The sequence below is a fragment of the Mchenga conophoros genome, linkage group LG4 (genome assembly GCF_057382185.1).
Source record: "Mchenga conophoros isolate Kocher_MC1m ecotype Shallow Benthic linkage group LG4, M_conophoros_male_GT1.1, whole genome shotgun sequence".
In the NCBI taxonomy this organism is placed as follows: domain Eukaryota; kingdom Metazoa; phylum Chordata; class Actinopteri; order Cichliformes; family Cichlidae; genus Mchenga; species Mchenga conophoros.
The window spans coordinates 35,419,616-35,491,704 of record NC_140529.1 but is presented as its reverse complement, the minus strand read 5'-3'; the positions used below and the strand labels follow the sequence as shown (position 1 = coordinate 35,491,704).

General features: G+C 39.4%; 2 protein-coding genes across 3 annotated transcripts; both read left to right on the top strand.

The window, feature by feature from the left end:
* Positions 1-12,933: 12,933 nt before the first annotated feature.
* Positions 12,934-14,597, top strand: LOC146576671 (E3 SUMO-protein ligase ZBED1-like). The gene is made up of 3 exons (XM_085272690.1): positions 12,934-13,238; positions 13,536-13,686; positions 13,792-14,597. The coding sequence occupies exons 1-3, from the start codon at positions 12,934-12,936 to the stop codon at positions 14,236-14,238; spliced, it is 903 nt and encodes a 300-aa protein (XP_085128816.1). The 3' UTR covers positions 14,239-14,597.
* An 811-nt stretch (positions 14,598-15,408) lies between these two features.
* sstr3a (somatostatin receptor 3a) lies at positions 15,409-61,773 on the top strand. Of its 2 annotated transcripts, none has more exons than XM_085272102.1 (2): positions 15,409-15,590; positions 54,898-61,773. In XM_085272102.1, exon 2 carries the CDS (start codon positions 54,932-54,934, stop codon positions 56,381-56,383), a length of 1,452 nt encoding a protein of 483 aa, XP_085128228.1. In that variant the 5' UTR covers positions 15,409-15,590; positions 54,898-54,931; the 3' UTR covers positions 56,384-61,773. The 2 variants fall into 2 exon arrangements, with proteins under 2 accessions (XP_085128228.1, XP_085128227.1); XM_085272101.1 differs by having other exon boundaries at positions 54,895-61,773.
* The last annotated feature ends 10,316 nt before the right edge of the window (positions 61,774-72,089 follow it).

The following is a 72,089-nucleotide window of genomic DNA, read 5'->3' as shown; positions in this document are numbered from 1 at the left end:
GCATGCCCCAAAAGTCGAGTTTTATTCACCAGAATTTTCTTTGACTACAGCCCTACAGAGCAGGGAGGTAAACAATGAACTGAAGCTCATTATAAAAGCAACAGCAGATTCAGCAGATAATCCCCTGCAGGTTTATCAAGACAAGAGGGAAGTACTGTACGGTCCTTGAGTAAATGTAGCTTGCACCACTAAGAAGCAGTGAACCTTTAACATTTCTCCTGTCTTTGTTTACTAATTCGTACTAAACACTGAAAAAGAGCCACACTCATTAAACAGCTAAAAGGCAGAGAGCAGGGATCTCATTAAGAAGATCCTGTTTTTGTTACGCGCTCGCCCACACCTCATCATCACATCTGACTCATCAGAGTCTTCGCAGGACTGTCCAACAAACGGTTAAAAGCTAAAAGTTAAGGATCACGCTTTAAGGTGGATGCCCTCTGAGCACTAGGCGGCTGCTTTCGTTCACCCACGTGCAATCGACAATCCTTCTATTTTTATGCATGTGAATTTAATTAGACAAACATTACATCAGGTAATGAGCTCAAGCTGGAAGCAGGGTCAGACATCCCCTTTAAACAAAGACATCCAGAAGATGTTTTAATTTGACAGTTTCATTGACTTTGTGGAGCTGTTTTTGTTTTCCTTTAGGGATCAGGTTTGCCATTTACAGTCTGTGCTATTTGTAATGATAAAGCAGGCAGGAAAGACGTGGGCAGTGTCCGTGACCTTTTTGATGCTGTAGGAGTCTGGTCCCTGAGGCGCTGTGCGGCTTGCACTCTTCACATGGATGGTAAACTACATCAGATAAAGAGAATGTAATACCAAAGCTATAGGACTGTTATGTATTGTGCCCAGACTGAGCGACTAAAAGGATAACCTTGATTTTCTTCCCAGGCAGAGCCAGTTGACAGCTCTTTTGCTGAGACCTAATCTGAACCATGGGAAATATGAATAGTAAAATCCAATAATAGACCTTCTACAAAAGGCTGGCGACAGCAAACACGTGAATATTAGTGCTGCAGCACTTCTGTTTGTATCCTTCACAAACATTTTTATATCGGTTTCCTCTTTTTGTGTTTTTTTATTTCTCTTTTTCCTTGAAGAATCTAAACTTGACAGCAAACTTTCCTGTTGTTCTCTTTTGTTATTGTTAGATTGTGATACAGATACAATTTCTCATTTCAGTTTGTGAATCTGACTCAAAATGTCCAATTTTGGCCTACGTCTTTCGCAAATCCAACATCAAAGTAATTAAGTAATAGAAAAACAATAAATGACTGAAAATTACCTTAGAAATGTTGTGGGATTTTTTTTTTTTTGGTTCAATAAAAGTTTAAGTTGACAAAAACATTTTGCTTTATAATTGCAAGAGAATCAGGTCACTGAGCTACCAGAACTTTTTCTTCAAATTTACATATTTATTTCTTACAATTTAAGCCCAAAGAGCCGTGCTGACAGATACTACAGTGTCTCTTTTTCATGCGGGAAAAAGGAATTGCACTTCTTTTTCTTATATTAAAATATCTTAGGCACTAAATGTGTAGTTAAACTTTACACTGACAGAAATACGAGTTTCCCTGGCCATGCTTTTAGGCGACAGTTGTTGTGATTTGGTGCTATAAAATAAAATGGAATTGGACTAAATTGGTCCGGCCCACTTGAGATCAGTAGGTTGTATGTGGCCCACAATGTAAAATCAGTTTGACATCTCTGCCCTAGGAAAACATCTGACCTGATTTTGAACTCAAGTTCATACAAAATGACAAAAGTTATACTTAAGCTATGTGCAGTATAACGGAGCCCCGGGCACCTGTGAGTTTAAAACCTTTTTTGGGGTGCTCAAGCATCCCGAAATTTCATCCTAGCACCCCTAAAAATTGCTATAGTAACAGCAGTAATAATAATGTATTTTGGTATTATCTGACTTACTGGAGTCTCTACTGAGATGGTGCAGCTTAGAATGAAAACAGGTTTAAATGTCCAGTGTTCTTGATGTCACAGTGTTAGGATGCACACACACACACATGGGCGCTGGATGCTTCAACGCTAAGGCTTGTCATCAATAAATAAGACTTGCCGCTCGGGACAGAAAGGAGAGGAAAAAGTAATTTCATGTCACAAACTTTAGAAAGTGAAAATTATTCAGTTAATGCCCGGGTCATTGCAGTACTTAAAAAGTGTCTGGTTGTGTGTATTTGTTCTCTAAATAAAGGCTAAACTGCTAGAGATTGTGAGCTTTCTGTGTCACAGTCTTCTGGCATATCACTCACTGCCAGCCAAGAAGCTGATGTCCTTACTTTAGTCTGTTAAAGTTTCCTATTCTTGTCAAATTGGGCTTCATTGTTTATTTAGAGTACATTTATGGATAATGAACTCAAGCGAAGAAAGGAAAGATGCTGTTTTGAAAATTACATTTTTTCATATGTTACCTCTTAACTGACCGCCAGTCGTAGCAGCCCAATATTCAATTCCAGTATGACTAATTGATATGGATGGAGAGGGAAATCGACAGGGAGAGCAAGAGAGGGAGAGCTGTCTGAAGACAGCAAAAGCAGACAGCACAAAGAAACAGGTAAGAGTGGGCGTGTGGCCAAAGTCAACACCACTGTTATAAGACCATAAGACAGCTTCTGTTTTGCCTGCATTCACCAATGGTGAGTTCACATAACTAAGCAGTATGCTACATTGTAATCAAATGTGGAGTCTCCCTAACCTGATTTTATAATATCTTATGTCTCTTTATTTACTGATAGTGAAGTTAAATGGAAAACAATGATTGTTTAGCCAGAAAAAAGATTGATTTGTGTGCTTTTCAGTGGAATGGAGTGTTTAATCCTACATTAATTGCTTGGTTTGTTGGTGGACGGCTTCTGTGTGACTGAAACAATGTTGAGGATGTTTCTACTTCGATCTGCTTTGCTAAAAATAGTTCTTCAACTTGCTTTAGAAAATTCTGATAAACATGACTAAACCTTTGCCTCAGGTTTGATAACTGAAGGGTCCACTCCAAAGCAACTGGATTAAATTCTGATCTGCAATTATTCTTCCAAATTATTTTTAGACACTCCAATCAGCCATCCGACTAAGTAGGTTGCTTTTAAAAGAAGCACTGTAACGTGAATCTAATTAAAATGACATTTGGAGAGTTATGAAGGGTTAACGATGTTTACTAGGAGCTTACACCATCATTCACTCATTCTTAAAACCTATTTTGTGGTATAAAACTCACAATACTAAAAGCAATTTATTATGTTTCATCAATTATAGATTGGAGTGCACGACATAAATGACGTTATCACTGGGAGCTGAGCCCTACTAAGGGTTTTATCCTAAAATCGCCCCTGGCTCCAAGACTAAGCTCAAGCTGCAGTGTAGATATACTCTTGACGTGTGACCTTATTATGGTGAGCCAGTCCCAGGATATACGAGGGTATTGTCGACCACTGTTATCTGCATGAAACGCACCAAACCACGTTGACATCTGGTAGACCTATTCAGTGCCTTTATGTCTTCAAGTGGTCCAGAAAAGAGTGACCAGTAGTTAGACCCTCTCTCTACCTTTGTGTGTAACTTTGAAGATGAAACAAATCAGGTAACATCTTCACTTTTATGCACTTGAGCTCATTTTAAATGTTTTGCAATCTGTTTAATCTGCAGTGATTTATCATATTCTCCAAAGTCATGTTTGTAGTGTGGCTGCTCTGCAAGGAACACTAAAACACGGCTGTTTTTGAGCTCAGAGAATCACAGCTGAAGTTAAAGGCAGGGTGTGACATGGTTAAATGTAAATATCTGCAGGGGAGCTGAAAATATTAATGAAAAGTAAAGGTATTAGCAAAAGAACAGGTTAAACTTACACATTTAGTCAAGTAGGTAATCTAAAACTGCTGGAGACTCCACCAATTCTACACGCCTGTTTTATTAAACTAGATCTAGGAGATCATCATCATGGATTACTTTGCTAACATGCTAAAGCAGTTATTAACAACTTTTTCACTATATACTCTAAATCTACCCCACATGGTCAGCGTGGGTAGTAAAAGGAAACCTATCTGTTAATGATGCTAATTTACAGAAGTTTGTTTAGTCGCTAACCCTAGCCTACCACAGAAAGCAAAGATGTAACTGATCTCAGATCATTGAAAGCAGAGCTAGCTACAGCTTGTCTGCAGCACGCTTGTCTCTAATAAGTTTCCCGTCAAGGACCAAAGCTTCATCCACAATGTGCAAACAAGAGATAAAGCCACTGGCCTCTCAGCTTCACAAGCTGATGCAGGCGTGCCATCAGAGTGGATCCTGCTTTTACAGACAACAGCCAGCAGCAACCACGAGATGGAAGTAATTTAAAGGAAAGATGCAAACAGGCCAGAAGCTTTATGACAAATTATTATTTTCAATGAAATGAGAGAGATCATTTTAACTTTGGTTTTAATTAATGTCTATTTTTAGATTTCAATGGACAAGCCCTGCTTGCCTTGCTTACCCTGACTGGACGGCACGGCCTGAAAATATGAGGCAAAGTGAGCGTGAGCTACAGTAATAAAGTTGTAAAAACAAACAACTAAAGCACAATATAAAAATATGAATGGGAATATATTTGAAGAGTGATCAGTGACACTTGATTGCTGTTACTTTAATCTATGCTGGCTACATAATTGTTCATGTAACAGTTCATGCTCCATCTGAAAGCTTAATTATTTCCATTAAATTAAATATTTTCGGACTGGCTGCTCTTTTCCCATCAGGTAAACGGGGCTTCCTGAATGACCATATTAAGCGCTCTTCCTGACAACACAGAGAACCAAGGGTAGAAAAAACTGTGAATCCCAATTGTTTAGAACACTATAAAATTAGAGTTTTGGCATTCTTCATGCTGAACTCATTATATGAAACTTTCTCCACGTTTCAGATGAGCATACATATGTCACAAAAAACAGTATTTTTGTAACTTTGCTGGTAAAAAATTAAGAAAACTTGACATTCACCGAAGAAGACTGATCTTCCTGAACAGACAGACCAAGATTTCAAAATACCCATTATGTGGATAAACTGACCACATATTTAAAATCCAAATGGGTAACTACTCATCTAAATATCCATCCTGTTGTAATAAATAAAACATGTCTCTGATGTTTGGCCGATCACTTCCCTTAAGTGTGTTTTTAGTGTATTTTTTTTGTTATGTTCTGCAGATATTTTGCCCTTTTCTCTGTGTTTTTATACACACTCTATAATACTTTCAGTATTGGGTGGCCCACATTCTTGTGGAGGTTTCACTTTTCTTTCACAGTCTGCTTTCACCGCAGAGGACACACATATATTGTATGTGAAATGTGGAATGAATCTTCATCTGGTTGGCCGTGCATGTGCACTCACACAGACTCACGCGCTGTTGCGGCAGCAGATGGGCTCATCATCCTTGTTGTCATGGGTGTTTTAACGAGAGTGAAGGCATCCTTTTGTAGCCTTGGAGGGAGAGAAACACTTTATTTCAGAGAACCGCCTGTTTGTGAAAGCACAGAAGAAGTGATTATAGGGAGTCTGGAAAAAGCTGCACTGGCGGTCTGTTGATCGGTTGCACCATTCAATCCATACATCTAAAAGGAAAATGTTGATGACAAATCTGGTGTATGAGATCTGTGATGCCAACAAAGCAGCACCAGCACACAGGCCGTAAAACGGACACATGCTCACAATAAAACTATATTAAAAGGTGTCTTTCTTATTTATCCGCAGGACTAAAAATTCTTTTACCCACATTGTCACCAATCGTGTGAACATTTGATGCACATACGACAGCTTTATTGTTTTTCTATTGCTTATTAAGTAAGAAATGTAATAAAATAAAACCCTGCAATGAAAGACAGACAATAGAAAACACATTATATGACAAACATATTAGATGGCAATTTGAAACTGATGTATTTTTATACCCAACCTCATGGCAGCTGTCAAATAAGTACTATTTCACATGGATCCACTTCAAGTCCAAATTATCACCGGCCTTAGTATGTGGGAGGATTTTGTGGAAGAGGAGTGCTAAAATTTCCCCAAATTTAATAATGTAGCTCTGAAGCCTTTGAAGATAAAAACATGTTTAATTCCTTCTTATTACTTTTATCTTCAGCTTTTTGGGGGCTGGGAGCTCATTTAACTTCCAATTTCTGTACCTAACACTCCATTATCAATAAAGAATTGCAGAGAATGGTGTAATGATGAAGCTAAGAGCAAGAAACTCTCATAAAAGAGGACTGAAGAGAATATCTCTGGTCTGAAATCAAGAAACAAGATACAAGTTACAAGATATATCATTTATACTTCAAGAGCATCTTGGCATGTCCTAAACTAAATCATATATTTAGGATTTGCGAGATCTCGCAAAAGTCCGTCTTAATTTTTTTTTCTCCCATGTCCCCTGCGGGGCTCCGTATGAACGAGACGTTGACAGATCATTTTTTTTCTTCTTTCTATCGGGTTTGTTTTTCTTTACTCGAAGAGATCAAATTATTGGTGGGGACAATTCAATAATCGCTGAATATTGTTGGGGACATGTCCCTTCCGTCCATGCCAAATCTATGCCCTTGCTGGGATCTGCTGGAGCCACTCTTGGGGGTCACTGCACTGAGTGCTCAGATTACCACTGGGACCACTGTTACCTTCATCCTCCACATCTTCCCGAGCTCTTCTCTGAGCCCTCGGTACTTCTCCAGCTTCTCGTGTTTCTTCTTTCTGATGTTGCTGTCATTCCATATTGCTACATCTGTCACTACAGCTGTCTTCTTCTGCTTGTCCACCACCACTATGTTCGATTAGTTAGCCATCACCATTTTGTCTGTCTGTATCTGGAAGTCCCACAGGATCTTAGCTAGGCCACTCAGCACAGATGTTTCTGTATACTATGCCGGCCAGTTGGTTATAACGTCCCATGTATACCCTGTCTGCTAGCATCTTGCAACCTCCTGTTATGTGCTGAAATGTGTCAGGGACATAGCCTGCACCTGAAGATATAAATTACTAACAGATAGGTGTGTTGTTAATGGTTTAAATAAAAATGTAAATCATATAGTTCAGTTTGGTCTCATTGCCATGGTGGCAAAGAATACTGTTTAATCATCAGCGCTGTCCATCCAAACTCATCCCTCTTCACTGTGAACTGTTCATTTTGTGAAGGGCCTTTTTGTAACCCAAACCACTATATTTGCCTAAATCTAACCAAGCAAAAAACCAGTGACTCAACACGTAGAATTCAAATCAAGTAACAAAAGGTCCAAACAGGAAGTAAACCATGGTCTCCTGGCTAACAGTTATCCCTCCAGTCTTCTGATGTGGACTTTCTAGGTCTCTAAAATTGATTTGTTATTTTTTTGGCATCTATCATTGCCACAGCTGGTCCGTCAAGGAACCGATTCCCACAACGCGCCTTGTGTGTAATTGTGAAATGCAGGGAGAAGGTGACAGAATAGCATTACATGACATAGACATCCAATAACAAATTTCTATAATTTATATCAAACATTACAAACTGAAAGTCTTGCTGGCAAAAAGCCCATTTTCTTTCTTTCTTTCTTTTAGACAAAGCCAGCTTCTGATTGAAACCTGACATTTTGGGGATAAACCACAGAGGACAGCAAAGAAGCACTGTCATCAAACGCAAAAAGCGATTCTTCTTCTTCATAAAGCATTTTCAGCAGTGACAAAAATGCACAGAGAAAGAGGCGTTTATTTCTTTTCTCTCCTTTGCGGCATCGTTATGACTCTTGCAGCTGCAATATAGTCAACACTCGACAGATTTTCCATTCCCTGTGTGATCTGAAATGAGAAGCTGAGTTGAGAGATTGGCCCTTTGAAACGTTTGTTGCAGAGAACATGCTCGTGTAGCTGAATAGACCTGGAAAAACAGGTTACTTCACTTCATGGAAACTAGATCTTACAGACAGACTTGTCCCAGAGTTTATGTGCATTTGCTGGTAAATGAAAAACTCGATACATGGCTGAGCAGTTTTCCAGGGAAGATGTGCATCGGGAAAAGCAAAGAAAAGATGCCTTATCTGTCCATTGATGCTTGACCACTAAAAAAGGACAATGTGACTAACATGAAAAGCATGAAATTGTGCCTTTTTCTGACACATACAGACATGCACACACACCAAAAACATATATTTTTGTGCGTTGGCTGTACATTATGATAAACCTACCAGGCATATGATATTAATATGTGCAGCGTAGTGTTTGCATCACAGTGATTCTGTATCAAAACAGGCCTGAGCTCCGCCAGAATCACTACAGCTCATTAAGTGTGATTAAAATCTAACATCTCACTGTCTGTAATTTTAAAGGATCGGCATTTGAATTTAGGCAGATCAATTAGCAGAAACAGGATACAGGATTCATAATTATGTTTTCATTTGTATAGGGTCACCTGTGATTATGAATAGCTGGTTTCTGTCAGACTGGAATGAGCCCTGCATGTCTACAAAGTGAGCAGATCATCTTTCAGTCTGCAGTGCTGCTCCACCATGTTTCTGACTCTGAGGGTGCTCAACCTCTAACTTTGTACTTAATTTTGTCACCTTGTGACAAATTTCCATCTCCCTGTGTGTATTTTTTTGACCTATTTTCAGACATTTTGTGTTTATTTTCCATCTCTCTCGTAGTTTTGTATCACTTTGTAGTCATTTTAAATCTCTTAGATGTTAGCAGTCTCTTTTAAAATATTGTATTTGTGGCTATTGTGAGTCTATTTTTTATTTGCATTCCATCTGTTTTTACTTCTTTGTGTTTGCTTTACCTCTGTTTATATATATTTTTGCTTTCAGTATGTTTTACTGGTTTATCTGAATGTTTTTGATAGCTTAACAGTCATTGCATCACCCTTAACCACATGGACTGTTTCTCTGTATGCAGTCAAAGCCTGCTTAAATGGGATTGGTTAATTGTGCATAATCATATTCAGATATCTGTTAGTAGAGATTTCATCTTATCACTAAAGGTGCAATAATTTCTCTCACACACTGATTCATCTCTGCTTCCACAAGGACAGAAACCGCCAAGCTTTCATACCTCATGCAGTAAATCTTCACAGTGCAAAATCTGTGTCTTCCAGAGAAAATCTGTCCTCTTATGGCAACAGCGCCTTTCTGAACCCTCACAGCACATTTGTATTTCACTGAACTGTGAGTGTTCTACTTATTATTAAGCTGTTTTGTTATGTTCTTACCTTAGTTTTTAGTTGCTGTCACAAAGAAAGTATCAGCTTTTGAAGTGAATAATGTTGTGCTCTTGTTTTACTTATTTTGGGGTGAGGTTTTCTTTTTGTAGTTTTCATATTTTTTTGTTGATCTTCTGTCAGTTTTTGTAGATTTTTTTTGGGTGATTTTTCAGTACTTGTAGCTGGTTTGTGTGTCTGTTTGGTTGACTTTTGTTTCTGATTTAAAAAAAACAACAACTTTACATTGGAACGAAAAAAGGACAAACATAAGGACGAGATGTGATGACAAAACAGTAACAAGAAAAATGTATAAACATTGAAGTGTGTGTGTGTGTGTTTTGAATATTTTTGTGTTGAATGTGTGAGAAAATGCTGTGAAACTGTTAATTCTGTCCAAAACCAACTGTCATGGCGAGCGGAGTGAGCCGTGTGGAGATGATAAATGGCAAAGCGCATTTGTATAGCGCTTTACTCAGTCCCTAATGACCCCAAAGCGCTTTACACTACATTCAGTCATTCACCCATACATTCACACACTGGCAACGGCAAGCTACATTGTAGCCACAGCTGCCCTGGGGCGCACTGACAGAGGCGAGGCTGCCGGACACTGGCGCCACCGGGCCCTCTGACCACCACCGGTATGGCAAACGTGGGGTTAGTATCATGCCCAAGGATATTTGGCATGCAGCCAGGAGGCAACCTGGGATTGAACCACCGATCTTCTGATTAGTGGCTGACCTGCTCTGCCACCTGAGCTACAGCCACCCATGATAAAGGAGGATCCAATTGCAGGCACTTGTAAAGTTGTGAAAGTGGTTTATTGAATACACAGCACAGGGAAAAAATGGCAAACTAAACTATACTAAACTACAGAGCACGAACCTGAACGAGAACAAGCAGAGGAGAATGAAGCTGGACAGCAGGGAGAACACACAGGTGCGACATGGTGGATACACAGACAGACCAGCAACTACAATAACAGAAGACACGACTTAAATACACACAAAGAAACACAGGGAGATTACACACAGGTGGTGGACACAGCTGGGAGCAATTAACGAGACGAGACAAGAGGTAAAACTGAACACATTCACAAGAGACGCAGACCTTCACAATAAAACAGGAAACAAGACCTCACTACACAAAGACGCAGACTTGACACTGAGAGACAGACTGAATATAACACATGGAACCTAAATGCTAAACATGAGACACAAATCCTGAAACACATATAAACAGAAACATGGAACTCTAATAATAATAATCTATCATCATCATAATCATCACCACCACCACCAGTATACAGGAATAATCCATTATTCAAAGCCAAAACATAACAACTCCAAAATGCTGGGTCGAACCGCAACTGTACATCACGATGGGTTTAAATCAACCAATCAAGGTAAAAGTGATGTGCAGACTTTCAGCTTTAGATCAAAAGGTTGACTGACCAGCAGTTTTGTGGCCAGGTGAGACCTGTGAGGGAGGCCATTATTAGAAGTAACCTATCACAGAGACAGCAAAAATCTTCAGGAGTGGCCAAATCAACAATCTGGTACATTTAGAAAAGAGCCTTAAAGACCACAGAAGACAATTTAAATTGATGATGACAGAATTATTTCCATGGTTAAGAAAAACAGCATGACAGCATCCAATCAAGTCAAGAACACTTGAGGGAGTCGGGGTGTCATTGTCAAAGTCTTCAATGAAGAAAAACCTTTAATGGAAATAACAGAGATCAGGGTGAAAACCACTACTTACACTCAAGTCCAGAAGGGTCGGGTTAGACTTTACTAGAAAACATCTAATCCAAGATTTGATTAGACTGTACCAGGCATAAAGAGAACTAATGTGGGAAGCAGCTCATGATCTGCATGAACTGTTAATCATGGTGGAGGCAATGTTACGATATGGCCATGTACGGCTGCCAGATGAACTACACCACTAACGTTTACTGACTGCTGATAAAAGAAATGCAATAAACTCTGACGTGTACTCTCTGCTTGGATTCATCCAAATTCTGCAAAACATCATAGTGTAAATGGATAATGACCCAAACCACACTGCAAAAGCAATCCTGGAGTTTCGTAAGGCAAAGAATTTGGATATTCTTCAGCAGCCAAGTCAGTCACCTGATCTGAACCCAGCAGAGCAGCTCTTCACTTCATAAATGCAAATCTAAACACAGAAACATCCACAAACAAGCAGCAACTGAAGGTGGCTGTAGTAAAGGCCTGACAGAGCATTTCAAGTCCATGGATTCCACACTTCAGGCAATTAGTGACCGCAAAGGATTTCCATACAAGTATTAAGGACACTCCTCATTATAAAATTATATTAGTTTGTCTAATTCATTTTAAGAACCTGTATAAACATTGCTGCAATTCCTGAAGAGTTAATATTGTGGTTTTATGAAGCCCCTTGAACTAAAGTGGAAAGTCTGCACTTCATTTACATATGGGTTGTTGGAGTTAAAAGCTTTTATGCTGTACAAAAGTAAACGACAAATGTCTTTGTCCAACCAATTCTGAACCCAACTGAAGGCTATTTATCATTTTGTTAGATTCTGATTAGGGGTGGGTTTAAAAAATCGATTCATCGATTAAAATCGATTCTAACTGGAATAAAACGATATCGATTCATTAAATCCGGAAATCGATTTTTTTTTATACATATGTAGTTTGCCGCGTATGAAACTTGCAAGCGGTTAACATGAGGAAGTCACGCGAGAGTTAAGTGACCTGGACGCATGAACCATCATGGCTACTCCCGGGAATGTGCCACCGAGCCTAAAGGCAGATGTCTGGCAACACTTTGGATTTAAGAATTGTGAAGACAGTGAAGAGCCGGACAAAAGCAAAGCCGTATGTAAGATGTGCAAAATGGAGGTAAAGCACTGTGGAAATACCACAAATCTCAGAAATCATTTAACGAGGCATCATCCAGATATCCCGCTAGCAAAAACGGCCGACACCAAGCAACGCTCACTCGAAAAGGCATTTGCAATGAAGTTGGCATCCACTTCTCCACGTGCCCAAAAAATAACCCAGTCTGTGGCAACTTTCATATGTAAAGATATACGTCCGTACAGCGTTGTTGAAAATGATGGCTTCCAAAACCTCATTAATACGCTAGAACCACGCTATGTTTTACCATCACGCAAACATTTGAGTGAAGTGGTAATCCCAAACATGTATGAAAAAGTGAAACACGATGTTACAGCCTCACTCAAGTCAGCAGAGAGAGTCGCTATAACCTGTGACAGCTGGACATCCAGAGCAACAGATAACTACCTGACTATCACCTCACACCATATCGACCAGGAGTGGAGACTCGTGTCTCATGTCTTACAGACAAGAACCACCGAAGCAAGCCACACAGCAGCTAATTTATCTGAAATTATGTTCAAAGCAATCGAAGAATGGGAGCTTACAAACAAAAATCCAGTCATCGTAACTGACAATGCTGCAAATATGGTGCGAGCTGTAGAAATAACGGGCTGGTTGCACATTGGTTGTTTTGCCCACACACTCAATTTAGCTTCACAAGCAGGACTGAAAGTTCCAGCTGTTGCTCAGCTGCTTGGCCGAGTGAGACGCATAGCATCCTTTTTTCATCGCAGCACTGTTGCAAGTCGCAAGCTTAAAGAGAAGCAAAAGATACTGAATCTACCTGCCCATAAGCTGGTGACTGATGGGGTGACCAGATGGAACAGCACATTGGAGATGCTGGAACGCTTCCTAGAGCAACAACCAGCAATCTCTGCAGCTCTACTCTCACCTGAAGTGAGGAGAAGTGACAGTAATCTCTGTAGTCTTACAGAGGCTGACATAACTGATGGAGAAGATATAGTGAAAGCTTTGAAGCCGCTGAAAGCAGCCACACTGGTTATGTCTGAAGAAAAGTCCCCGACCCTTTCCATCATTGCACCTCTGCATGCACAGCTGCTGGAGAAGATGATCAGTGTCTCTCATGACTCCTCACTGATTAAAGACCTCAAGACTGCTGTATACGACAACTTGAAGTCAAGGTATGTTTATGAATTGTGTGTATATGTCATGAATGAGTGTAACTGTATGGATGCATGTATTACATGAAAATTCTTATTATAGTGAAAAAATCTATATATTATAAAAATGTTAGTTAAGCCCTCTTGTCTAGTAATAGGCCTTTTGATTTTATATCTATCTATCTATAGATGTTTATATATAAATTATGGAAACAAAGTCGTATATTAATGTTTCTGATCTTGCATGAGTGTATGTAACCATGCACATGTATATCCAACATAATAAACTGAGTTAAATGTGCAAAATCTCTTTTCAAGATATGTGGCCCTAAAGGACAAGCTCTACATTGCATCAGCATTAGATCCTCGCTTTAAGGCCCTGCCATTCTTGTCCAAAGAGACCTGTAACAACACATTCTCTCAGTTGGTGTTGGAAGCAGCAGGTTTGGAGAACGTGGACACAGCTATTGTGAGTTACAGAAACAAAAACAAAAAATTATTGGTTTTTTTGCACTACTCGAGTTAGAATATAAATAGTAATTTCTTTATTAATTAAGTTTTCATTTTTCTACAGCGACAGTCTGATGGTGACACATCTGAGGAAACTGTCCCTGACATCTCTCTTGGTGGTGTTGATGAAGTGGATTATGCCCCTCCAATTAAGAGGTCAAAGGACTCTGCATTAATTTTTCTCCTTGGGCCAGCCTACTCAACAAAAACCACAGCACCACAGAAAACACCAACTCGGAAGGCAAAGGAAGAAGTGAATCGATACAGGGACGTTGAGCCTGTTGCACTTTCTGAGGATCCTTTGATCTGGTGGAGGGACCATGAAAGGGAGTATCCTCTCTTGGCTCTACAAGCAAAGCAGTATCTTTCCATACCTGGGACCAGTGTTCCTTCTGAACGAGTGTTTTCAACTGCTGGTGACATTGTTACCGCACAAAGGAGCTGCCTGACTCCACAACATGTAGACCAGCTTCTCTTCTTGCAGAAAAACCTTACAGTCTCAAAGAAGTGAGAGGGTAGTTATAAATAAGGCTAAATTGCATTAGTTTCACAGAGGTTTTACAATACTGTTCAATATGTTTTCATTTTTTGAAGTATTTTAAAAGGCAGTTTTTCATTTTCTGATCGGTCAGTTTCTGTCAGTTCACTTGTACATGCTGTGTTATACTGTGTGTCTCCAAAACACAATAGTGGATTTCAGAAAAGCTGTGTGAGACACTAACAGCAAAACTATTTCTCTGAGGTTTTACTGATGTTTACAAAAGATGTGTTCTATTTGCACTGGATCCCTGATCCACTTGAAATGTATGTATGAAAAAATATATATACTAATGTTAATTAAAAATTACATTATTTAACTGCTTTAGTATCTGTTCTTAATTTTGAAATTTATGTAATTCATTCACAAGGCTTAGAGGGTTCTTTTGACAGTACATATACAAGGTGAATTATCATAATTTTATATATATTATGGTTCATATAATAATATTTCGGACTGATTCAAAATCGAATCGAATCGAATCGAATCGTGGATCGAATCGATTCGGGACCTTGTGAATCGGATTCGAATCGATTCTAGAAATCAGTGACGATTCCCAGCCCTAATTCTGATGTTCATTCCTCTGGATTTTTGTAATTTTAATCTTTTTACTCTTTTTGATTTTGATTTCTTAAATCCGCTTTTCTGTTTTCCATCATTCTGTATAGTTTTGTGTTGTACTTGTCATTTCTTATGGCTTTTTCCTGCCTTCTTTTATGTTCTTTGTGATATTTTGGGGGATGATAAGACATATCTCCCGTTATGTCATCTTTTCTGTAAGGTCCTCAATTTTCAGAGTGCAGGCTGACTGTTATTTAGAGTAGAGGGAGGTACTTATATGCCCGACTGGCAGCTTTCTAGCTAAAGTGTTTAATTTAAAGTATCATAGACCACACCTGCTCTTTTTAATGGTTCTTTAGGCTTTGAAATGATACCTGCGCTACTACAGTCACATTCACAGAGTGTGCACACACGGGAACGACACACACACGCACACACCAAAGGATTTTAACACCTCCTATTTGACTGTGTGCGGCAGCAGAGCTGTTACCTAGTTACAAGCTAGAGACCGTGCGACCTGCGCTGTTCATAATGTTGCGGTGGGGACTCTGAGTGCATCAGTCTGTCCGGAGCAGACGGAGGGAGAAGTGAGAAGGAGGCGGACGGAGGAGCGCAGCGGGCTGCTTCTCTGCTGGAGATGCCACTGGAACTCATCCCGACGGAGGCAAAGTGCAGCGGCTCTTCTCGCGTTGTTTCACCGATAAATCCAGCAAAGCCCCGGTAAAAGTCTGGTCCTGAAGGTGCGGAGAAGTCTCAGCTTTAAGGTAAGTTTGGGTATCTGTTGTAAACCTGACCGGTTCATACTAATGGATGTTTGCTGTGAATGAGTGCGGACAGCTGATGATGATCTGTTAGCTCACCTGTACATTCAGATGATTTATGGTTAACGAGAGTTTTCCGTTAAATGCTTTTAAATAACCCTTACAGACATGTTTAGGAAGTTCTGAATGAATTAAAATTAAAGGCACAAATTCTTCACACAACAAACTGCACGCTTTTTAATATTTAGACCATTTTTTCACTGCAATAAATGCCAAATCAGCAACTTTAAAGATTCTACTACAGTCGGAAACCTTTCAGCTACAGCAGCCATGGGCAGATTGTGAGACAAAAGCACCCCCTCCGTACACACATGTAAAAGGTACCCACCCCACTGAGAAGGCTGACCCCCCCCCCCTCCCCAGACTGAATGAGTCACGGAATGATTGTGAAGGCTGTGGCCATTTTCTTCTTCCTCTGCTGGTTTTAGTTTTCTTTGGATTGTGTGTCTCTTTTAGAAATTTTTGCATCTCTTTAATTGTATTTTTGAGCTGTTTGTGAGTTATTTTTGCCTTCTTTGATGATTCTATAATGATTTTTTGTGGTATTTCTAGTCACATGCTTGTGGTCAGTTTTTGTTTGTGTGGTTCTTATTTTGTTTTTAGTGTTTTTGTTAATCTTTTTTAAAATTAATTTTGGTGATGCTTTTAGTAGTTTTATTTGTTTTTGTGGCCAGTTTCTTTGATCCTGCAGTTGTTAATTCTTTTAGTCTCTTTCTGTGCTCTCTCTGATAGTTTTATTTTTTTCTGTAGTTTAGGTCATTAGTTTTTTCCCCCCTGTGGTTTATTTTGTATTTTTAGCTATTCTGAGTTTTTGTGTGTAGTCTTTTTGTGCATCTTTGTGTCTTTTGTGCACTCGAAGGACTTTATGCAGTAAAGCTTCATTTAAACCTAATTTAAGCTTAGCCTACGCAGCTGGCTCTCACCACTGCCAACAGCATCCAGTGAAAAAGTCCTTTTTAAAAAAATGGTTTGATCAGGATGTATTTCAATATTGCAGGGGAGATGGAAGAACTACTTGTGAGCGATGTATTACTTCACAAATACCTTGCATATTTAAGCTTATTTGGTATCATGAAAAGAAAAAAAAGATTAAAATCTCTGTATCTTACAGCGATTCTTGTTTAAAAAGGGATTCTGTGCTTTTCTGAGGTAGTTCACATTCAGTGCAAACTGCTCCTCACTGTCAAATATAAGTGAGAGGCATCTATATTTGACAATGAAATGAGGCAGAAACATAATGAGTTACTTCTTTTAGGCACTAGTAGCATATTTAGTCCAAAATTCCCAATATTTTACATTTTCTGTTATGGTCTTATACTAAAGGTCATTTTCTACATCTAGTTTATCTCATTGAGAGTCCAGTCGTCACCTGTTGGGAGCATTTGGCTGCAGCCATTTCCATGCAATGGTCTTCTCTCCTGCAGGCAAATGCATTTTAATGAGCTACTCATTCTGTTTCCTGGGTTTATCCATGATTTTGCACAGGTACTGTGTAACAAAAGGGCAGTCGGCTTCTGAATCCTTCAGGCAGCTTTAGTGACTTCTTTCAAAGGCACTTTGTTAGGAAACGCAGATGAGATTCTCATAACAGCCGCATCTCTTTGCTTGCTCTGTACTCTCATTTACATACATATATTTTAGTCCTGCAGCTTGTGTGTATTTCTGATTAACCGGCCAGTTATTTATGCTTTTGTTCAGCTAAAAAATAGATTAAAAATACATTACAATATGCATTTCTATAGTTTAAGGGCAAACACAGATGTTTTTACTATAATGGAAGAACAAGGAAAACGAAAGCTAATATTGCATTTAAGAACTTTTTAGCATTTTTGGATAAAAAAAAATCAATAAAGAAAAGATTGTAACTACTTATCTACCCATCTAGTTATACTCACCATCATCTATGTTCCTGTGTGGTTACTGCTTTTAGAAGAACTCTACATAACACAATAACCAAACTCTAAATACAGTACATACTCTAAATAACTAAATACAGACCTTAGACCTTGATGTAAACAAGCAAAAAATATACAATTTCTCCTTTTTTAAAATCTTTACAATCCAGTCATTTTACTATGTTTCACTCATTTTAGTAAATACAATTAACTGCTATTAAAAATTATTATAAACAAGCTTAACAAAAACACCCTGTTTCATTTTGTTTCAGCCACATTTTGGGATTTTAGACCTAAATATGGAGCTCTCATTTATGATACTGGTATCTTTGGTGAGATCATTATCAGAGCGGTATCTCAGTGAAGTGAAGTTTGAGTGTTTGACAAGACGTTTGGAAGAAAACACTTTCCTTTTTCTCCTGTAAAAAAAAAAGGAAAAAGAAGTTCCCTACTGTGTTTATGACAGTCTGAGTGTGATTACCAGCCAACTTGATTTCCACCATTTATTGTGAAAGAGTAGAAAACGCATCACGTCTCCATCATGTGAAACCACTCAAGATGTAAAATGCTCGATCTTTTCCTGGTATTTGATTTTTTTCTTTTGCTTTGCATTTCAAATCTAAAGGAGTCAAACACTCATTTTATTGAAAATGTGATCCTTGAAGTTAATTGAGATGCATTTGCAAAATAATAGCAAACTGATGCCATCATCTGCCCACAAATGAGTCAAACACACACACACAGAGTCACCACAGGTGGGTAGCTAACAAGCACAATCCACAGCCTCATTTCAGGCAGAATTGCCTTTTAAGAGGAGAGTAAATTATCTCTGGTAACATTATGATATCTCACTACATTTAAACAGATTGTGGTGGGTTTTCTTTCCCCTTTCTTGTAGAGATGTACAGATAAAATATTTAACATTGCTGGTTTACTCCAGTCATGAAAAAAGGTTGTCATGGTTATGCACCTTTTAAATAAAAGTTCAGTCATGAAGAAATATAGTATATTTTTAATGAAATGAGCATATTTTAAAATAAACTCTTTACATAAGAAATTATAGTTGGACTGACTCTTCCAGGCCCCCTTCCACCTGCTCCCCACTCTCACTACAGGTCAACATGGCATCTGTCAGTCACTCTCCCCAGAGACTTCTGTCTGACCTCATCTGTCAACCTGTCCATTGCAACAAGAAGGGGCTCAGAGCTGATACTTGATGTTATCCCCCCCCACCTTGAACCCATCTGTCACTCCTACCACCTACCTTACCGTTGTCTCTATGCATACATGTCCTTCACCACCCTCACATACTTCTCTGCCACTCCAGACTTCCTCATGCAGCACCACAGTTCCTCATTTGACACCTTATCATATACTTTCTCTGGATCCTCAAAAACACAATGAAGCTCCTTCCGAAATTCTCATAAGGAGAACCTCTCTCCTTCAACAACTCTTTCCCATATCCCCATGGTATAGCTCATCAGCTTTATTCCTCTGTAGTTACTACAGCTCTGCACTTCAACCCTGTTCTTAAACATCAGTACCATTACACTGATTGTTGTGGACTTTTTGATTTCAGTGGTTAAAAAGTCCACTGTCTTCTCTCCTAGACATCTCCATACGTTCACAGCTATGTCATCTGGACAATCCACCTTTCATTGGATGTATGTTCATCCACTCCAGCCCTCACGTCCTCCTTACTTATTGTTTGCACTTCCTGGTTCACTATCTTCATTCATCCTCCTCTGACTCTTATTCTCTACAATCAGCTCCTCAAAGTTCTCCACCTTGTCAGCACACTTTCTTCAGTTGTTAGTACATTTCCATCTCAATCCTTGATCATCCTAACCTACTGCACATCCTTTCCGGTTCGATGTGTCTGCCTAATGAATTGATTCAAGTCCTTTTCTCCTTCCTTAGTGTCCAGCTTAAATACAGTTTGGTTCATAAATATTTGGACAGAGGCCATTTTTTTCTAATTTTGGTTCTTTACATTACCAAAATTAATTTTAAATGAAAATTCTGGGTTTCTTCCTTTTTAATCCTCTGCCAGGCCTTTAATTCAGCGGCTTTCATTTGCTGTATGTTTTGGGTCATTGTTCATCTGTAGTATGAAACATGCCCAATCAGTTTGACTGCATCTAGCTGGATTTGAGCAGACATTGAATCTTTGAACAGTTCTGAAGTTATCCGGTTGCTTCTGTCCTGTGTCTCATCATCAATAAACACTAGTGTCTCTGTACCACTGGCAGCAATGTACTTCCAAGCCATCACACTGCTCCGCCATGTTTCACTGATGATGTGGTGTGCTTTGGATCGTGAGCTGTTCCACACCTTCTCCAGACTTTTTGTTGCCATCATTCTGGTAGAGGTTGATCTTGGTTTCATCTTTCCAAAGAATGGTTTTCCAGAATTGTGCTGGCGTTTTTAGATTTTTAGAAGTCCAATCTAGCTTTTCTATTCTTGGGGCTTATGAGTGACTTGCAGCATGCAGTGAACCCTCCATATTTACATGCAGGCTTCTCTTTATGGTAGACTTGAATATTGATATACCTACACTACATCCTGGAGAGTGATGTTCACTTGGTTGGCCGTTGTGAAGGAGTTCATTATCATAGAAATGATTCTGCGATCATCCACCACTGTTGTCTTTTGTGGACTTCCAGGTCTTTTTGCATTCCTGAGTTCACCAGTGGTTTCTTTCTTTCTCAAGATGTACCAAACTGTAAATTTTGCCAATCCAACTATTGTAGCCTTTCTTGGATGGATTTTCTTTCTTTCTGTTATTTTCAGCTTAAAGATGACTTGTTTCATCCTGCATGGAGAGCTTTGACTGCATGTCGAGTGTTCACAGCAAAATCTTCCAAATGCAAGCACCACACCTGAAATCAAATCCAGGCCTTTTATCTGCATCATTGATAATGAGCCTGTAGTCTACCCATGTTCCTCCTTCTTGAGAGATCTGCTATGTTAGCTTAAACAAGTTAAATAGATTTGTCAACCAATCAGTAAAACACTCAGCTGATCATCAGTCTCTTAAATAAGCAAACAAACTGCACTTGATCAAAATTCAGGCTTTCATATTGCATCCTTCCAGTTAATCCATGTGACTGCAAATCGAAACACGAGTCCAAGTTTTTAAATTGCCTCGAAATTTATGTAAAGAAGTACAAGTCTGGAAGCGGCTTTGATCATGTAGCTGAAAGATGCGAAAAACAAAATGTTTTTTTTTTCCTTCAGCTTCTGAGATTGACATCTACCTCATATACAGGGCCAACACAAGAAAGAAAAAGGTCCCCAGAGCATACAGTAAAAGTAAAGCCAGAATTGGATCTCAGGCTGCGAGTTTATTAAGTTCGTCTGACTCCCCGAGCCCTTAGGAGAAGCCTTCATAACCCCTCTCTTAGGTTTCAGAAAGGCGGCGGCAGCAGCACCCTTAGGGTATCAGACTTCCTACTGAGTTCTAAGGAAAGGAGGTACAAATAAAGATGTTAAATATTCATGTTGAGCCACGAGTCCCTGATTTATTCAAGTAATGTTGATTTCGTTCTGAACATTGGCAGAAAAAGATTGCCAACACTTCTGATCCTCAGCTTTAAGCCCACACATGAACTTTATGAACAACATCACTTTTTTCCCCATATGTTGACCAACGCGTCCCACACAGTTGTATAAGGTCACACTTGTAGACAAAAAAAAGAAGAACAAAAAGAACAAAAAGAAGAAAAAAACATGTTTTAGTGACATATGTAGTTGGTTTTACAGGGCCGATAAATCTTTTTTTTTTTTTTTTAAATAGCAGTAGTTATATTTATAAGACTGTACATACTTTGTCTGTTCTTAAAATACACTGAAACTCTTTGAATGGCAGATCTACTTTGACAAAGTTTCAGAGCTGTGAGTAGTAATGGACTTTTTTCATATTTTATGGACAAGATTATTTTCAGTTTAAATTAAAAAATAACTGGAAGATTAAATAAAAAAATGGGATCGAATTGTCAGATTCATTCCCTCCCCAGACGGCCACTCACATCCTGGGCCATCTGACCTCAGGAAATCACATGATAGGGTGGGGCCAGGTTTCACAATGAGCTCACCCGAAACCCTGGCTGATTAGGACCCACACCTGCTTTCACACCTTGGCTCATGGGATTAGGTAGAGGATCATCAGGGGGTCCTTTGTCCCTCTTTGGGGGGGAAACTCCCACAGGGTTTAAATCTGAGACTCCCCACCAATTGGACCCTTAGAACTGAAGAAGCTTCTCGGATGAGACGTGAAACGTCTTCAAGCGACTAAAAGAAGTCCAGACGCTTTTCTTTCCAAGTTCCTTAGACTATGATGACCTGGATGACTGAGAACCTTCACAGACATTCATTCCCGATGTTTGCTGGATTTTGCCAGGGCAGGCAGCAGCAGAGGAATGCGAAAGGTGATTTCAGTTTTGGTGGTGGTCTCGGGAATTTGTCTCCGTGGATGATTTGGTCCTGTTGTCTTCATTAACCAATGACCTCTATTTCGCTCAGGGGCGTAATAGTCTGAATGGTGAGTGGAAAGGATGACAGAGTGTTTGGTGAGAAGTGGGTGGATCATTCCATGTTATTCCTGATTTAGACTTCTACGAAATCAACGTCGTAATTTACGATATAACCTTTTTTATGTTTTAAGAGTGTATGGTTATGTGGAAGGTTACTGTTAAGTAACCTTCCACATAACCATGGCTGTGTGCGGACAGGGATAGGACCCAAGGTGCAGACTCCAGAGACAAACTTAATCCAAAACAGCTTTAATGCTGAACGCAAACATAACATAACTGGAAAAAACTCAAAATTAGTGATGTGTCCTGTGTGTCGAAGCTTCGAATCGTGCGTCGGGTAATCGCGGGGGCGTTTTTCTGAAGCGCGTATCGAGGCTTGCTTTGATTACGTATGCAGTGACGTTCGAGGCCTCGCGGGCAGTCCGTACCACGTGACTGATTCAGGGACTGGTTCACCGGTTCGCGCCAGATTCGAAATAACATGGGCAGGAAAACAGCTGATTCCCCATCACACCGTGTTGTGGAATTGGATTACGTATGTGCTACATAGTTACTTGTGCATTTCTTCTTCGATGGAACCAGCAAGGAAGAGATGTTTGTTTTTTTTTTTTTAAATTTTGTCTCTCCTAATAAAGTATGCACACAGTAATAAATATCACAAATGATAAACACCAAAATATAAATAAACAACACTACACATCCTATAATCTGATTTCTGTCTTTTAGTTTATTAAAAAGTGAAGCACCAAACACTAGTTTGTGTCATTATCCAGATGTACATAAGGTTTACATATCATTATAATCAAAGAGCCCGCTTCACTTGAATTGTCCACTTGATGGCGCAGTAGAGCAAATGAATCATCACAATGCTTCGAACCATGAGTCGACCAATTGGATGGAAAGCTTCAGTTCATCATGAGGCTTCATCTCACCATCACTACTCAAAATAAACTAACACCGGTGGACTGGCAAAACACACAGCAAAATAAACGGTAGATCGCGACACTGACATAGAGAAACACAGGGCTTAAGTACACAGAGGGAGCAATCAGGGAATGGGTAACAGGAGGGAAACACAGCTGGGGCAAATCAGAACTGACGAGACAAAAGGAAGCGTAAACTGAACACACTGAGATAAGACAGAGACCTTCAAAGTAAAACAGGAAACACATAACACAGACTCACATGCAGGCACTACAGAGGGAACAGAGACGTGGGACCAGGGCAGACACAAACACTGACTGAACACGGGGATATAGGAACTAAGGATACACAGAGACGCGAACTAGACAAGGGGATACAGGTGATAGGGGAGACAGAGCAACTAAAGAAGACAGAGACATAAACCATAAGACAGAACTCAAAGAAACCAAAGACTAAAAAGTATAAATAATATAATAAACTCAAATACCCTGGGTCAACGACCCAGGCATCCTAACAGTTACAGCATAGTGTTAAAAGGATTTCCAGTTATGCTGTAAGTTACGATGTGGATTTCACACAGAAGTGTAAATCACGCTTTAAGCCTAGTATATGGTTACCACATTGGTTGTTGTGAACAGCAACAGAGATGTCCATTTATACAAGCAATTAAGGTGCACTGAACAGTCTTCTCCAGAATTGTCTGTGGTCTGTATTTGTATAGCGCTTTACTTGGTCCTTAGGACCCCAAAGCGCTTTACACTATACACAATCATCCACCCATTCACACATTGGTGATGGCAAGCTACAGTGTAGCCACAGCCACCCTGGGGCGCACTGACAGAGGCGAGGCTGCTGGACACTGGCGCCACCGGGCCCTCTGACCACCACCAGTAGGCATCGGGTGAAGTGTCTTGCCCAAGGACACAACGACCGAGACTGTCGGAGCTCGAACCGGCAACCTTCCGATTACAAGACGAACGCCCAACTCTTGAGCCACGATCGCCCCATGATAGGCACTGGTATTGCAGGTCAGAAAAAAGAACTCAGGATCAGTGCTGGTTTACGATTAGAGGTCGTTAAAACAAGAAGCAGACTTATGGCTCACACCAATGTTAATGGGGGCAACAAGAAGCATGCGCCTAAACAGGCAGTCAGCAGTGCCTCAAACGGAGGAGTTCAAGGATCTTGGAGTCTTGTTCTTGAGTGGGGGGAGAGTGGGGACCGAGAAAGGGATCAGTGTAGTGTCTGCAGTGATGCAGATATTGTACAGGTCTTTTGCAGGGATTTGATTATGACAGCTGATCTGCATCCTTACACTCATCCATGGCAACGAAGAGTGGGTAGTGACTATGAGAAAATATCACAGAAACAAGCAGAGGATTGAGCATCCTCTGAATGGTGTCTGAGAAAATCAGAATCAGAATCATCGATAACTGTTTACCATATACATGAGGAGTTGACAGTATAGATATATCACCAGTATCAGTATCATTATCACTCTCAAAGGCTGAACCAGATGAGGGGGTTCAGGCCAGGGCATGAGGAGAGTGAGTTGGAAAGGTTGGTGGTCCCCTTGAATTGCTGGAGGTGGTGGCTGGGGGAGAGGGAGGTCTGGGCATGTTTACTAACAATAGCTCCACTGCACTCTTACCTGATACTGATAGAAAATGGATGGATGGCTTGATTGATCAATTATTGGATTGAGAATGTAAATACTATAATCAGCCTAACCAAAACTGCTAAATCCCCGATGTTCTAAAATGCGCCAGCTCTTCACCAAATCTTGGTATCTCAAAACAACGCTGACCTTTAAACAAAACAGAATATTTTCTTTATTTTTCAGCCCGAAGGTTCCTGCGTATTCTTCACCTTCCAGATGTTATTAGATTGAATGAGTCATTATGATTGCACAAAAACCACAGCATAGCCACAGAATCCCTGAAGACACTAAAGGCCCTACTAGTGCCTTCTCTGGTCTTAAGAGGAAACTGAACTGCTTTTGTAACTGTAATAAGGAACAATAAGAGAAAATGCAAATACATATTTGCATGTAATTTCAGCCGGTATTGCTTTGTCTCTAAAGTTTGACATTTTACAAAAATATGCTTCCTTGCTCTCTTATTGAGACTCAGCGCTCCCTGAAGTGGTATCGATCTGTCTGTTTTTCCTCTGCAGATTCTCTGAAGGCCACATCACGCATTTTGAAAGAAAAGCGAGCCCTTTCAACAAAAGAAAAGCATTTGTGACACTTCTGATCTTCTGAAATGGTGCTCATGATGCTTCTATTGTGACACACTGTGTGAGATTGAATACTACAGTTGTGAAGTAAATGGACAGTGAAATGAAATGACCTGCCTCTACATGGCTTTGCTGTGTGGCTGCACAATTCAAATATAGTGTTACTTTGTGTCTAATGGGAATTTCTCTACAGCACTGCTATGGTAGAACCATAAAAGAATTGTGGAAATGTCTAAAACTGTTCTCATTTTTGACTAACTATTTAATGCCATCTTTAGTTATTTAGAAATATACATAATAAATGTTCTCCAGAAGTAAGATGCATAAAATTAAACTCACAGTTCAAACTGTGTTTATATACAAAAGCTTAGATGCTTTAGTGGTGTCAGAAATAAAGCTTTTTGTGTACGCATGGCCCTATTTTCTAAATCTCATTCACATTTACATGAGCATGTAATCTTTAAGTAGAGAGAGACAGCTTCATAAGAAAGGTGGACAGAAATGCTTTTCTGATGAAAACATCTTGTGGAATATTTAGCTGCCAATAACATTTTCCAGGTGCTGTGCAAGGTATGGCTGTTGAGTTTTAATACATATATATACCAAGTAAGATTTGATATTTAAGACACTTTGGAAGCAATCATAAATGTACCTGTAAAATGTTTCCATAAGAAATGTAACCATAAGAAAAAGCCGGAACAAGATTGTCATATATTTAACAGGATGAAAAATGAATAACAAATAAAGGCCCTCCATTCAGACAAGTGCCTTTTAAATTTAATAGTTTCTTTTGGACTTCTTTCTTCAGAGTGACAATATGAAACATTTGTGTGTGTTTAAAGCAAATGACAAATGTTCCAAGTATATATCACAAGTTTAACCATCCATTTCAACTCCTTATCAGAGTCTGGTTCACAGGGGCAGCACTTTAAGCTAAAATGCCTTCATCTCTATCTCTAAGGCCCCCATCACCAGAGGTGATGACATCAAGGCATTTCCAAGTCAGCTGCGATACAAAATCTCTTCAGTATGTCTGGAGTCTAGAAACACTTCATATAGGAAGCTTAGCAGCAGCTCTACTCTGAGACACCTTGAATGACCAAACTGATGCTTATTTCTCCAGCTTGTATTCCTTTTCTTTTACCCACACGTCATGGGTGAGTGTAGGATTGGTGATTAACAATCAAATTAACAACTTTTCTTTCATGCTTCGGCCTCTCTGGTGACTAATCAAAAAATCCAAACAACTACTGTTGGTTGCAGTGCATTTCAAACTAACACATTTCTGTAATAATACTGCATCTTTCAGTTACTGCACTACATTCAGTAATTACGTTAGAGTTGCAACTATGTTGTTACTTGTGTTGCAAGTAACAACTTGCAACACAAGTAACAACATAGCTACACGATGGGTACAACTATGTACTTCTGGATGTCGTACAACTATACGATGGGTGGATAAAGAGGAGAAAAAACCTATCATCCATGCCTTTTTCTTCCTGCATACATGCGCTACAATCAGCTGACTCTGGTCCATGTGCAGGAAAGAGGAAAAAGATGGAGTGGTTTACAACTTTTCAGGAATGCCGATATGGACATTTTCTATAGGACAAAAGGGCAAGAGCATATTGGTAACGTGCAAACCACAAAGACCCCAGAGTGACGTTAAAGCCAAACAACAAATACATATTCCACATTGACTAAGGTTTATATTGTTGGTAACCATGTCCAGTGTTGGGAAGGTTACTTTTAAAATGTATTCCATTACAGAATACAGAATACATGCCCCAAAATGTATTCTGTAACGTATTCCGTTACGTTACTCAATGACAGTAACGTATTCTGAATACTTTGGATTACTTAATATATTATCATGCTTTTTACAACAACGTGAATGTACTATTGCTGTGTGATTTATTACTATTACTGAAGGTCCGCGACTCCGAGCTGTAGTAAAGGGACCTCTGACTAATACGGCGGGGTCCCTGTCGGCTCATAGCCGAAAAATAGCTTTACTTTGTTGTGTGGGTCAGCTTTTCTTGCGAGAGACAGAGAGAGACGTTGAAAGACTGCTCCAACGGAACTTATTGTTTTCGGAGGAAAACACGAACACGGTGTACAGTCGAGTCTTAATAGCTTACTTACAACTGGGCTCGTCAGGCACTCTTCTTGGCTGAAGTGGTTATTATTATATTTACATGCTTCCAGCTCCCGTTTTTCCTCGATGACAACTCCAACCTTTCCACTCCCCTTTTTCTCTCTCCCTCCTCGCGCTCACAGACCCATAATGTGTATGGCAGTCCATTCTCCCTGCAACACGGACTACACTGGCCATGATGCTACATTCTTTAGAGCTATGCTTGTAGCATTCTGCCTGTTAGCTTAGCACAACAACAACAACGAAAAGGCGCTCTCTCACCCAGGAAACACACAGTCGCAGAGAGAGAGAGAGAGCGTCGCCCTGTAAACATGGCAACCGTAGCGCTGCCGCCTGGAACAACAGAACGTAGCTGTCAAACAAAACCCAAACAGTCCTGACCCGCGACAAAATGAAACAGGAAAGTACCGCAGTGTAATCCATTTATTTCAACAAAGTAACTGTATTCTGAATACCACCTTTTTAAACGGTAACTGTAACGGAATACAGTTACTCATATTTTGTATTTTAAATACGTAACGGCGGTACATGTATTCCGTTACTCCCCAACACTGACCATGTCTCTTTTACACATTCATACAAGCACTTTTTCTATATTGAGTGCTTAATATGCACGCTTAGATGAATTTATAGGGAGCAACTTGGGTTTCATAGCTGGCTTGAACCACCAACTTTCTGATTCCTAGATTACCTGCCCTACCTGTTACAGCTAACCCCACAATGCATTTAAGTTTATGTTATGGAGTAAAGTGAAAATTATTTAATGAGTAGTGTAACCAGTGAATGAGCCTAAATCAAAAAAAAGTGTGCATCTCTGTGATTCAAGCAGTTTCTTGCAAATCTGCACGAGAACACGTTAACGTTACCAGTGAAACCTGTGAAATGTCCAGTATCACAATATCCCATCAACTCTACCCTTAAATCTATTTGAAGTGGGAATACATGTTAAATGCAAAACTGTGGGAATAGTTTCTAACCCGAGAGTCATACATGACTCTGATGGGGGTGGTGGGTGTCGAATATCAGCCGCTGGAGATGAAGCTTTTTATAGACAGGGACGAACCTTGAACCTTTAGCTGCTGTGCTTTTAATGTGCTGTGCAAAGCTTTTGTAATGTTGCTATGGTTACCTCTTGATTAAGTTACCTTTCACATATATTAAAACTGTCATTCAACCCGATGACTCAAATTAGATCTACAGATATGTGATATTAAAGACTCTGTGTTTCTAAATACACCAACATTATGTTACAGGCTATAAAAACAGATATGGTAAATATCTTAATATAGCATCCAGCCTTTGATTATAATACAGTCTTTCTGCACTCTTCCCTACTGGGAAACTGATTGGTTCACTGCTTGGCAAGCTGCTCAAAGGTTCAGTCTTGGCTTTCAAGAGAAAAAAACAAAACAAAACAAAGCAAATACACTCTTTAAACATGTCTTTAACAGTGTCCCTGAGCTGCTGCTCAGACCTGAACCTTTCATGGCTTTGTGGACACTAGAAGGCTCCAGTAGACTAACTTTGAATAAGAGTTTTACACCTTGGCTCCTCATTCACAGACCTTCCATATGCACTTCAGATAAGCAATAGAAAAGTGTTCTTAAAGTAATTGGAGATTTCGTTATACAGCTTTAAACCGTAAACGGTCGGTTCTTCTGTTACCACCAACAATCAGACATGGAGCACTCAGTTGTTGTCAACATTTCAGAGCAGCCGCATGATTTAATTTCATTTTATATAAAGGCTGGTGAAAAGAAGTCACATGCTGAGGAATCAGAGGGAGACTGAAACACTGCAAGGTTGTTCTTTTTCTCCTTTCCTAATAACAGGATCAGTAATCATTACAACAGTAATATTTGTAAAAGTAGCTTCACTGATTACTTGAATGGCAAAAACTGAAGTGCTAATTTCTATGAAAAAGAAGTCTGCCAAACACTAATATGAACGCTGTGGCTCCACTCACCTGCTGTTTAGTTTAGTTTATTTGAGAAATTATATATAATGTTCATAAAGATTACATAGAAAATAAAGGTTTGTGAAAAAAACACCCCTGTAAATAACAATGGCTGACCCGTGCAGCAGCGGAAACAGATACTTTAAAATCTTTTAATTAATTAGAGACTTTTTAAAAAGTGAAATTAAACAGTGATGAATCAAATATTGATTATAGTGATGTAGGTAAAGTGATGGCCCTCTGGATGTAAGTGTGTTTTGGTTAAGGAAGGCATGAAAAAAGTGAAAACTGAAGTCTTAAAAATGTCTTGTGTAATATAAGTTAATCCTTACCACTGGGACCACTGTTACCTTCACCTTCCACATCTTCTCGAGCTCTTCTCTGAGCCCTCGGTACTTCTGCAGCTTCTCGTGTTCCTTCTTCCTGATGTTGCTGTTATTAGGAACCACTACATCTATCACTGGGGTCGTCTTCTTCTGTTTGTCCACCACCACTATGTCCGGTTGGTTAGCCACCACCAGTTTGTCCGTCTGTATCTGGAAGTCCCACAGGATCATAGCTCGGTCACTCTCCACCACCCTTTTTACCTCGGGACTTCCAGGCCATACTCGGCACAGGTGTTTCTGTATACTACTAACTATGGTTATGGCGTTCCATGTAAGCCCTGCTTGCTAGCATCTTGCACCCTTCTGTTATGTGCTGGATTGTCTCAGGGGCATCTTTACACAGCCTGCATCTGAGGTCTTGCCTGATGTGATAGACCCCAGCCTCTATGGATTTTGTGCTCAGAGCCTCTTCCTGGTGCCCGAGGGTGTGCGTCTGGTGGCCGGGCCTTAGTCCATGGGGCCCGGCCGGGCATAGCCCGAAAAGGGGACATGGGCCCATGCTCCCACAGGCCCACCACCCGCAGGAGGCGCCATAGGGGTCGGGTGCATTGTGTGCCGGGCGGCGGCCAGGAGCGGAGGCCCTGGTGGACTGATCCCTGGCTGCCAAGACTGGCAATTGGGACATGGACTGTCACCTACTGTCAGTGGCCAGCTCACACTGGAACGGTTCGCAGCCGAGTGTGAAGCAGCGGGAATGAGGATCAGAACCTCCAAAGCTGAGGCCATGGTTTTCAGCCGGAAAAGGGTGGAGTGCCCACTCCAGGTCGGGGATGAGTTCCTGCCCAAGTGGAGGAGTTCAAGTATCTCGGGGTCTTGTTCGCGAATGATGACGGATTGGTACTACGGCTGCAGTGATGCGGACGCTGCACCGGTCCGTCGTGGTGAAGAGGGAGCTGAGTGTAAAAGCGAAGCTCTCAATTTACCGGTCGATCCACGTCCCTACCCTCACCTATGGCCACGAGCTGTGGGTAGTGACCAAAAGAACGAGATCGCGGATACAAGCGGCGGAAATGAATTTACTCTGAAGGGTGGCTGGTCTCTCCTTTAGAGATAGGGTGAGAAGTTCAGCCATCCGGGAGGGGCTCAGAGTAGATCCGGGTGAGGTGTTCCGGGCATGTCCCACCGGGAGGAGGCCCCGGGGCAGACCCAGGACACGCTGGAGAGATTATATCTCTCGGCTGGCCTGGGAATGCCTTGGTGTTCCCCCAGATAAGCTGAAGGAGGTGACTGGAGAGAGGGAGGTCTGGGCTTCTCTGCTTAGGCTGCTGCCCCCTCGACCCGGCCTCGGATAAAGCGGATGAAGATGGATGGATGGATGGATGGATTTATTAATAAACAAAATACCAACTGTCTTCATACTCATACAGGGAGTGCAGAATTATTAGGCAAATGAGTATTTTGTCCACATCATCCTCTTCATGCATGTTGTCTTACTCCAAGCTGTATAGGCTCGAAAGCCTACTACCAATTAAGCATATTAGGTGATGTGCATCTCTGTAATGAGAAGGGGTGTGGTCTAATGACATCAACACCCTATATCAGGTGTGCATAATTATTAGGCAAAATGGGTCAAAAGAAGGACTTGACAGGCTCAGAAAAGTCAAAAATAGTGAGATATCTTGCAGAGGGATGCAGCAGTCTCAAAATTGCAAAGCTTCTGAAGCGTGATCATCGAACAATCAAGCGTTTCATTCAAAATAGTCAACAGGGTCGCAAGAAGCGTGTGGAAAAACCAAGGCGCAAAATAACTGCCCATGAACTGAGAAAAGTCAAGCGTGCAGCTGCCAAGATGCCACTTGCCACCGGTTTGGCCATATTTCAGAGCTGCAACATCACTGGAGTGCCCAAAAGCACAAGGTGTGCAATACTCAGAGACATGGCCAAGGTAAGAAAGGCTGAAAGATGACCACCACTGAACAAGGCACACAAGCTGAAACGTCAAGACTGGGCCAAGAAATATCTCAAGACTGGTTTTTCTAAGGTTTTATGGACTGATGAAATGAGAGTGAGTCTTGATGGGCCAGATGGATGGGCCCGTGGCTGGATTGGTAAAGGGCAGAGAGCTCCAGTCCGACTCAGACGCCAGCAAGGTGGAGGTGGAGTACTGGTTTGGGCTGGTATCATCAAAGATGAGCTTGTGGGGCCTTTTCGGGTTGAGGATGGAGTCAAGCTCAACTCCCAGTCCTACTGCCAGTTTCTGGAAGACACCTTCTTCAAGCAGTGGTACAGGAAGAAGTCTGCATCCTTCAAGAAAAACATGATCTTCATGCAGGACAATGCTCCATCACACGCGTCCAAGTACTCCACAGCGTGGCTGGCAAGAAAGGGTATAAAAGAAGAAAAACTAATGACATGGCCACCTTGTTCACCTGATCTGAACCCCATTGAGAACCTGTGGTCCATCATCAAATGTGAGATTTACAAGGAGGGAAAACAGTACACCTCTCTGAACAGTGTCTGGGAGGCTGTGGTTGCTGCTGCACGCAATGTTGATGGTGAACAGATCAAAACACTGACAGAATCCATGGATGGCAGGCTTTTGAGTGTCCTTGCAAAGAAAGGTGGCTATATTGGTCACTGTTTTTTTTTTTTTTGCTTTGTTTTTGAATGTCAGAAATGTATATTTGTGAATGTGGAGATGTTATATTGGTGTCACTGGTAAAAATAAATAATTGAAATGGGTATATATTTGTTTTTTGTTAAGTTGCCTAATAATTATGCACAGTAATAGTCACCTGCACACACAGATATCCCCCTAAAATAGCTAAAACTAAAAACAAACTAAAAACTACTTCCACAAACATTCAGCTTTGATATTAATGAGTTTTTTGGGTTCATTGAGAACGTGGTTGTTGTTCAATAATAAAATTATTCCTCAAAAATACAACTTGCCTAATAATTCTGCACTCCCTGTATATACAAAATCAATGTGGTGCTTCCAAATGATGTTTTTTATCCACCATCACACCTACGAATTAGATGTAATAAACCTTTGTCAATTATTCATTTGCATATGTTTTTACCTTCAGTAAATCAGCAATGTAGTGATGTGCGGATCGATACTGAAATATTGATTCCTCCGATACCAATCATTTATGTTCTAGAATCGATTCTCATATTAAAATATCAATATTTTAGTAATTTAGGGTAAATTTGTAGTTTATCATTAACAGGAACACAGTGGAAAGAAACTATATCATTCAGATTGTCTACATTGGAAGGAACTACTTCCTCTTCCGCCTTTCATAGTCATGTGTGAAATACGTCTGTATAAATGTGTCGCAGCCCCTTGGCGTGTGCACTCACAACAATGGCTGAGCGTAAACGGAGTCATGTGTGGACGTATTTTACCTCCACAAGCAGCCGAGACATGGTTTGCGATACATGTGGCAAGAAAGTGAGGTGTTGTGGCAACACCACTGACCTTGTCAAACACCTCAGAGTAAATCATATCACAGAATATGATGAGCTTATGTTGAGGCGAACTGAAGAGGAGGAGTGGGACAGGTGCTGCCAGGGTGAGACAGACGTCTCTCACAGAGTCCTTTAGTGCTGCAGGCAGGCAAGGTGTTCAAAAAGCGCACGACTTCAGTTTTTTTATTTCAATATGATGAATTCTGCATTATTAAGTGATAAGAACAAGTAGTCTGATGTCCTGTAATCATGGTGATTTGAGATACAATAAATAAATAAATAAAATAAATAAGTTAAGTTTTTGTACAAAGTATCGTATCGGATCAGTATCGTCGATACCACCCCGAATTTTACTTGGTATCAGATCGGAAAGGAAATCAGTGGTATCGCACATCACTACAGCAATGTAAATGAAACAAAGGGATAAACTTGGTTTAAAGGGAGACTGTAGACTGTTTTTCAGACTGTGCATGAGCTGAGAGGCAAAGCATGCAAAGAATCCACGTTCTGCTGGAAATGAGCAGAACAAATTCAGTTTAATAAGAGAACAGTGGGTAATGGCTTAAATTAAAGAAGACACTGTTGCCTCTAAAATTTTAAAAATACATTTCTTAATTATCTCAGTTATAAGTAGGACACTATCAGTCATATTTATTTAAAAACATTGGTTTGCTTCATATCTGTTTTTGTTTTAATTGTGAATATTCTAAAATATAAATGATGAAACCCTGTATATCCTGGTTTCCACACTTAATTCTGCAAGTGACAGTGTAAAGATACACTATACACTTGATGATACTGACTTATGGTCTTATATTTGCTCCTTAAACGTTACTAGAAGACCTTAAGAGCTGCATTGGCAGTATAGGCTTTAGTATAGGCTTGATTTTCCTGCAAACAAACTGTAGATGCAGGTGTCCCCGCCACATGACACTGCAGTAATTGCACATACCTGATACAATATTTTGTATCAGGTATGTGCAATTAGTATTAATTTTGTATCAGTCTCACATTTTGTGTATTAGAATTTCTAACTATAGTAGTCGAGGATAAACAACATAATTCATATTTCTGGCAAACAAAACTCAGAAATGATTTCTTGCTGTCATGTGGCTCTCACTCCACACAAATACAGATTTACTTAAAAGCATTCCCTTTCCCTGAGCTACACCTTTATGATTATTGATTTAGTTACACGTATAAAATGATTCAACAACAGTTCCCAGGCGGCAGCTTCAGAGTTTAAATGTCAATGATTGATTAAGTTTCACGTGGTAGGTTAATCTATAACCATATTTGCTTGGTTTTTTTAAATGCTCTTAAATGCATTTTGAACTGCAGTAAGAGTAGAAGTATGATGTGTCATAGAAAGTAAAGTATAAGCGCATCTCATTGGCCTCTGCGTGAACACCTGGTGATCTGCACTGCTACTCACCTGTCAGGATAACAAAGCTCCTCCCTGAAATGCTCCGAACCTTTAAAGCTGTGCGGCTGTCGGAGACTCTGACCTTTGCGATGAATGCTCTGCTCAGCCCAGCAGGTGCAGCAGCGTTTGACAGCTAAGATGTTGGCATTTCCGCTCCCGCAGCGAGTTAAAACTGCCACTGCAGTGAGATACAAAAAGAAAAACCCAAACTCTCCCAACTGTGTTTACCTTACATTTTGCATTGAGATCACTGTGCTGCTGTTGTGCAATGTGAATATATTTAGTCATCTTGATCCCGTAGCAAAAGAAGTCATTCCCAGTGGTAAAGTGCAAGAAAACAATCTATTTTCGACATCTTTTTTTTAGAAATACCTTATTTATGACTGATCTTGAAGACAAGGAAATTCAAACCAAATGAGATCTGATTGAAATTTGACTTTGTGTGGGGAGCTTGATGTTGAGCCTGTGCGCCTTTGCATTAAAGGAGCCAGCTGAGATGGTCATGCTCATTAGGATTCCTTCTGAATGCCTTCCCTTTAGGGTAGACCCAGAGCTCACTGCAGAGATTATGCATCTCGTCTTGTCTCAGAATTAGAACGTCCTGGGACAAAGGATCTCTGGATGCTGTGCTTAACCCACTGCCATCATGATATTAGCAGAAGAAAATGGATGATTTTGCAAAGTGAGGCATTCACTTTGCCTCAAAGTGTAGACAAATGCATTATAAAATACTTACAGTCAAGTGCTTGACTACTATATGTAAGTAACAAAGCAACATGGGCAGTGGCCTCCTCATCATTGTGATATCAAATCATGATTGTTGCAAATAAGTCAGTAGTTTGCCTAGAAGAACCAGTTCAATGGAGAGTCAGTGGTACTGGGCAGAAATTACTCCACAGGCTGAGCTATCGGCTCCATGGTATCCCATGTTTGATGTCATTCATTCACCAAATAATAAATGTGCTGCAGCTTGGCGTTCCTCCCAGGAGATGCTGCGGAGCGCTCTTAAAAAACCAGAAAGTAATGCCACCCTGCCTTCATGCTGCACTCATCCTTTTTTCATTCTCATCCCTGTCTCACATTGTTGGATCAGTGAAGTTGCGACCCCAGTACTTAAGCATCTAGCTAGCTCTGCGGGGAGCAAGCAAGTTACTTCGTTTGAACTGACAGTCTTACTAGCTGAAGTGAGTTAGGTGGAAAAAAGTTTGATAACTTCACTCTCAGAGAAAGACGTAAGGAAAATTCGATTTTTTTCAAAAGTAAGGACTGCTCAGCAAGACAGATCTTAAACTCATATGTAACATCCTCATTTGTAGATTTATTTACTTCAGAGAGTAGATTTGTTCAGGATGTGTGGACGCTTCGATTTCATTTTCTGGAAGGTACATTTCCGGAAGATCGGAATATTTAATCTTACAAAATTGTTGGAACTGTATAAAAAGGAAAAACTTCCTTTTAACAGGAAAAGAGTTCCAGTAGAACCGGGCTCAGGCAGGAGCGGCCATCTGTCGCGACCGGTTGGGGTGATCGGAGGAAGACAGGACGAAGACACACTGTAGAACAGAGCCAACAGCTGCAGACCTTTGCAGTCATGTGTCACCAGCACGACTCCAAAGACTGATCGGCCTTGTGATCCTTCCCTAAATCTAGACTAATAACTAAAGGTGACAGAGCCTTTGCAATCATAGTTCCCACTCTTTGGAGCTGTCTGGCCTCCAGTCTGTGATCAATGAGCTCAGTTGACTTTAAACTGGCATTCAGGTAACTTATTATTATTTGCCTTTTAAGGTTTTTATTTGATGTAAAGTACCTTGTGGGTACCTTTGTGTCTTGAAAACCACTAGATAAATAAATTTGCTTCATTCAGAAAAGCAGTTGGAAGAACATTATGATAGCTTGCAAACCGCATATATATTACAGAATACTACTGAGAAAATCAGTGTAAAGCAATAACCTTGCTTTACACTGAGTCTGCAACAGCACAGGTCAGCTGATCACGTCTGTTCACAAGCAATCTGTTGGAAGTTGTCCCCACCTGGAAAATCTCACTTTGATCGCTATCCCTATCCTGACTCATACCTCCACAACTGCAGCATTTTTAAATGAAGTCTTAATGATGAATGTGTGTGTGAATGGGTGAATGACTGAATGTAGTGTAAAGCGCTTTGGGGTCCTATGGACTAGAAAAGCGCTATACAAATGCAGGTCATTTACCATTTACCATTTACCATGAATGAATGAGCACGACATTCAGAAATGGGCTGTGTGAAATTCTAGGTTTACGATTATTGTGGACATGCCCACAACTGCAAACTCCACAGAGAAGAAAGATGGTTAGGAATACAAGCACAGAAAACAGGTTTAAGAGCAAAAAAACTGACAGGGGCAGATGGAAAGAGAAGGCCGAGCTGCCAAAACTTTCACGTTCTTTAAAAAAACAACAGTGACGAGATGGCAGCATCAGTCTGTAGCAGCAGCAGAAGGCAAAGACAGTGTGCTTATGTACCTCCAGCATCTATCTGGAGATGGCAGAAGTGATTTACTAATAATTGACCTGCGCTTTTCTGGTTTTAATGCCTTTTGTATAGACGTGAAAAATGTTGTCAACACACGGATGTCCATGCAGTGTCAGCTTTGAGTTGTTCATCTGTTATTTTGTACTGTTACTAATTATACTGTCATCTGTTATCCATTATGATGCTCTGACATTAGAGTTAGTCAGCTAAAACCATACAGCCTGTTTCAAATATCAGCTCAGTTAGTCGTTTTCAGCTTCACCGTGGCTGGTTTTTTGAACAGTCTGAAATGATTTCTGTGACTGGGATTGAGAGATTGAGAAGCAGCTGATCACACAGGCCAGCCGGTGGCTAATCTGGCTTTAATCAGCACCTATCTCGAGAACCATTCATTTGATTTACTCTAGAGTTGGCATTTGCAGTCTTGTGGATTGGAGTGAATCCAGTGCCAATCACCTGTCGGCAACAAAGCATTTAGGCATGTGGACATGGTGAAGGCAATGTCCTGAAATTCAAACCTGAATGGGGAAGAAAAAAACTGTGTGATGCTATCACGTCAATATGGTGAAGAGGGGGTCTGACCTGGTAGTTGCAAGGTGTGCCTAATAAAGTGGTTGATGAGTGTATGTATAGTATACGCTTATGTGTACTTAGCAGTCTCACAACACCTTGACACAAGTGTGTGTCTTTCTATGCTTTTCAACTAAACCTCTCCTGAGAATGTGTTTATGTCTGCTTTCAACTGAAGAGCGGTTTCACGGCTACCACTGACAGTGTGTTACTGGCCTCGGTCTTTCATGCATATTTGAAAAATGCTTGAAGTCATTTGACTGAAAACACTAATTCGATGGTGGATGGTATTCAGGAGCGTGAGAGATCCAGAAGTCTGACTGACAAAAGTACAAATGGTTTGTTGAGTTGTGAGATTCAGATCAGAAGTGTATCAACACATTAGCAAATATCTATAGTAGTGAAGTATGTGTAAAAATCACAGCAGTGTGCACAGAAACAATGAGAAAAGCTAATGTGGGTGGGGAAATGCATTACTGATTTCAGAACCAAATTAAGTATTGAGAATTATTTTTCTGTTGTGAGAAAAACTCTAAATGCATTCTTACGTTTAACCTTCGCCAGGTACAAAAGTAACTAAACCATCCCTTAACCAAAAGCTATTTTTGAATTTAACCCTAAAAGAGGGATTTGAAGGGTGTGAGAAAGTAAGAGAAGGACAGAAAGTTCTTACTTTGATAAAACTGTATCTCTCTGGTGGTCTGAAAGTCAAAGTACTCACAGAGTCAAACAGAAACAGTCACTCGTGTTGTTTGAATGAGCGGTTCCTGAGAAGGCTGCAACCCACAATCACACCCACACTCTCAGCAAGCCTCTCTTTTCAGCTGTAACTGTATAACTTCCTGCATGTGATGCATTTAAGGAACTTCTGTAAATTCTATCTAACGAAACATCTCTGCAGTAGTGTGGGGGGCTCAGTGGGGAATGACACACAGCAGGAGCAAACAGAAGTGGGACAGACGTGAAAGTAATTACACACAAGTGAAAACAATCAATGCAATGCAGAAAGAAATGAACATGAAGGTACAAGCACTAAGACAAGACGGAGGAAAGATGGAGATGGAAACAGCGAGGAAAGTAAAAATAGAAAAACAAGAAATAAAAGAAATAAAAGAAACTTCACCACTAAAAGTAAAAGTGAACCAAACTGGGAACCAACTAAAAAACAACTCTACAACCACGACAATGGCATAAGATAAACGAATTCACACCAGATAATTTATGTCTTTGTTAATATCAATCAGTTTTATCTGACTTTGGCTTAAATACCAGCTTATGATCTCACATGGTGGTTAAAGCAAAAACGCTTAAGTTCCTCTGTGGATTATTAAAACCATCTGCCAGAGGTCGGCAGATCGACCCAAAACTACCGATAAGATCGATACCAACGCTGGTTTTGGTATCGACTCAATAATAATGTGATAGGGTTAATACCTCGTTTCTATCCTCAGTGTTCAGTGTGTAGACCACAAATAAATCTGATCAGCTGAAATAAATAATCTTTTGGGAAATGAAAAAATGTACCTCACACGTACTCTATGAAAAATGAAGCTTTTTTTGCATCTTACACAACAGAAGCTGACCCAAAGGGCTTTAGAGACAGTTCGTTTCAATTCAGTTTTATTTATGTAAATTGACTTGAAATCACAACAATAATTGCCTTATGACACTTTATATTGTAAGGTACAGACCCTACAGTCACACAAAGGCCGGTACATTAACATTCCAGGGCCCGTATCCCTAAAGATTCTGAGAATCCTCTCAGAGAGCTCCTAACTTAACCTAAAAATTCCTTGCCAGGAGTTTTAGCTTAGAAGTGATTCCAGAACATTTTCAGTGAACTCTGAGCAAGGAATGGATGGAAAATCCTATCTTAGTGAGGAGGTGTGGTTGACCCCGTTGCTAGGTATGAGTCATCATTTCAAAAGCCGTGATTGGTTGATCCTACAAGTTTGATGGAAATGAGCTTTTGGTGATAATGAGCAAAGGATGTACCCTCAAATCAATAAACATAATTATACACTCTAATCTTATGCTGACTGTAATTGTAAATAATATTTCACATTCAAGAAAATATCTGGAAAATGAATAGTAAGCTGTAGGGGTTATAGCCTAACATTAGAATCTAAAATATGTGAAAACTTAAACTCATTACACCCTGTTCAAATAATGATTTGTGTCTTATTTGCTCATATTAATATCCTAGCTGACATATTTTGTACTTTCACTCCCATATGGACCCTGTTGAAAACAAGATGGCCTATCTCAAGGGGCTGTCCTTAATGAAGTAGAAATCACAACGTTACAAGTCCAGTGTGGTCTTAACGAGGGTAACACGGCTCAGCTTTTAGCAATGTCTGTGATTGCAGACCCAAGTCATCACTGCTGCATTGTTGCATTTTCCCAGTTGCCAAATACCTCAGGGTTGTGATTACTTTCGTCTCCGGTGTAATAGCGTTGTGGCGTCGAGTTGGTGAAGTAATTGCATCTCTAAGGAGATCCACCACAAACATGATTCCTGCACGATCCAATCTGTAGCGTCTCAATAATTCCCTGTCATCCAGTGTTTGCAGGACATCTCTCCTGCCTCTTCTGTTGGCCATTTTGTGCAGCTGCTTAGGGGAACTCCTAAGCCACTAAAAGTCCTCTTCCCTGCTCTTAGCAGATCTCGCCTTAGGAGCCCTTTTAAGCGTTAGGAATCTTGAGGAATAGCTTTTATATTAACTGGGATTGTCATGTCACTTTTAGGGGAAATTCTAAGAAAACGTCATGACTCTGAGAATTTTCTTAGAATTTGGCCGCTAGGAGCCACTTTTTGCACAAAGATTCTTTAGGGATACGGGCCCAGGTCTCCAAAAAAATGGCACCACAAATGCTACACTGTTTCTTCGGTCGATATCTCGATTGTGACAAAGTATTTCATAGACTTCACATGTTCTAAAAAAAACAAAACAAAACTCAAAGGCTTTGGTTAAACAGTGAACCACTCCATTGCTTGAATGATTTTCCAACAAAACCACAGCTCACAATAAAAACAACTACTTCCCATTCACAGTAATTGTACGTTGTGTGCCACTCACTTCCATGAAACCACAAATAGCAGTCGCACCTTCATGTCTGAGATAAGGCAGCTTTCACCTCCAGCAGCTCTGATAGCTGCAGGTTTGTTCAGCCACACAAAGGCACTTCTGCAACAAAAGCCACTTGTTCAAAGAATGTTTGAATAAACACACACTGGGGTGATTTTAAGACTGCTCAAGACATATTAAAGGGGTCGGTTACCTTTAATACCATTACATGTAAAATGTAACACTAAAACAGTGTGTTAGCTTGAACCATCAGAGCGTGTGCAGACCTTTTTGATGCAGAAACTCCTGAAGTCTGCATTTATTACAGTTATGTAAGTGCAGATGTAAAACTGCATGGATTCATATCTGGGTGAAATTTCATAGTATAAATGGTGGCCACGATGAGCCTGCCCTGTACATTTTTTGTTTTTGAGATATAGAAAAAAGGCAACTATACTTTCAGGATGACTCCATGGAGACTTTTAAAAAATCTAATAGGCATTTCTCCGTAGTGTCCTCAAGGAGATATAAACTTAATTTTAAATTTAACCCTAAAATCAAGTCTCTACTCAACTCCCCCTCTCACGGGGGAGTTGAGATTTCCCCCGACATTTAGAGATTTCATCAGAGATGGTCTAAAAATCAATCAAAGATTGCTGGACAGATTTTTTTTATTCGATTTTTTAGTCGTTTTGATGAGCGGTTCTTGAGAAAGTTTTACCCCACAATCAGCCATTTCGCCCAATCAGACACACTCACATTCAGTCAGTCTATGCTCAAACCTGTCATCTTTTCAGGACAGCATCTTTTGTGATGCATTTAGGAGACATCTGTAAATTGTAGCCTTGTTTCCGCCACTGTATTGGATAAATAAATCTGTAAATCTGTCCGGAATGACTCAGCGAGACAACCAAAAATAAAGAAAAAATGAATGTGTCACCAATGATCACAAGCGATGAGTCCCTGATACATCTCTAACCATCATCTAGTCAAAGGCTGTTGACATCAAACGGCTTAAATATAGATCATATTTCATTTTAGTCAGGTGTGCTGTTTTTTCCAAGTATTTTTCTTTTGCTATGTGAAAGGTGAAGAATTGTAGTGACAGTAGAAAGCTGGTGAACAATAATCTAAAGAAAGCAAAAACTGATGTTTGGGTCACAGATTTGAAAACGTTCTCATTGATTAGATTAGAGACTGAATGGAATATTACAAATAAAATGCAGTTAACAGACAAGCGTCAAGATGTTATAGATGTAGACAGAGAGCTTGGTAAATTAATTCTGTGAGCCTCGTAAAAAATTAAAATAGGTGTTATGGATGCACGGCAGAGTTTATTTTAAGATGAAGCTGCTAATTGTGTAATATTTGAACTTTCCTGCGGATCATGAATATTTTCAGCAGTCGATGAAATGTTGTCAACTCACAGAGCCCAAATTGACATATTTAAATGGCTTGTTTTATCCAAAAAAAACAACTTTATTCAGTTTATCTTCACACATGACAAAGAAAGCAGCAAATATTTGAGTTTTTTGGTTGAAAAAAGACCTGAATTTCTTGTGAAATACAAGCGATGGTATGCACACAATGCCATACATGTAATTCAACTGACAAACATGTTTAGCTGTTTAATAGTTTTTACATAAGACACGCAAATCAAGCTGCTCCATGAAGCCAAGACAAATTAACTGAAATTTAAATGAAATTTTTATGACCTGTTTAAATGACGCCTGTTTTTTTTGCACCAACAATCTGAAAAGAGGCACTAAAATTCACATTTATTGTCACAAGCCAGGCTTCCATAGAAAATTGAAATGAAGTTTCAGAAGAAATGTAAGCATTGGTCCTTGACTGTTATGTGAATGTTTAGAGGCGCATATCTTCCGATGCGGTTCTGGGTGGCCAATTTAAAACTATTCATTGCTAAGTCCAATATCAGAACCACTAACAGAACTAGATACGAGGCCAGTATTTGGTGCCCTGAATTATCTGAACTTCTGCTTGTAACAGCAGTTATGTGGCTTTCTTCCACAGACATGCAGTTAGTGGGTTTAGGTTAATTGCTAGTTCTAAATTGGCCATAGACGTGAGTGTGAATGGTTGTTTTCTCTCTGTTTGAGCCTTGCAATAAACTGGTGATCTGTGTCCCCGCCCTCTCAGTCTATAGCAGGCTCCTGCTCTCTTGTGAATTGGATAAGTGGAAGAAAATGGGTAAATGAAGAATCAGGTTAAAAAATTAATCAGTGAAAAGACAAAGTTGTTGTTTTCCACTTCTGTGATGATCACAGTTATGGTGTCGATTGTACTTTGCACCTGAGAGTCCTGTAGGGTCCTCTTGGGCCCGAGTTATATAACGTTTGTCTGATTGTGAGGGGATCTGTGCAGATGTCCCTAGGTCTGCCAGCTTTTTGGGGAACTTGGACCTCACATTGCAATGCACCATCTATGCATTATCTATCTAAGTTGTTGTTATATATTCATGCAGGTTTGGCTATCCTGGTGACAAGTGAAACTGAAGTTGTTGCTTTCTCATTATTCATTCAAAGCACCGCACAGAAGAAATGCCAAATGATAGAAAGCCATTAGACACTAAATGAAGCTTTTCCTCAGTGACTTCAGTGAGAGTCGTCTCTGTTTACATCACAGTCATTATACTGAACTAAACTAAACAAATTAGAGCAGGTGCAAAAGATTTTTTTAAGTGAAATAAACAACAAAACTAGATAAAAAGGAAAAAAGAAACAAAGTAACTGAAACTATTTTGTGTGAAGACAGAATAAAACAAATATTTTGATATTAGTTCATTCCTGAACTTTTACTGTAACTAAGACAACAAACTGTCATCTTTTCCTAAATATAAACAAGCATTTTTTTTCTGCCTACTTATTTTGATGGAAAATACAAGTCCCACTAAGGTCCATTAAAATAATAATTTCACATTAACTTTTGGTTCCTCGTGGGACACCAAACCTTCTTTTCATCCGCTATGACCTCATTTTCCTTTGGACGTTTTTTCGCTCGTGCTCTGCAGTGATGGCTCTGGATCAACATTCATATGATGCTCTATGAGTATGTGGGCCAGATTAAGAGAAAAACAAATTAAATAATGGATGAAAACCCAGCAGAGCTCCACTTTCAAAAATATATCAGGGTTGTTGAAGGCTGATTTGAGCTGATTATGACCTCGGAATGATTTTGACAGTCTGACACAGACCGAGCTTTTAATTTCTGATTTATTTATTTAGCATGGAAAAAAGTTTTAGGACTACTGCAAAGTCTGAAGACTTCTTGAGTGACAGAAAAATCCTCACCCCTACAGTTCAACCAGGGATCACATTACCGTTAAAACGCCTCTGTGCTCCTTCTACACGATCAGGGTGCCAATTCTGGCAGCATCCTAAATCTCCTGCTGAGGTGCTTTGAAGAAACCAATTATAATTCTGTCTTTTGAATTCTTCTTGGATCTATTTAAACTTTTTTGTGATATGTGATCACTTTCCTATCTAAGTGCAAATGAGGTCACGTGCACTCTTCTTTATGCCTTTGTTCCTCAGGACAACATAAGTGCTGCAAAATAAAAGGCTCTTTGTTCCTTGTGGCTTTTGAATAGAGCTAATGGTTTAAATGGCACTAATTTATTTATTTTTTTAGAGAGTAATACCCATTTTGGTGACACAGAAAAATCAAAAAGTAAATGAATTGTTTTATATATTTGATATATATTGTTCAACTGCAGTCAGATCCCTGACACTCCCATACTGCCAGGTTTAGAAAAATCGATTAAAAATAACAACTTATCATAGATTGAACTGCTTCTCTTTGCGAGTTTAAATGAATTCAGATTAGTTTTCAAATGTATATAACTTCTATTCCTGAAGTATCTTTCTAGGTAAAAAAACAGACAGTTGTGGTGTTGGTAGGAGCGAGGCGAATGGCGGCACTAAAATGCCACAACAGTCACAGAGGAGGAGCGAAGCCAAATCCAGATGAACAGGAGGCAGAAGTAAAAGTCCAAAATCAAAGGCAGTGGAAACAAACAAGCCCAGCCAGACAGTAGCGGCCAGACTCCGCTTCACCTCCGCTGAACTGTGCGCTGTGTTTGTTGCATTTCTTCTGGCTGGAGCATTTTTAATGACATTATCTGAAAACTAATAGGGCTTGCTGTGTGGCCAGTTTGCAGTCCAAGAAGTTTGTGCTTGAGTTTTGATGAAATGATGAAATTCTAGTATTTTCTGAATTTTGTCCTAAACTCAATTTATCAGGCTGTGTGGGAGAGTAAAGGTGGTCATATCAAACAGACTTTCTGGCTTGTTAGAATTATTTTGGTCTCATATAACATGTTTGAACATTGTTTTAAAAAAACCCTCCACCTATTTCTTATTTTGGTTGCAAAGTATAAAGGGATGAGGGGAGGCTTAAGACTTTGGCACTGTACCATATGTACCAAAGTCAAATTAAAGAAGGGACGGTACAAGTAAAAATGGATAGATGGATGGCTCATTTAAAGACACAAAACTGGCCTGGCAGTTAGACATATACTGGGTTACTTTTTATTAACTCTTTTTGTTTCTTTTTCTAAATAAATAACCAGTCAAAGACAAATCAGGACGGGAGTTATCCATTTGTGTAAACTCAGCAGAGTAAATAATCAGAAATTCTGGGAATATGAATCTGAAAGTGATGCAGCATTTCTAAAGTTTTTTGAGACGACCCGTCACTCCACGTGTCCCCTCTAGTGCTCATACCAAACCTGCCCCCATGCATGCCATTATTTTTGGTGTCAAAGCTGATAAGAAGAACAGTTACATGGTGATAACATCAGGACACTTAGCACTTTATATACTTTATACTATATTTGTTAACAAAACCAAATCAATTCTCTTTCCCAGGGAATAAATGAAAGAGCACTTATTTACAAAGCGTCTCAGTACTATGAAGTGTTTCTAGTGATAAAAGAAAATTCTAAGAAAATTGATAAGTGTTCAAGTGTTCCCTTCATTATGATGTTTTCTGAGAAATCCGGCTTAGAGTTGAGACATATCATGAAAAAGAATGATCTTCACAGAGCATTGAGCCCTTAGAAGAGCTCCTCAGGTGAAAAACTGTTAGGAGTGGAGAGGACTTTAAGAGGCTTAGGAGCATCTTAACGAGGGGAAGAAATGGAAGAAAGGCACTTCCCTATGACAAGTGGAAAACCTTAAAATCTGTTGGTTGTTGGTTATAGCTGCAGCCTCAGCCGGTGGCACAGCAAAATGTGGAATTACCACGAAAAACGAATCTATATTTGTATACACCGGCACAAAACAAAAAGCACGACTGTAATCAGTTTATTTCAGTAATTAGTGCATCTTCAGCATGTATTGTGACAAAACTGGAGATGTGTCACCATGGCAACCAAGAAGCCAAAGCTTTAAAAAAATGGTAACATCTGCTGCAAAATATGATATTATCTTCAACCTAACCCTGTAGTTTAAATGATAACAGATAGTAATAATAACAGATGAATAATTGAAATTGAAGGTAAAAATCCATCATGGTGTCTCTGGTGTGATAAGTAATTTGCTCCTCCACCAACTCCTCCAACTTACAGATGTGGCCTTTTTTTCTGCCGTTTAAAACTGAACATCATGAATGTTGTGTACACAGACACAGAAAAGTACACGTGAGAGAAGACAGATGAAAAATCATGTGCAAGAACACAAAAATGGTAGAAATATGCGTAGAAATGGGGATGAAGTGAGCATCATGTAAGAAAATCTCCACTTTGTGCAGGATTCGCGGTACTTCATTTGTCTCTGTTTGAACGCTGCAGGTTTGATGCTGCTGAGATGGGTTTTTGTGGTGCGTAACTGGATCCCCGACCTAACACCATATCACGCTCAGCAGGAATGAAAGCGATCACGACAAAGTTAAGTATGGAAATCCTGGAGAAATGCCACGGGGATGACTGGGATGTGTCTAACCACAGCAGTGATCACACAAACAATTACAGCTCTTTCACAGCATCCTGTTGTGATGCAGTTTACGTGATTTTTTTCACATCTAACAGACTCACGAAAAGCAGCAGTCGTCAGTGTTTAGCTGGTGTAATTTAAAAAGCAGGCCAATTGTCCCTGTTAATTATAAATTGATTAAACGCTATATATATATATATATATATATATATATATATATATATATATATATAATTACTGTCTATTCAAATGATGGTTGTGAAATCTGTTCTTTAGTCAAAGCTTCTGGTGACTCAGAAATATGCACAATGTCCTTTAGCATTTGTCCCATGATTCATATCTTAGCAGTGAGATTTGTAACTCGTCATATTAAAAAACGAACAGCAGCTGAAGGTAAACAAGTATTCTGTGATTTTATGTTTTTAGGTCTTCAGGTTATCTCACCCCTGTCCAGTTATTAAACATACTTCACTATTCCATGTTGTTGTTGTCAGTTGCTATCTTCATGTTGCTTCCTATAGTGAAGCTTTCTGTGTGTTTGCTCAGGTTTGCTCTTTGCTTCGTGTTCTTCTAGTTTACTTTGTGTACGACCTTTTCCAGGGTTTCTTTTGCCCTTTGCCAGCTCCTTGTTGAAGTCGCCTGCTTCGCTCACTGACCTCCTGCGTGCGACCTCAGCCTTTTCATTAATGATTTAGATTTTGTTGTTTTTGTTTTTTACTCTGCCTTCTTTTGTCCCGCGGTCGAGTCCTCCTCTCCTTCAGTGAATGAATAAAACAATGAAACTCTAACTACAGTCCCCAGGTTCACATCTACACCAGTGCCATCCGAGCCTGATATCATATTTATTGAGGCACTACACAGTATTCATTCTCATTTAGAAAGGGTGGGATGGTTGAACATCCTAAGCCTAAGAACGAAAAATGTCTAACTATAAAGTCACCTAATGTATATGTAAAGTAAATTATGTATTTGTAATACACTTATAGTTAGCTGTTGTCTCATAATAGCCTAATATTGCTATTTGCCAGTCTAATCATTTAAAAATGAAGAAATTTAAAAAGGTATAAAAAATATATACAGTATAATGTAACATTTTAAAATGAAGGAATTTCTGCATTGAATTTATATGGATCTTCTGTATTTATGAGCCAAAGACTGAATTTACCATTTAAAATTTATGGAAATGCCCATAAACAAAAAAAACCCAACATAATGATGTGAGAAAGTGATAAAGTCGTAACAGCTGGATCAAGCTGAGAAAAACGTCTCTGGTTTCTATAATGGCCTGAAATGTTTGAGGCATGGCACTTGATGAAGTCTTTCTCAAATAGCAGTGGACAGCTCAGATTCGCAGAATGTAAGGTGTTAAAGCTGGTTTCTGCAGAGCCCCTCTGATGGCATGGTCCACAATATAAATAAATTGTGGCCACAAAATACTACTTCGTGGGCACGAAATACTTTTTTGTGCCCACGAAATACTATTTTGAGGACACGAAATAGCTATAACGTGCGCACAAAATGCTAATTTGTGGGCACGAAACACTTGAGCGATAACCGTGATCCTTCCCAGGCCCTTCCAGTTGGTTGACAATAAAATCTATCCCAGCGTCCAGGTCGTACTTACGTCTGTAAAGCAACTGGGCTCTCAATATCCTGTTTAAATGTCTCTCCGTAATAATGGTTCCTTGCATTGCCAGGCTTTTCAAAAGGCATTTGTAGCTCATTCCCAGCCTAAAATAAAACTTAATCATACTGTCTCTGTACACAGTGTATAGGTTTAGCCTACTCTTATGTTTATGTCTCTTAGCAGCTGTCCAGGAATTGTATCAATATGATGTGCACACGTTATCTATTTCACCTTGAGGCGACTTTTGTTGCGATTTGGCACTGTATAAATAAAATTTAATTGAAATTGAAATTGAATTGAATTGAGTTGCCACAAATGCGTAATTCGTTGCCACGTTATACCCAATTTGTGCCCACAAATTAGCATTTCATGCGCACCTTTTACCTATTTCGAGCCTTCAAAATAGTATTTCGTGGGCACATATACCCATTTTGTGGGCACGTTATACCATTAGTACTTTGTGGGCAAAATTTATTTATTTTTTGGACCATGTCATCAGAGGGGCTCCGTAGGTTTCTGCGTGTGAATCTCGTCTTATTCAGGGAGCTTTTTAATCATTTTTTCACATGCATTGTCTTATACATTTTATTCGTATTTTTTACGTTTCTATTGAAGACATACTGCTTTGAGATTTTCACAGTGTCCGTCTGCCTGAATGTTTCCGGTCATAAATATCCTTTTTTTGCTTGTACTAGCTCCAAATTTTCATTAGACACAGCTGACTGAGAAACCAGCGTCTTTTCCCACACTTGTGTGTGATAGAGTTGTATAATTCCTCCCATTGTTTCAACTGAAAGATCTCTTGCTGCGATGCTTCCTTTCAATCAGCCAGGTGCAACAGCTCATTAAGGTCTGCAAACACTCAGACTGTTGTTTCATATTTAGGTTTGTGCATGTCTTTGTTTTAGAAATGCAAATTACAGGTGATTACATGTTTTTTCACCCAACACTGAGTGATTGGATATTTTTTTCCTTATACCTAAAAATACACCATTATGTTTTCTTGCTGAGGGACTGTTATTATGAAGTCTTACTCTTTCTAGAAAGACATTTGCTATCAACACGTTATGGACATACATGCAAATCCAAACCAGTTTAGCAATATTAAAACTGTGTATCTTTCTCATTGGATAATGATAATCTAATGACTGCAGCTGATTTGGTAAACATGTTGACAGCTAACGAGACAACAGGGACACATTTAAACATAACCAGAGGACATAATTGTATTTGTTTGTTGTTTGTTTTTTACAGTTTCTCTGTTATTTAATTGAAGAGCGATATGAGTTCAGGGCAGTACAAAACCACCATGTGCGCAGGCTTTTATCAGCAGTACAACATACCAGACCCAATTTGCTGGTATTTGTAATTTGTCCTTGTTCCTTGCAAAAGAAAAATGGTGTGTACTCTTTCTTCCTCTCTTTCAAACACTTCACCTCGAGAAGACAAAAAAACTCATTCTTCTTTTATTTGGTTCAGTTTGATTTACGACCCTGATCTCTGGGCTTTGTCTCCCCCCTGTTTCCATGGTGCCCAAATTTGGGGAATGTAATGTGAAATGTGCGTAATCACGAGGAACTGGAGATATTGAAAAATGATTAATGTGACAAAACCAAGAAACTACTCGGCCTCGCAAAGAGGTAAACAGTAGATTGGCTGCTTTTGTTTTCGTGTTTTGCACTTTGCATTTTTCCTCACGTGTCTTAAATTAAACTAAAGAGACTGAAATCCTTTTTTATTGAGTCTGCAGCTGCCGCCTTGGCACAACAATAAGCTTTCAGTCAGTTTGTTAGATGAACTCTTGGATACGCTCAGGGCTCTGCTGTTCACACATTAGATGTTCTGTAAGTTAAAAAAAGAAGAAGAAGAACAAAGCGATTTCGAGAAGGCTTTCTGTAAAATTCATCCTTTTATTCTGACACATTCTGACACTGAATACACTGAATAGGCTGTACTGCTGTGTACTTATTAAAGAGTTAACTTAAGGTCTTTGTAGGTGAGCTACGTCATCTCCATTAGTCTACAACATTGTGTTAAAAAATGTTACAGATATATTTGTTTAAATGGTGGGCCAGCTCAGTTGCACGATGGTTAGCACTGTTGCCTCACAGCAAGAAAGTCCTGAGTTCGATTCTGTGGAGTTTGCGTGTTCTCTCTGTGTGTGCGTGGGTTCCTCCCACATTCCGAAGACATGCACTTAGTGGGGTTAGGTTAATTGGTAACTCTAAATTCACATAGGTGTGAATGGTTGTCTTTCTCCATGTATTATAATGAATGGATTGTATTTATATAGCGCTTTTTGAGACCCTCAAAGCGCTTTACAATTCCACTATTCATTCACTCTCACATTCACACACCTTCCGATTACAAGACGAACTGCCAACTCTTGAGCCACGATTGTCATTAGCCCTGTAACAGACTGGTGCCCTGTCCAGGGTGTACCCTGCCTCTCGCCCTAAGACAGCTGGGTTCCAGCCCCCGCCCCCAACATTGAGCCTTACAAGGAGAAGTGGAAGAGAATGGATGGATGTTTCAATGGTTTAAAAATAGCTCATGTTTTGGACAAAAGTTATCTAATTCAGGAAACAGCAAGCCAGGCCAGGAAATCATCCAGAATAATGATGTGTCTATTTTACACACAGACTGTGTAAAATAGATACAACATGACCAAATTCCAGTCTGCACACTCCAGTAGACACACTTTCCGGCATGTTTAGTGCTGTTTCAAGGCAACTAACCCTAAGTGGAAGTGGGCTAAAAAAGTCATTCAACACACAAAAATAGTTTCTGTGTGGTTATTTCAGAAAAAAATGGCTTTCATCGAAACTTATTAAACTTAAATTGCTTTTATTTTTGTAGTTATAATTCTAATAGTAAAAAAACAATAAAGTTCTGTGTCTGTCAATGACAGGCAAAGGCTGGAGCTGGTAAAAACGATCTTAGAAATTCTTCCCTTCATTCAAATTAACGAATGAGATGACGAGCTTTTTTGTTATCTTGAGCTAGAATGGAGGCATATGGAGATTCCCGTTATGATTGGCCACTAAATGCAGTTCAATCGAGAACTGGCATTGTGCAGTTGATGTTAAGTACTGCAGAACAGAGCATGAGTGTAGAGACCCTCGAAACTTTTGAAGCTCAGTAAGGTTGTTTTTCACAGGCTCTTCTGTATTTGTTATTCCCACTTATCAGTTATTTTAGAAGACGAAAAAGATTCTTAAGCCTTCTGTTTGTTGGTTTGTTACAGCTTAAAACAAAAGTTATTACTAAATACAGATGTTGTGTTAGTTTTTGCTGTGAGCGAGCTCTAATTTCTCTGATCAGGGTTTCTGCAGGTTTTTAGAAAGCCTTAATGTTTAAAAATCCTGTGATCTGAAGTTCAGGCGTAACATTAAGGCTGTCATTTGTTTTCAAGTTAAAGCCGTTATTATTCACCATACCATGTATGTGATGGCCAAACCCATAGCCACACTCTAAAGTCGGTAACTTGTGTATTTTCATTTCTTCATTTGAACACAATAACACACTTTAGTTTCCAATAACTTTATTAATTGGTTTGGATACATTTGTTCTATTTGTAAGCACGTACATTTAGTTTACTTAGGAATTCATACCAGTTCATTACTTTTATTTTTGACTAACCTTTGTTTCTTTTACTTTTTACCTGCCATGATCCCTGGGAGTTGCCAGACAAAAGGTGGTGGACAGAGTTTGAAATCATTAAATACAAAGAGGGATAATTGGACCACACCACCACTTCCTACTGAAGGGGAGAATGTGTATTTTCTTTAATTAAAAACAAAGTATTTGTACTTAATTCAGTATTTGAGTTTAGGGTTTAGTAGTTTTGATTTCCTTCTTTGGTGTTTAGTTTATTAACGAACCAGAATCTACTGCATTTTTGTTGTTTACAATTGTGTTTTGTTTAGTTACCCCTCATGTTCATAGTGGTCTGATCAGGCATTGTATGTACCCTTGTGTGTCATTTCATGTTTAGGTCAGTTATGTTTGTTTGGGCAGTCATTTGGTTTGTTGAGTTTTGTTTCTTTGACCTCTTTTATGAGCTGAACATTTATTACTTTTGTAAATATAATTTTTGGGGGGTTAAATAAATGGAAACCCTAGTTTTCTAATAATTCCTGTGACTCCTGCTTTTTCAACTCGGTCCATCACAATGTACCATAAACTGTATATAAAAAATGGATGTAGCTGAAAAGTGACACCAGTGCGGATGTACCTTAAATTGCTGTATTTATTTGCCACCAGGGGGCGATGTTTATGTTTACTATTGAAATTGTAGTGTTAAACTCTTTAGGACAACAGACCTTTTCTTGCTCTTGGACCTCAGTACAGCTATCCTAGTTTCAGGTCACTGAAAACAACAGAATGCTTCAACTGTTAATAGATAAAGTCTTCTCAGTCTACAACTTGTACAACATTTTTGACAATATGTCATTTCAGTTTGGACAGCAGTGACCAATAAGCAGAGCAACACGACCTTCTCTAGCATGCCAGATACTCATTCTTTCTCACATGCTTCATTTAAAAATGAAAGAGATTGTGTGGGTGAGCGTAGCAGCTGTTATTTCCCTTCAGTGTTTGGTCAGCATGACAAAGTCTCACCCCCCTACGTCTTCCAGTCGACTCTCCTCCATGCGTGTTCCCAGTTCACATTAACTAGAGTGCTGCTGGGTTGCTAATGAAATCTCAATTATCTGCTTTTTCCACGTGTGAGAATATCCTGTGTTTAATTTACCTGCTTTATCAAAAGAACCAAATATAGATGGCATGGTGAAATCATGCTGCAAACAAGCATCTTTATCTACGGTATTTGCTGTGTGAGTCATTATCTCATATCCATTTCTATCCCATTTTCGTTATTTTATCTACAGCCTTTCTTTTTTGCAGCTCACCCTCTGAGAAACATCTCTGCTAACTCTTCATGTAACAGCCTAGCTTATTATGGCTAACAACACTTTTTGGGAGTGAAAAAGTGACTTGCAAAGCTTGATTTTATAAAATACCCTAACTCTTAATTTACAAATGCATTGTAATACTATATCTAATAATCTGTGCTCAGAATACAGACACTTCATCTTACCACAAGTTTTATAATTCCAGATAGATGTTTCCTAAATATGTTTTATTTCTCATTAGCAAAATTACAACATAACTACTATTTACATGTATTGGACAACTAAATTGGGAGACCTTTTGTCTCCTCCTAGTCAGCCTCCTAGTAGGTGCACATTTAAGTTTGAAAACCCAAGGTGATTTTCTGAAAGCTTGACTTCTTATCTTGACCTTGAGTTCAAGGTCACTGAGATTCAAAGTCGTCCAAGATGTTTAGTAGCTGCACCTATGGTATGAATTTCAAAATCCTACAACACCTCGTTCCCGAGTTATTCGCAAACTTGGGTGTCCACACTACCAACCCTGCCCACCCACCTTTTATGGCCGAGGGGTTAAACGTGTTGAACAGGAGCTTTGGGCCACAGCTGCCTTTGTGTACACAAAAGAAAAGCAAAAAACCTAAATGAAGAAGAGAAGCCACCACAGACTGTGGACATGTCAACACATACCACATTCACATTAAAGAAATTCACCATTTACAAGTTGAGACATAACGCTATAACATTAAGACAAGAAAAAGAAGGGTTTAAACAGCTCTGCTGGAGTCGGGTCCCATGAGCATCAAGCAATCAATTGTTTCCATTGTTTTTACAACAATGGAAACCCCAATGAGTTTATTGGAAGACTGGATGGATTTTATTGCATCTGTGAAATCGAAAAGTCATTAAGTGAAAGGCCGGCTTTAGGTTATTAAACCTGCAAATAGCAAAAAATAATGTTTAGTGGCCTGAATGGCAACAAACTATTTGGTGACAGAACAGAAATATAGGAGTTATACCAAGAAAAACAAATACTGTCTTCATGTGGTTAATGTGTGTTTTACATGCAAAGAATCCCCAGTTTTAAACCAGGATGAGATGGGCATCTGAAGGTTTATGCCTCTAAGTCCAACCTCAGTACCTCGGCTTCATAAAATAAGGAAGTTGCTGAAAGTACAACTATAGCAGTATTTTAAAAAATCAGACCAAGCTTATAGTTAGAAAAAATAATATTATATATATATAAAATATTGAAAATGATATTCAGTACACACAAATAATAAATAGCTTGGGATACCTTGTGAGCATCATTTTCAATCAAATAGTAAATTCTTTAGTGTTACACTTATCTATTAACAAGCATACTGTTTTGTGTTTTAAAAAATTGTTGATGAAATTTCTTAAAATGACCCAGTAAATTTATACAAAGTTACAAATTGTATAGACTTTAACCACTTCAGCCATCATAGTACATCATGGTAAATATATATTCAGGTTAATATTTCTTATTATTGATGACTTCTTAGTCTGAGTGTGAAGAGCTTTAATATTAAAGTAAAAGTACTGTTACCCTTTGTCATGTCCTTGAAAAACAGTTTTTCCATTTCTTTTCATTGCTTTCTGAAAGAAACTTGAAAAATGTCAGCTATGAAGTTCAGTGACTTTATTTTATTTTTCTTTGCTTCAGCAGAACAGATGGGTGGGAGCTGAGATCACAAAGCAACATGGGTGACGCGTCGTATTCCGGCCTGGAGATGACGGCTGAGACGTGGGAGAACGGCAGCTTTGCGAGCCCCTCGCCGGGTCTCCCACTGTTTCCGCTCATGTTCAACGACAGCGATCTGAACGACACGCTGTTCAACTCCACCAACTCCACCGCCCCTGATGCCTTCTCGGGTCCCAGCGTAGCAGGGGTCCTCATCCCACTCATTTACATAATTGTTTGCATCATCGGCCTGGGCGGCAACACTTTAGTGATTCACATTGTTCTGCACTACTCAAAGATAGAGTCCGTGACAAACATCTATATTCTCAACCTGGCCATCGCCGACGAACTCTTCATGCTCGGCCTGCCTTTCCTGGCGGTGCAGAACACGCTCCAGTCATGGCCCTTCGGCTCCTTCATGTGCCGACTGGTCATGACTGTCGACTCCATCAACCAGTTCACCAGCATCTTCTGCCTGACCGTAATGAGCATCGATCGCTACCTCGCCGTGGTCCACCCCATTCGGTCTTCTAAGTGGCGGCGGCCTCAGGTGGCCAAAGTGGTGAATGGCACCGTGTGGGCGCTGTCATTCCTTGTTGTTCTGCCAGTGGTCATCTTTGCTAACATCCAGAAAGCAGGAGGCACCTGTAACATCGCCTGGCCCCAGCCGGCTAACATCTGGAGGGCTGCTTTCATCATTTACACCTCCACTGTTGGATTCTTCTGCCCTCTTCTCATCATCTGCCTCTGCTACCTGCTCATCGTCTTCAAGATCCGCAGCTCGGGGAAGAAAGTCCACGCCACCTCGACCAAGCGGAGAAAGTCAGAGCGGAAAGTGACACGCATGGTTGTGATTGTTGTTGCTGTGTTTGTTTTCTGCTGGTTACCTTTCTATGCCCTCAACATCATCAACTTATTGGTGGCCCTGCCACCAGAGTACCAGGGCCTTTACTACTTTGTCGTAGTGCTCGGTTATGCTAACAGCTGCGCCAACCCTATCGTCTACGGCTTCCTGTCAGACAACTTCAAGCGGGGTTTCCGGAAAGCCCTCTGCCGCTCCACGAGGAAGGTGGAGAACCACGAGCCCCTGGAGCACCAGCAGCAGGACGAGGGCAGGAGGGCGCTCATGCCCAGAGAGAGCCTGAGACGAGCAATCAGGGATGAAGAGGATGATGATGAAGAGGTGGTTTCAGAAATGACTGAGATATACAGAATTGCCCAGAATGGAAACAGCAGCTACCAGCTGCAGAGCTCGCAGCCGTTATTCTTAGAGAAAGGCGCAACGCCTGGAGTCACAGAGCTAGCCTCCCCAGATAGGCGGGATAACATGGGGGATGCGAAAGGGAAAGACGCCAACGGGGCCACCCTGACTGTCCCACTGCTTCTCAACGGAACCAAGGGTGGGAGCACTAAAACGCTACCAGAGGAAAACTTGGAACCAAGTGCATCATTGGAGATAAGTTACCTCTAGTGTAAAATATGAACTTTAAGTTTATGGGACCGATGTGGAGTGAGTACAATACAGGGTGGCCTGCTTCTAAGCCAAAAAAAAAACCCATAACAACCCATTAATGAACACTTGGGTGGGTCTTAACATTTTTTCATCAGTGTACACATTAAAAAGCATGTTTATAATGTAAATTTTGTTTATATGCATGCCTGTATGTACAAATATGTGCCTTTAATTGGTTTGATCACCATTTTTTCTGCTCTTTTAAGCTGTTATATTCCATAATGTGAAAATCATTTGCTCAGGTTTGGCTGTATTTAAGCTTCAGTCGCCATCTAGGTTGATGACATGGGTGTTGTTACTGCAACTATTATAAAACCAAATGCCTGCAGCTCCAGCTCCTAGAAATCCTAGTTTGTCTGTTAGTTTCATTTTGCTGCCGGGATCACACTTTGTGTTTTCTATAGAGAGTCAAACAGGTAAAGAGGTGGTCGGGGTGGATGAACAACATGCAAAAAAAATAATGTTTCTGATTGGGTTAGGACAAAAGCACTCATTTTCACACTCAGTGAATCCAGGAAAAAGTCAATGTATTACATATTTTTTGAATATGATTGTTTAATTTAACATAACCACCAGCTGCCAGCTCCTAAACATACTCAGCATCTCATCAATAGTGTCATATCTTATCTTTAAATACTTATTTAACCCCTTGGATGCATGGTGCACTGTTAAATTAATCCTTATACACTTTATACCGGGCTCTGTGCAAGGCATAGTTAAGGTTATGAGAACTGTGGATCTATGATATAAACTATCTATATACTATATAATTTGTGGAAAACTGTTTTCTCTTACTTACATTATTAGTATGTTATTATTTTCCAAGCCTGCTGCACTTTTTCAAATTCCAGGGACCCATTATGTTCATTTCCTTGCCTCATATTTTCATTCTTTGCTTCTACTAGAGTAACTTTACACAATTAGCAGTTGAGATGAATCCTTATTTAGCTTCCACTTCCCTCAGTTTATCCTCCATCTAAAACAAGTTTCTCTGTTCAAGACAATTTTTGATTGGCTGGCCCCGCACATACAGAAATTTTAAACTCATGACCAAATGTTTTGGCAGTGGCACACATTTTGTGTTTTGTACACTTTGTCATTTCAGTTTTTACTTGGATTATTTTCAGCATAAGCATTCTTTGCTTTTTTTTTTACTGGTGAATAATCAGTTCTGGCCCAAGTCCTGATTGATGGTAATCCATTTCTGTATTATCAGTGCTTCAAGTCGATCACCCTTTGTGGGCTTCAGGTTATCTGCTTGCTTTTAAAGGACTGATCATACGAAAAAGCAAGCAGATAGATCAGCTTCTTCCAATGGTCCACGAGCAATGGGGTGATAATCTGTGCATTTTTCAGGATGATGGAGCACCACGTCAGAAGTCAAAGCGATAACTAAGGTCAAATCAGCTTTTTGGATCAACGGCCAGGAATCTCCTCAAATCTATTTCTTAATCCCACCGAGATTTAATCTTAGAAATGTGCCATCATTCAGGATTTGGCTCAGAGGCTGATATCCACCACGCCACAAATAACGTTTGTATGAAAGACAAGATTTGTGCCTTTGCCAAAACTTCTGACCCCACTGTTAGAAGCTTTGGCCATATTAAGTGATAAACGTTAGATATAAAAGATGAGCATATCCACGCTCATGCTGTAGGAATTTTCTCGTAGAGCTTCCAGCCCTGCTTTCAGAAATCAAACACTTTAACAGTTTTAGATCCAGCATAATTACAAAATCTTATTATCCAGCTGCTTCCAGTGTGTCATCAGAGCAGCAGTTGTGCACGTAAAATAATTTGAAAAAGCCGCCTCATAAAACCAAAGTGCTTTATAATAACGGCTGGATTGATGTGACAGTCAAAGAGATATTAGAGAATCCATTAATCTGTCAGTGCTGAACCGATACCTGTGTGAAAGCCCTGAGGCTGCTGTCAGAATGAGAGTGCTTCTAATAACCGCTGACATACAGAAGTTGCTGTTCTAAAACATGCCAACAAAAAAGGAAAAGTTCATAGGAAAACCATTTTTTAAATTTAAATATTCTATATTTTTTTCATTAATTTCAGTGCCCCATTTAAACTCAGTATAATCTCTGATCTAATGAAGATCAAGCTGCTGCAGGCACTCGCAAACTCCATTAGCGTCATCCAGGTTTCCCTCGCTTGCATCATTTGTCCGTGTCGTAGTTCCTCACCGTGAAGATGTGAAGCGTGACGCAGGACCAAGTTCTTTCATCCAGAGCGTCTCGCACGTTTCTGATGACGACACGCCGGCTCACACGAGTCAAACCGCAATCACACTGGAAACCGGAAATGCTGTGAATTTTTCATGTAGTGTTCACCTTTATTTATATTCCTATAGATACAGATCATATATATATATAATTTTAAATTTAAAACTTAAAATGAGCAAACTGAAACAAATGAAACTTGTTTCTACCTGACACTCAGATTATAGAAGGAGAAAAAAACCCTCCCATTTCTGATATATAATCATACTGAAGGCTTTTATACCCTTATTTGATTTACTTATGAAAGTGTCCACTTTCTCATTACTTTCATATATTGTTTTAGGAAGTATCCAATACATACAAGTTTCATTTATATAATTTTTCAGGGGATCTTATATCTGTTTTCACTCTTGTATGCTTTTCATACAAGTTTCACACAAGACAGATACAAACGTTATAAGATTTATATATATCTTTTCCATTAGCCTTATATGATTCACTATATGAGGCAAGCCAAATCTGATGCAAGTCTTTATAAGTTTTTTCGATTTCTTTTCCATATGGGTAGTGTCAGAGCAGTCTGTTGAGTGAAGGCAGGTATCCAATGATTTCAAGCCAAACGGTGAATGTAACAAATTCTCTTAAATTTCTTGTACCTGCTGCTCAGGTAGCGGGCCAAATGTTTACTCATTATTTTAATAAGACTTAAAACCACTGACAGACTGACCCAGCCTTAAAGTTGTTTCATTTTAAGCCTCAGAAATAAAAATTCAAGGTGCTGAAAAACACACATTCACTTTTCTCCTTATGCTGCAGAAAAGCTTGAATATTTAACCAGTGACCTTGAAATCAGTTTAAAATGCTTCATAAATTTTCTGCTGGATATTGTTATTCATATCTTTCAAGCTATTGTCTGCAAATAACATATTCAGATTTTATATAATATGCTTTTTTTTGCAACATAAGGGTTTTTAAGATAATATCAGATGTGGGTGGCTGATCGCAGCAGTTCCATCTATAGAAATACTACGTCCACAGTTCACACCGACACTGCTTTTTAACTGACAGGTTTACTTTTCCATGCATGGCAACATTTTCCCACAAGAAAGAGACAAAACTGTATTAATAAAGAAGAAATTAGGGAATATACTTTAAATTGATGTCTGTTCATTCAGTAAGGTTGCTTGACGTAGGGAAGTTGGTAAGGTTATAATCATAGGGTTGCAATTATTTCTGGTTTTAAAATACAGATTTTTGTGGTTCGCTTATTGCCCTACTATTAGAATTATTTGCTATGCACAGGTTGCTAAAATAATGTTATTACACCTGCATACAGACAAAGAAACCCATGTTATCTTTTAATTTAGCAAATTACATATTTCTTTGATGTCTAAATTTAACTAAAACAATACTTGTATCCTAGTTTTTCACATGTGGAAGACGAATTTACCCATAAAACTCCAGCACTCTCCCAACACATGCTGACTGCTCCACAAAACAGTTAAACCACACCAGAATCTTCAACATGCATATTTTAGTAATTTAGATATTTACTGTCTCGGGCCCTCGTATTGAAAATATGATCAAGCTAAGCGAAAAGAGAAAAGAAAACATCGCCCCTATACCTGGAAACATTTTTTTTTTGTCTCTAGCTGCCATTTTGACTTTTGATATTCAAGGCCAGACAAGTGGGACTCCACTATTTAGAACAGGGATATTAGACATACAGCCTGGGCCAGAACCAGGATGCCAAAGGTAATGTGTGGCCCAGTATAGACGACACGGTACTATTCAAGGAAACTGCAACTTTCTCCAGGGTAGAAGTCTAAACCATCACCAGATTTGCAGAGATGTTACAGAATGTGTGCCAGCGGGTTTGATTTATGGCAAAGATATTAAAATTGTGCCAATTCTGCATCAGACATTCAGGCCTGTGGATATTTTTTTGTTTCTACGTAATGATTCTTATTTAGTTTTAAGATCAGAAGTTCAAGATTTAGAAGGTTTTTTGGTAACTAACATGCAGCACTAAAGATCAATACAGCTGTCAGACTGTGTGGAACTCTTTAAAAATAAAGTCAATGAAAGTGAAGACGAGCAAACACTGCCAGATAAAGCTGTCACGTCCCGGTCGCTTAGAACAGGTGCAAGGAGACGAGCTTTGAAGAACACTTGAACAGTTCTCAGTGAATATCAGGTAGCTTTTTTGTTCGGATTGCCCATCCCTATGTGCAGCGAGTGTTCTGTATTATTTTCTATTGCTATAAAAGAAATCAAGCTGCATTCAGTTTCCATGAAAACGTGTTTGCCGTAGCAGGAATGGTTCATAAGGACAATTTCTAAGAGACAGAGTTGCATGGCTTTTTATGTTACAGCATTCTTACTGATTCTATACAAATAATGTAGATAATTATCTGATTACATGGGTGTACTTTGAAATTAATCTGTGTCGCTGCTCAGATTGTGACCTTAGCGAAAGAGCTAATTTGTCTGTGTTGTTTCTTGAAAGCTGAACACTGAGCCATCATGCCGAGGCTCGCTGATTAATTATACACGTGCTGCCTGAGGTGTGTAGGCCAGGGTGGATCCAGAAATATTTGAGCAGTAGCCACAATACTGTTTTTATGGTCCTCATCAATTTCAGTACAGCTGTAATTAAACATATAATTCTGAAGGATCTGCGCCTTAATTAACCGTTATGATCTGTATAACTGCAACACTGAAAAAGATTTAAAAAAGTTAATAAGTTACTATTTTCTTATCTGAAGTTATGTCTTTGTGGTGTACTGAGCTGCTTCGGGAATGTGAGTTATCATGTAAAACAAACTTGGTCACACTGGCTTTGTGTTGGTGTGCATTCTTGGTAATTTTGTGTGTTTTAATTGTCATAAAGTAAAGCTATGTGCCAGACAGGCGTCCTTTCTTTATCAGACTCCGGTACATGTGAATGGACTCCTGTACACACTGTTTGCACTTTGGTGTGATTACACACAGACTTTTTTTCACATAACTGTAAAAATGATTTTGTTCATTACTCACAAACAGTGTCAAGTTGCCTCTATTGAGCATACAAAGGTTTACTGGGGCTCATGGAAGAGGATCTCCATTAAACGCCAAATATTGCTTAAAATTTACTACTGACCTGCCTTTCTTCTTTTTCCTACCCTAAAAAAGTAGTAATTAAAGTGGATTTACTAAACACTACGCCCTCAGTTCACAACTGCTGGCAAAGCAATGGCGTAAAATTCTGCATGGAAAACACAGTTGTACAAACCCCGTCACAGAAGCACAGATCCATGCTACTCCACAGCACCTTGCATTTAAATGACAGCTCATTTATACTGAAAATGGAAATAGGTTTTGTTTACATGTAGTCATCATTTATTCATGAAACACGTTAAAACATTATGGCATAAGAACCCCAGAACGAACTTACTTTATACTTTAATCATGGCACCAGTATCGGGGGAGTGATTATTCATAAAATGTATGGGTCTGTGCAAAAACCTTGAGCCACTGTTCATTTTACTTCCAAGGAGTCAGACTTGCTTGTAATTTTTAAAGTGCTCTTGAGCAATAGTTTCACACCTTCAGAAGTTCTTTCAATGTTTTTCTTTGGCTGCTTTTTCCACTTGTTTTCAGTTGGTTGTGAAACATCTGTCTCACTAAAAACACTGCATCCAGATAACCTGAATCACCTTTCTAACGTTTGCCTATATACATGGATTGTTGAACATGCATCAGGATATTAGCTGAAACCGTACGATATACAGGTACTGTGTGCGGCATGTCCTTAAAAACTTAAGGAAACGGGACAAATGGAGGACCAAGGAAGAAGAAGCTAGTCTAAAAGATCTTCCCACCGTGTCTGGAAGTCATATAGATAATAAACAAATCTAAGTCTAAAGGTATAAAAACACTTTTTAAGTATATATGATATGTACATGTGAGATTATAATAAACATAAACATTATTATTTGTAGGGAAAACTGTACAGAATATTAGGAAATGAATATATAGAAATCCAGTATACATTCACCATTTGAGGCATGAAATTGCCATACATAAAGCTATTGCAGAACCTGGACCTGATGCTGCTTGTGGGCAGGAGGGGGGACGGCTGGTACATGGTGAATGTGGGCTGAGGCTTTGATGCAGTTATGGGCTCCGTTGAGACAGCGTCTGTGCACAGCATCCTCGATGGAAGAAGTCACAATGATCTTCTCTGCAGTCCTCACCACACTCTGCAGAGATTTCCTCTATCATGGCGTGCAGCTCACAAACCAGAGGGAGATGGCTGGTCAGGACACTGGTGGTGAGAACAGGAGGGGGAAAGGTGTGGTCTCCTCTTCCGGCACAGGAAGTGCAGTTGCTGAGCCCATTTAACCCGTAATAATGTATTAAGTGACCAGTCAAGACTATCGGTTATCTGCACCACTGAAACTTGATACTATTGACTTCCTCCTCTCCACTGTCAGTGATGAATGGGGAATGCCTGGGCTGGCTTGTGCTGAAGTCAATGCTCATCTCATCTGTCTTCTTAACATTTAAGATCAGATTGTTGACAGTGCATCAGTCCACCAATCACTTCACCTGCTCTTGATAGGACAGGTCCTTGTTTTCCCTAATGAGACCCACCCCTGTTTCATACTTGATGATATGATTAGAAGCGGATGCAGCGCTGCAGTCAAGGACTTAGGACATATCCTGAGGAGGGGAGCTGATGGAGAGGTAGATGCAGTTGGAGGGGGTGTTTCCGTGTCTACCTTCTGTCTGACCTCAGTAAACACTTTCCTGATGAGTTCACGCTTTCATTCTCTAGTTTCAGTTCTTATTTTGTACAACTTATTCTCTCAATTACAGTAAAAAGGAGGTTAAAGTTGTCACTGTCCACCTGTCCTCACCTCTTGACTCACAACTTTCTATCTGAACCGATCTACCTCTACTATGTTCTTTATGTGCATATTTGTGTGAGTGTGCGTATGTATATGTGTGGTTAAATGTTTGCGCAGAAACTCCACCTGAATTCCTGCCTTCTGCCTCCACACACCTGAAACAATCACGCACCTGATCCTGAGGTCCTCGCTTGTTCCCACTACGTAAGGCAGTGGCAGATATTCAGTCTTCACTGGATCGTTACATAGCAACAGTTAGTGAAGCCCAGTGTTCTGGGAATCCATCCTACCTCACAAACCATCCTGACTAAACCGTCCTACCTTTATGAATATGAGCTAGAATCATACTCTGATGGGTAAAGTTAAATGGCAAACCGTCCTACCTACTTAAATTTATGCTGGAATTATTCTGTGACAGCAGAAATGTGCATAAACTACATGCGGTAGAACAGTTTGCCAAAGTAGGATGGTTTACCAGAACACTGGCACCTTCTTGTGTTATAGTACCTGTCAGAATGATTCTGTTGTCCTCCTCAATAACCCTACATTGGTGAACGTTGCAGAAACGGTAGATCTGAGGATATTCTTGCCTGTGCAAACTGGGACCAACACAGCTGCTGATCTTTTGTATAGACCATTATCTCACTGTAAATAAATGCACTGAACTTGGGTTAGGGTACCTACTAGGGCACCTCAACCACCTACTTGCCAGGTGCTTGAGTTCTACCTGGCTAATAATCTCTGACAAAACTACAGTATTCTTTATTGTGTAGCTGACAACTTGCTTACTTATTAGTTTCAATGTCAGATCTGCTCCTTGCTAATCACAGTCATCTTTAGCCCCTTTTCCATGGTACCAGGTACCAGGTACTTGTTTAGTACCTGCTCGGCTGGGGTTCCAAGCGATCCAAACAGGTATTAAAAGACACATACCTTTAGTACCTACTGCCAGTAGCATTACTTGATGAGTCATGAGAGTGTCTCATTCACGAAAATCAAAACCACCATTTTTGAAACTTGGCAACGAAAGAAATGACTACAAAAACCAGAGCCCAATCCATAATCGTCCCTCCACCAAACTTTACATGACAGCGTACCACGTAGTCTGCATGCGTACGTGCTTGAGTTTATACTCCTGGCCATGGAAGTGATTGATACACCAGAAGCCAAAGATTTAGGTGGTTGTGTGGACACGTGGTGCTCAAAAATTGAAGTAAAAAAATTATTTTATTTCAATTACAGTTCATATTTTCCACCAACTAAAAAAAACCTGCAGGTGATACAATAAATTTAATTGTCAGTAAATGTGATAACAACTCTGTATCTTTAATGGAAACCCAACGTCCCGTGGCTCATTCATGAATCTAAACATGCCTCACAGCATGTTTTATTTATCCAGCTGTAAATACAATGAAACAATGCTTCTGTTCAGTTTTATCGAGTTGCCGCTGCTTGCTGGTCTTCAGCCCACGCACAGCCTTCTGCAATGATCCTCAGAGGAGCATAAAACCGTCATTAAAGACACATTAAAACTGGGTTTGCTTGGCACATACTTTATATTGCCCGGCCCCTGTGGCTTGCAGTTTGATGAGAGTGGAGATTTGTTGTGGCCGAGCAGAGCTCTTGTTTACTACAGTTTGTTAGACTATAAATATAGTGTGACCCCCCCCTCCTCCAGCGGCGCTTACTGTACATGGAGAGGTGATAGTCAGTTGATGGGTCTGCTGGTGGCATCACTATGACTCACTCTGATTCTCTGCCTACAGGCTCTCACCCACGTATAATATGGACCAAGACTCAAGTTAACTCTAATAGGCGATTATTCACTTTTTTGGCAGGAGAAACTATGGAAACTCAGAGTGAACACTGTCATCAGCTCAAGAGGACAAGCACAACAAGGTCCCCACACGATCCTAATGAACACGTTATACAACTGCAGCTGATTCTGCAGCACATTTAAAATAACAGAAACATGTACAAACATGCAAGCATTTTAATCACTGAAGGCTTTTAAAACACAGCTAACACAAATGAGGGGGAGTCTTTATTTTCAGAAATCAACCTTTACCTGAAGTGTACAGACACATACTGCTGCTTCGGTGCATAGCAACAGTATGTGTCTCGTGTTATATTTCCTCTCGTCAGACTGTCTGACTCGACTCAAACCATCAGGGACAAATGAGTCTCACAGTTCTCTTGGATGCCGGTTAGAGCAGAGTTTCTATTTGTTGTCGTTTTGGGGTTTTTTTTCCTAGCAGTGCTGCTGCAGTTCCAGTGTTTGGATTTATGACTCAGTCAGTTATTCAGAATCTAAACACATTTATTTGCACAACTACAGATTCCAGAGACAGATCCAAGTATTAGCAACACAGGTGTTTGTCCTCCCTGTTAAAAATCAGGAAAAACTGCTAACCCCCCTCCCCACCACCACCACTAATTTCAGTCACGTTATTAGTCTTTTCCATTTCAGTCATGGGTCTTTTATTTGCTAATCAGCTCTGTCCTGGCCATTATTTACAGTCGATGTCAACCATAAGAAATAGAAATAAATTAATCACAGAAAATAAATTAATTAAATGGAAAGAGCCAAATATTCTGTGGCCTTTGGCACCTACGCTTTTTACAGAAAGTAAATATACACTCACCAGCCAATTTATTAGGTACATCTATTCAACTCCTTGTTAAAGTAAATATCTAATCAACCTAAATACTTTTTGTCTTTCATTTGGAGGAAGTATTAAACTTGGTTACAAAAGTCCACAGCCTAATAAGTCAACTGTTCATGAAAGGGTGACACATGCATGGTTGTTTCCTTATAGAAGACTCAGAAGGTGTCAGACATGTCAGCTCATTAAACTCATCTCAGAAACAAAGCAAACAAAAGGGAGGACAGAAGAGTCTTATCTGTGTGTGTTGACTCAGAAAGCAATAAAGAATACATTATATTCCAGTAAATGTTGTGCTTCATGCTGGTGCCTGGTTTTTGTATTTTTCTTGCATAAATAAGGTTTCCACCACAAATTGATTTCTGAAAATGGCAGAAATTGATGCATCTAAAATAAATGAATTAGAAAAAAAGACAGAATCCAGGAAATGAATTTTCTGGGAAAGTAATCAGACCTTCCTGTCCAATGTGTCCCCTTATTTTTCAGTGTAACATACTGTGCAAATAAGTCTTCAGTTATGACCTTTAAATTTAGATTTGATGGTTTTATCGTCCAAGGTCTCGGATAAGATGTAGGTCTAGTTAGGTTTGTAAAGCTTTTGTATTGAACTCCTTATTTAAATGTTGCGTTCAAGAGAAAAGAATTTAAAGTGTGATGCACCATTCCAGAGATTTTAAAGTGTTGTATCCTGAAGATGGACACTGATGAAAAAGAGGATGACCACATGACTTCTGTTTCAAATGATTACATGCATTTTTCCCAAGGATAAAGCAGCTGTGTGGAATGCTCGGCCTTGATCCTTTTTGAGAACCATCCCACAACTCAGCTGGTTTGACAACTGAATATAAAGCACTGTTAACATTTGGGGAAGCTTCAGTTTGGAAGAAAATCAGAGTGGGCAGCATCTGCAAAATGCAACACGTTGTGCAGTAATGTATTGAAATCTTGTAGCATCCACCAAGTCCCTCTGCTTAAGAAGGCAAATGTACAGCCTGAGCTAAAGGTACAACAGTACTTCACCACATCGAGGGGCCAATGGATGGGGCCATGTACTGCAAAATCATGGATGAGCTTCTCCTTCCAAAAGCCAGAATGATGAAGATGTGTCTCCCAGCATGACACTGAACCAAACAATACCACCAAGCCAACAAAGGAGTGGCCAAAGTCTCTAGACCTTAATCACAAATCTGTGAAGAGAGATGAAGCTTCGAATTGCCAAGCGGCAGCCAAGAAACCTCAAAGACTTAGGGAGTTTCTGTAAAGAGGAGAGCGACAACACGGCTCCTGATATGTGTGCAAACCCGGTGATCAGCTGTGCTTCCCCACAAGGGTTTCTCCACCAAGTACCTGGGGATCAAATACTTATTCCGATCAGTGACATGCAAATCAATTCATAACTTTTCTGTAAAGGGTTTTCTTCATGTTTTTTTCTAATACTTATTTCTCTGACTGTATGAATGAAAAAGTAATACAAACTAAGGAAAATCCACAGGTTTGTTTAGTTTATGTGTGTTGATGCTCTTATGCATTTTATGGTAGATATAAATCTAATAGTTCAGCTGCTGTAGCTAAGATTAGCGTAAAAATTGTAAACAGCAAACTTGGCTCTGTCTCAGCATCCTCAGCACCATGTGTTTCTCTCTGAGCTTCAACAGGCCCAGTCTCCCTGTAGCTCATTTGCAGTTCTCTGGTTTTTGAGGTTGTTTTCATGGTCATCTGGCATCCTTTGTTGGGCATTCTCCATATCTTTGTGATAATTTTGTGTCACTATGTAGTTGTTTGTTCTGCTGCATCTCTTTGTAGCCCTTTGATTATGCTCAGACTTCCCAGCTCGGGCCCTGGGCTTGTGCCCAGCATCTTCAGTAATCTCTCCATGCAGCTGGTGCTCTGCTTTTGAACACAAATGAAATGTGCCCCAAAGACAATATTAATGACTGTTACAAAGCAGTGTAAGAAGTGTATTAACGTTGAGGGATGGTTGGTTTAATGCAGTACTGGACTTTGAACCAAGCTATTTTCTCCCAGAAGAAATCGCAGCTATAAGATGAGCCTAGTTTTAATAGCCAGATAACAAAGGGTCCTTTTATATGATCTAACTTGTTTGGAGCAGCCATCTATCCCAAATTCTAAAATTACCCTTTGAAATGTTTCACAAAATGCACTTCAGTTTTTTCCCTTGCAAATTATGAGAAAGGAAATAAAGTATCGTGGATAGCAGTGCTTGATTGTCTTCCTCTCCGCTGTACACTTTCATATGAAACTGTAGAATAGTGTTTGATGCAATGCTCTGGGTTTGTTACAGAAATGACAAATCAGCTTTAGATCATAACACTTGGAGTGTGAGTAAGTCTAATTCGATGAAAACAAATGTCTGTTTTCACTCAATTCAATTTAGTTTTATTTATAAATCGGTGCTTTACATTGTAAAGTAAAAACCCTACAATAATTCTTATTTATAACAAGTGAATGGCCACATCATCATCAGCTGATATCTGTTTAACAAACATCAGTGCTGACTATGTGCAGGAGTTCATTCCTGCTGCACATCATTGTTCACTGTGTTACAATGCATAACGTGTGTGTGAACAAAAATCATTTTCTAACAGAAACAAAGAGTAAAACAGTACAAATGTGTTACCTCAGGGTCGTGTTCAAACAGAATGAATAATTTTTAAAAACAAATGATCGGTCAGGTTGTGCATTTCCAAATTTTACATGTTGTTTTACTGTGAGAAAGAGATGTTATTGAAATTATCCCAGCCCGGCTTGGCAAACAGTGTTTATAGTTTGATCACTATGATCTCTACTAAAGACAAAGACGATGTGATTGGTTCTTTTTTTTTAGGCCAATCTGATTTTCCAATGATTTTCTGGTAGTTCTGAGCTCAGTGAATATCCTCACTTTTAGTCTTACAAACATCAAAGACCTCAGGACTGTGAAGACTTGTTTTAGTTAATGCGAGTTAACGTCATTTTACAAAAGCCTGTTGGAGGTTAAAATGGGCGGATCAAAGACTTGTTGTGTGATGCAGTTCAGGAAAAACAGAGAACAGCTGCACACTAAAACAGCCAAACGAGGAACTTCCCAATATTTCCTGTGTTTGCTACTTTGACTTCACTGTCTGGAAATATCTTTCAAAACCATGGCTGAAAAATGTAATTTATTAATCAGATCAATTTTTTGCACAGAGTATCTAGAACTTTTTAGGAAGCAAAAAAGCAAAAAAAAAAACCTGACAAATTTGGACTTTGGCTGGGTTTTTGCAGAATAAAGGCCTTTTATTACTTTTTTTGAGTGTCTGGCTTTAGTTTGACTTTGAATAAAGGAGTCACAGGTCTCCTGCAGGCTAACATGTAATTGTCTTTTGCTGCCTATAATATTAAAAAATTATTTATAATTGTAAATGATTTTTGTGGAATTTTTAAGAAATGTCCAATAAATTAAAAAAATACAAATTTAGATAATAAAAAATAACTGCACAAAACTAGTGAAAGATATTTATGTTTCATTAGAAAGCTGCAGTTCAAAAAGAGTCATGCAAGTTGAATCATTCTTACTGAAAGCCAAATGATTACAAGGTTAAACATAAATACCAGTAAACAACAGTTTTAAAGGAGAATGAGTGTTAGCAGCCTGTTGCATAACAGACGCAAACTTCAGCTTCCCTTTGTCTTCATTGTCTTTCCTTTTGTCCTCACCGTAATCACTTTGAGAGTGAACTGTGAAGTAATTTGTCCTTCAAATGCTCAGTGTCTTTTCAGCACATGTAGCACCAGCCCACTTTGAACCGCAGCCATGACGAAGACCCAATCACCAAAGCATTTAAGCTTCATATTGCCAGGATGGTGAAGCACCGGGTAGCATGGATGTTGCTCTCTGGGCTGATTCTGTCCTAAATCTAGTTCTTTGGTTTCAGCTATATTCCTTTTTTCAGACAAACATGCCCATTTTTGCATCAACTATCAATTTTATTGATTATTTACTACAAGCAGTAATCAGTTTTAAATGAGGTACATTTATTTTTAATTACTGCAAAAAAGTCTGCAGGTTCCATCATTTATTAACAGAAAATGTGCACGCTACACTAGAATGTGCTTTTTTGTGTTGCTGGATATCAAGTTTTGCTTTACACTAGGATACATGTCTTTGAATATTACTTTCATCATTATTTGTCCAAAATTATCATTAAAACTGAGAAACGTGTTTTAAAGACAATATGACATCACATATTTACTTGTTTTACAGATTTTAATTCATATATTTTACAAAAAATGCAGAGAAAGTCCATTTAAACATGAGTTGAGTTTACATGTTAGTATTTAGTGGTTAACACATGCCCACAGTGTTACACTTACATACTGTGCGGCTGATAGTATATCAGGGCTTAGGCGTGATGTCATAGTTTATGTTCACATTAAATGCGTAAAAGCTTGATAATTTATAGGGGATTATTGTAACTGATCTAAACACTATTATAGCGTATACAGTGACTCCCAGCAGACCTCCCTGCCTGCTTAAAGAGCATCTGTTTTTCAGCGTTATCTTGGAAAGAATCGAGGGAATAATGATTTCATTAAGTATGAATCATTTCAGTATGATTCAGAGGTGTGAAAGGATGGGTGACATTTCTGCTGACATTTCTTTAATTTGATCCATAACAGGGGAAGGTTGGAAAACTGCAAAGTACTCCTTTAAGCCATCATACTCACACGTTTACACACATTAAAGTGTTTTATGTTTTAGGAAGATGAGGTTATCTTCAATTGGGAAGCAGCACCAGGTCCTGATTCTGAGAAAAAAGCTTCATATTTATAGAAACTGTTTTAAAAAGATCTTTCTATTTCCCCCTAATCCATTGTGTGAGGTGTGCTGCATGTGATTTCTGTGTCTTAAATATCAGATAAATGGTAAAAATGGTACGTTTTTAGACATCAAAGTCTTACATAAAGATGTTGAATAACCATAAATTCTGTGTAATGTTGAAAAAATATTACATTTGAGGATAGCTCAGACTTCAATGACATGCTTTTTCAAATGTGTAGTGCCTCGTGTACGTCTACAACCAAACAGCTTTTGTCTGTAACACAGTGGAAAATATAATGATAATAAATAATGGTTACACTTTTGTGTTGATATGAAATGTAACTGATTATAGACTCACTCTGGGATGAAAAATAGCGTTCAGCTAAGGCTAGCTGTCACGCTCAAAGTGAATATGCGAAACACAAAGAATCAGATTCTTCTGCTCACTGAAGCAACAGAATAACAAAATATTAGAATTTAACTCAGCACAGCTGAAGCACACTTTTCTGAGATGCTCTGTCCTGCACAGGGAGACACATTATTATTGGAAATGCTCAGTGGAGAGTTCATGATCAGTGACTCCAAGCAGCAGAGGTGAGTCACCACACCTGCCAATCAAAGTAGGCCATGCCCCTAACTCCAGCATCCAGGTGGATGAGTTATAAAGAATCAGGATTTATGAAGAAGACAAAAACATAAATATGGTATAAAATGCCTTTTAATTCTGTAAAGTTTGGCATTTGTTTTAAATCCTGTCCTGTGTGACAGCTTTTCCAATCAGATTTGTGATCTGAATGCACGCTGGTGCCAAATACATTTTGCTTTCCCAAGAACAGCTATATAAAAATCTGCTCGTTTAGGTGTTTCTTTCTTTTATTTATTCATTTTTATTTATATTATTTCAGTTATTACATTATCTGTGGGATGATATGATGATGTCTAAGGCAGGACATTAGAAGATGTTTTTGTACTCTGTTTTCCAGTTGCTTGGTCCAAACCTGTAAAACGGGCTCGGCAAGACTTGTAGACGTTTTCAAAAAGAAAGTTAAAGATTTACTTTTTTGCTTTT

Bases quoted from the DNA above. Each gene is read 5' to 3' on its own strand.
- LOC146576671 (XM_085272690.1), top strand. From the start codon at position 12,934: ATGCTGGAACGCTTCCTAGAGCAACAACCAGCAATCTCTGCAGCTCTA. The intron at 13,239-13,535 runs GTATGTTTATGA...TCTCTTTTCAAG, and splicing joins TACGACAACTTGAAGTCAAG to ATATGTGGCCCTAAAGGACA. The intron at 13,687-13,791 runs GTGAGTTACAGA...ATTTTTCTACAG, and splicing joins AGAACGTGGACACAGCTATT to CGACAGTCTGATGGTGACAC.
- sstr3a (XM_085272102.1), top strand. From the start codon at position 54,932: ATGGGTGACGCGTCGTATTCCGGCCTGGAGATGACGGCTGAGACGTGG.